Source organism: Gadus macrocephalus, chromosome 8 (genome assembly GCF_031168955.1).
Source record: "Gadus macrocephalus chromosome 8, ASM3116895v1".
NCBI lineage: Eukaryota > Metazoa > Chordata > Actinopteri > Gadiformes > Gadidae > Gadus > Gadus macrocephalus.
Genome location: NC_082389.1, coordinates 1,952,959 through 2,025,047, shown reverse-complemented (window position 1 = coordinate 2,025,047; position 72,089 = coordinate 1,952,959). Strand labels below are relative to the sequence as shown.

Genomic DNA, 72,089 nt, shown 5'->3' with positions numbered 1-72,089 from the left:
CCCTCCCCCCCCCCCCACCCCCTCTCTCTCTCCCCAGGTAACGTCCTGGCCCACCTGAGTCACTCGTTCTTCACCCAGAGCTTCCTGGGCAGCCGAGAGCACGGCGGCTTCCTGTACGTCAGCCCCTCCTTCCAGTCCCTGCAGGAGCTGCTGCTGCCCAACCCGCCCTACCTCTTCGGCATTCTCATCCAGAAGTGGGAGACGCCCTGGGCCAAGGTGTTCCCCATCCGACTCCTGCTGCGGCTGGGGGCGGAGTACCGATGTGAGCGGTGGTGGGGGGGAGGTGGGGCTGTTGGGTGTATTATTAACATTGTCATGGTAGACCTCCTCTATATGAGAGGATATAGATGGTAGACGTCCTATATGAGAGGATATAGATGGTAGACCTCTATAGGAGAGGATATAGGTGGTAGACCTCCTCTATATGAGGGGATGTAAGTGGTAGACCTCTATAGGAGAGGATATAGATGGTAGAGCTCTATATGAGAGGATATAGGTGGTAGACCTCCTCTATATGAGAGGATATAGGTGGTAGACCTCTATAGGAGAGGATATAGGTGGTAGACCTCCTCTATATGAGGGGATGTAAGTGGTAGACCTCTATATGAGAGGATATAGATGGTAGAGCTCTATATGAGAGGATATAGGTGGTAGACCTCCTCTATATGAGAGGATATAGGTGGTAGACCTCCTCTATATGAGGGGATATAGGTGGTAGACCTCCTCTATATGAGACGATATAGGTGGTAGACCTCCTCTATATGAGAGGATATAGGTGGTAGACCTCCTCTATATGAGAGGATATAGGTGGTAGACCTCAATATGAGATGATATAGATGGTATACCTGCTCTTTATGAGAGCATATAGAAGGAAAACCTCCTCTATATGAGAGGATATAGATGGAACACCTCCTCTATATGAGAGGATATAGGTGGTATATCTGCCCTATATGAGAGGATATAGATGGAAAACCTCCTCTATATGAGGATATAGGTGGAATACCTGCCCTATATGAGAGGATATAGGTGGAATACCTGCCCAATATGAGAGGATATAGCGGGTAAACCTCTATATGAGAGGATATAGGTGGTAGACCTCCTCTATATGAGAGGATATAGATGGTAGATCGCTCCCAGCTTGTAAATCCTGCCTGCCAAATCCCACCACTGTAGAGAAAAGTCCAACAAAAATCCATCATTGCACTTGCAGCCCATCCCGTGGACAGCGAAAAAACCCAAATCCGACCCATTACTAATGGATGTGAGGGAGAGGCCCGGCTAGGATTTCACCTCCATTATTCTCAGCCATAACACAGTAAAATATTAACACATGAGGTCATTTAGAAATCTCAGCCCTCTAAGTCGATTGTCAGCCTGAAGAACACTCCTGGTGTGTGTGTGTGTGTGTGTGTGTGTGTGTGTGTGTGTGTGTGTGTGTGTGTGTGTGTGTGTGTGTGTGTGTGTGTGTGCAGTGTGAGCACTGCACACTCTTGTATGAACCAGCCCACCACGCTCTACTCATTAGGCTTTAAGTCTGAAAAGGGATTTTTTTTTTTCATTTTGCTCCAACCAAATCCCCCTGTAAGCGAGACGCTGCTGGCCTGGACTAAGCCCCATTCCTAGCCGCCCGTATTCACGTGACGGAATACATTAACAAAAGCCACTTAGATCTGTGTGGGCTGCAGAATGTGAACCTTAACACACATTCACCTGTTTCAATATCTTTGAAGGCCCGGCCGCTCCAGTGTCAAGTGTGTATGAGTCGATCCTTTGAGGCGGACGCCAGTATAGCCTATTTATAGTGTAATGAATGAACTGGTGGAGTAAGATGTAATTTCCCGGCTGTCTGTGGAGATAAGGCTTCCAAATAGGCTAATCTAAGAAGCTTTGGTTGCTGGTGCAACGCTGACATCTTTCCCTGCTCATGGATTAGAAGCTGTCCTCTGAAGTAGAGAAAAGCCTTTTGGTGTGTGTGTGTGTGTGTGTGTGTGTGTGTGTGTGTGTGTGTGTGTGTGTGTGTGTGTGTGTGTGTGTGTGTGTGTGTGTGTGTGTGTGTGTGTGTGTGTGTGTGGGGGGGGGGCGTTTTATTAACGCACAAATAAAAAAGAAAAGCACACAAATCAACCAACATCCGTTTCCAGTTGGGGAAGGATCATGCTTGCAGTAGGGTGTTCAACTCCCTGCTGAACTGTGTTCCATCCCAAACGGCCGTAGCCTGCCTCGAGGCCTTTTGTGTCATTTAGCAGACGCTAAATGACACAAAATAACAAAGTCGGCAACAGGACAGCCATGCTTGCGGCCTAATTGCCCTGACGTTATTGTGTCTTTCCTTCCAGTCTATCCGTGCCCGCTGTTCAGCGTGCGATACAGGAAACCCTTGTTTGGAGAGACCGGCCACACCATCATGAATCTTTTAGCAGTAAGTTCTTGGCTTACAGACCCCTCTAGTCGGTATCTTCCATGACCAAAGGCGCAAGATAACGTTTAATGCGTTGAGTAGACGCCTTTTGGACAATTTAGGTCTTTTTTTTGTATCTACCATCAGTCCTCTTTGTGATCGTGAAGTTAATTCAGTTGAGTGCTTTGTTAATCCCGATGGAAATTATTCCTGTCAGAATCGCTCTGCTCAAGACAGAAATAATATCAACGCAGAATCTAAAGCATGCAATAACATAAGCAAATACAGAAAAATATGAAACGCATAATAAAGTAAAAATGCAGTAGCTCGAATGCTGGAACACTGCAGATTCAATGGAAATATTAAATTTGGACATCTGAAAATTGCACATTGAGGATGGCATGAAATGTAAGGTGAGCACGGCGACTGTCCTCTGGAGGAAGCAGTCTCCAGCACGTCTCCTGAGTCTTTTCTCTCCGTCTCTGTCCTAGGACTTCCGTAACTACCAGTACACTCTGCCCGTGGTGAAGGGACTAGTGGTGGACATGGAGGTGAAGAAGACCTGCATCAAAATCCCAAGCAACCGTTATAACGAGGTAGGGACCCTCTCTGTCGCTCTCCCACTGTGTATCACGATGACCCTCGACCTCACCACCCTACTGTAGGGCTGCTCGATTATGGTAAAAAAAAAACATACTCACGATTATTTTGGTCATTTATTCAGCATGCCTCTCCCAAAAAACACTTTTGTTTCTGAGAACATTGAAATTTTGCCTTAAAAAAAATACACAAAATGGTAAAAACTAAAATGTCGAAATCTAAAATAATGTACAGATTTGTATCCAGCTGTTCGGCACTTTCTATAAAACATTGAAGAAAAAAGAAAAAACGGAAAACTCGATTCTATTAGTTTTGTCGTCGTTTGACGTGGAAAAAAAAATCAAAGATCAAGATTTCGATTAACCGCCCTACTGGCATATGTTCAGTAGCCTTAGAATATGTTTTTTTTGGTCAAGGATGGGACATACGCGAGTCTTAAGTGTGTGTGTGTGTGTGTATAGGATGTTATAACACTACTCCTCTGACCTAGCTCTTTATATTTGACTATCGCCCTGGAGGTTCAGTAGCAGCTGCTAACCCTTTTTATGCTGCTACCACCACCACTAAAACTACCACTAATACCACCAGCACTAATTCGTTACAGGCCATCTGTTAGAGCAATTTAGATTCACAGAACGTTATAGTCCATCCATTGGGACAGAATATCCTCCTCGACATGGCTCACATTAAAATCCATCATTTGCAGCATACTCTGAAAAAAAATGGCATATTGCAACGTGTGTAAACTGAGACATGGCTGGTGTGAAGGAAAAGTTTCATTTTTTTTTTTGTGATCAATTTTTTATTGTATTTTATATTTCATACAAGAAACAGTTACACATATACACAAGTAAGACAACATAACACATAATACTCAACCATACTCCCCCCCCCCCCCCCAAGCCCACCCACCCCCAGGTCTTGCCGCCCACAAAGACAGAATCAATAATTTGAGAAACTCAGCAAATTTGTTCAATAGGCCTAATACTAACATGTGAAATAAATAAAGAAACAAAAAGAAAAGGATGAAAAAGCAGTGAATAAGGCGTAGATACAGTAAGCCATGACTACCCTCCCAACATACTGTTAATAAAGGTGGACCATAAGTTAATATTTCTAGCTTGGGCGCCATGCATGCTGGCCACAGATCTCTCTAATTTAGCCAGATCTATGACTGTGTTCACCCAATGTTGGTAGGACAGGTCATGAGGAGCTTTCCATCTCTGTGCTACAAGCTTTTTAGCAGCAGTAAGGCCTACCAAAAACCAGCGTTGGTGCATCAGAGAAAGATCTAGACCCGTAAAATCACACAGCAATAAGATAGTTGTAAGTTATAAGAAAAGTTTCATTTTTGATGCTAATAGGAAAACCGAAACGCTCCTAATTAAATGACGCCCATCTGAAGGGAGCCACCCATCGGCCGATGGCTTCCATCTTTTGGCGGGCGACGCAGTGACAGATCCCTAACCCTGACACAGTGACTGGAAGGGTGGGGATGCTTGACCCCCGTCTGAAGAGCGGCACGCGGCTCTCCATTCATGACCCCCAGAGGGGAAACCTTTAATCGCTGAGCCCTTAGGTTAACATATCAAACGCACGCTAAAAACTCTTCAGAGCAGTGAAAGTCTTGGGTAGAGGCACACAGTTGGTCTAGAGCTGTGTGGGTGTGGGTGTGAAAAAAATAACACACTAAGAGTAAGAATATAAGACGGAAAAAATGTAGAATGTAATAAATAGAAGTTGTAGCCTACCAGTGTATACACGTGCATCAAAGGACTTAACATAGCGTGTACGGTTCGGTTGGAGCTCAGTGGGAAACGCGTCTTTCGTTCCCATATTCATGCGAGGAGTGGCTATGTCTCTCTCTCTCAACACTCTGTCCATAAAGGCATTTTGCTGCGGAGCACATTAACTCTGGGGGCAATTAGGCTTAGCCGGTGAGCGAGCCTCCCTCGGAACAAGTCATGTCATGCCTTCACCACCCCCCCCACCCCACCCCCGACCCTCGGGGGACGGGTGAGTTCATCCTTCCCTCGTCTCCTTCTGTCCTTGCCAGCTGATGAAGGCCATGAACAAATCCAACGAGCACGTGCTGGCCATGGCCGCGTGCTTCAACGACCGCGCCGACTCCCATCTGGTGTGCGTCCAGAACGACGACGGCAACTACCAGACGCAGGCCATCAGCATCCACCACCAGCCGCGCAAAGGTCGGCCTCCTCCTCCTCCTCCTCCTCCTCCTCCTCCTCCTCCTCCTCCTCTTTATCCTCACCTCCTCCTCCCTCACCTCCTCCTTTCTTCCTCCTCCTCCTCCCTCACCTCCTCTTTTTCCACTCTCTCCTCCTCCTCATCCTCTTTCTCAGCTCTCCTCCTCTTTCTCCATTCTCTCCTCTTCCTCTTTCTCCACTCCCTCATCCTCGTCCTCCTCCTCCTCTTTCTCCACTCTCTCCTCCTCCTCCTCCTCTTTCTCCACTCTCTTCTCCTCCAGCCTCACCTCCTCCACCCTGACCTCCTCCTCCTCCTCCTCTTCCTCGATGCTGTGCCTTTGTAACTTATCCCCACTCACACTTCACCCCGGGACGGTCCACAGGGGGGCGCTGTTGAGCCGGCCAATAAGCAGCGTGTGATTAACATTCATGTGTGCTCTCTCCCCCCCCCTCAGTCACTGGCGCCTGCTTCTTTGTGTTCAGCGGGGCTCTGAAAGCGTCGTCGGGCTACCTGGCCAAGACCAGCATCGTGGAAGGTGAGAAGTGCTGACGGGTCTGTGTCTGTCTGTCTGTCTGTTTGTCCGTCTGTCCGTCTGTCCGTCTGCCAGCAGCAGCCCTTGGGACAGACAGACAGACAGACAGACAGACTGTCTGCCTGCCTGTCTGGCCGTCTGGCTGTCTGGCCGTCTGTCTGGCCGTATGGCCGTCTGTCTGTCTGTCTGGCCGTCTGTCTGGCCGTATGGCCGTCTGTCTGTCTGTCTGGCCGTCTGTCTGTCCCAAGGGCCGCTGGCTCCACACGGCTGATCGTCTGACCGCTCATGTCACTGCAATAAGGGTCATGACCTCCTGACCTCCTTCTCCTCCACCGCCCCCCCCCCCCCCCCCCAGACGGCGTGATGGTCCAGATCACCGCGGAGACCATGGACTCGCTACGGCAGGCGCTGAGGGACATGAAGGACTACACGGTGGCGTGCGGCAAGGCGGGCCAGGAGGAGAACCAGGAGCACGTCCACATCCAGTGGACCGAGGACGACCACAACTTCAACAAGGGGTGGGTCACGTGGGGGGGTGGGGGGGGTCCGGGTAGGGGGGGTCTGGGTTTGGGGGGGTCACGGTTGGGGGTGGTCCGGCTAGGGTTGTGGGGGTGGGGGGTTCATGGTCGGGGGAGTCCGGGTTGGGAGGGGTTACCGTTTGGGGGGGGTTAGGGATGAGGGGGTCACGATTGGGGGGGTTCACAGTTGGGGGGGGGGGGCTGGGGGGGCTGGGGGGTCATGGTTGGGGAGGGACGGGCGGTGGATGCATTTTGCAGTGTTGTTCCTCCTGGATCTCGCGAAATGATTACAATATTGTGGGTAAAACCAGAGAGTTATGTACAGCTTCGCATTGAAAGGGTTCTGTGCTTGGGCACGAGTACAAACACGTATAATTCGCAGATCCGAATGTGCTCTTCTATCGTCGGATCAGAGCGTGTCACTTCAGGGGCGAATCGGGCGATCTGCTTTGCTTGAGGCTCTAGAGATTTGGAGTTTGATAAGGCCATTCCTTCAGCACCATTACTGCTGTGTGCTCGTTGCTTCCTCTGTGCTCCTCCAGACAGAAGTTTTTATGAGGAAACGCTTCATAATAATAATGACAAGTGGGGTGGCCAAGGAAAAGCACACAGAGATCTGTCCCGTTGAACCACAGTCACGTGACCAAACGGCCACCAATCAAACACCTTCATCAGCTTTTGGAATATTGAATACATTTGTCTACAATAGTTGTGTAGGGCAGATCATATTTGTCCTCATTATAGGGCTGGGGATGGAACCCACAACCTCCCCCAGTGTCTTTATTAAAGTGTGGGGGATATGTGAAGCAAATCAACGACTACATTCATGTTGTTTATTCTACAGCTAGGCAAATGTGAGTAACGCCGTGACATGCAAGCACGGCAAAGTAATTAATCTGCCACAAACGCGCCACAAGGGGAACGCACCACGTGACAAACCAGCACTGCTGGAAGCAGTTTTGATTGACAGCCTCATGCAGAATATGTCATCTTGACAGCTGGTTTGTCGGCCCCGTGCTGCTTTGTGTCAGGGAGACTTCACAGGTTCTTGCCCTTTTTATCTCATCGCTGAATGCGCGCCACGCCCCAGCTATGACATCGGTATGCCACTTTAGCACTCGCTGGCAGTAAAACAATAAAACAATAAAGGTAATCCTCCCACTTTGAGCACGCAGTGTGTGAACTCACCGACCCTTTAAAGGTGACATATTGTACCGCCAGGTGCGAGCGTGATTAGCCGTTACAGGACGATTTCTTCACATGTGAGCGGGCGTGTCCACCTAGATGAATGACGGATAGATGAGCAACGTCTTCTACAGTCCACTGGGTCGGCTGGTAGACTGATCCATCCAGATCCCATAACGGCTAATCACAGTCACTATAATATGTCTTCTTCAAACCCTAGGGGGTACAGCGCCCCCTTGAGGGTGAGCCCATGTGTTGTACGTCTAAACCTCCTGATCTCCCCACAGCGTGATCAGCCCCATCGACGGGAGGTCCATGGAGTCCATCACCAGCGTCAAGGTCTTCCACGGCTCTGAGGTCAAGTCCAACGGCAAGGTCATCCGCTGGACCGAGGTACGCCCCCCCCCCCACTGATTATCTTTCCGGCCCTGGGACCCGTGTTTAGTCTGGTAGGATTCAGGCTGTTGGTCTCCAACGCTAAAAACACCTAACTTAAACACTTTTAAATTAGTTTTATACCCCCCACTACATTCTCACAGAACTCCCGACTTTCCCTGGCCTACTTTGTTAGGGGGGGTATTTTTTAGCTTGTTCTAACTATTATTATTATAATCATGAAAGTGAACTGTTTCTCTATTCTATTTTGTCTGCCTCAATCTTCTCTAAAAAAATTATACGGCTGAAAAAGATGAAATAAAAAACACAACATTCTATTAAAATAATATTTCAAATGTAGAAGTTGCGGAAACTGAAAAAATAATGGCAATAATATTAATAATGAATTCAACGTTGAACGTAAGTCTACCGACCGTTCAATAACAACGACGTAAAACCCCACAAAAATAATAGTGCCACCGTCCAATCGGATTACCACGACCTAGACCCCGCCCCTACTCTCCCTTGCTCATGGTAAATGGTAATAGTGCTTTTTCTCTAACCAGTGGGCACCAAAAGCGCTTTACAATATTGCCTCACATTCACCCATTCATGCACACATTGCCACCCCGACGGCGGAGTCAGCCACGCAGGGCGACCGCCAGCCGGTCAGGAGCGGTCAGGTGGTTACCGGTGTTGAGGCCAACAACGATTACTCGGTGTTGCACACCGGCAACACCCATTTATTTATTTTTTTGTAATAAAAAACCAATTCAGTAAAAATGAATAATATAAATATAATTAAGAAAATTAAAGTGTGTAGAATAGGCCACAGTTCTGTTCTGTGCGGAAGAGAATTGGCGCGCCGGGAATTGACGCGCTTCCTTACAAGACCGGTAACCATAGCAACGCCGGTAAAACAAACCCAGCGAAGCCCGATCCCTACGTGAGCTCCCCGCGCTACGGCCATCCGGAGGCGCACAGAGCTTTTGGCCGTGATATTATGATCTATAAAATTATATTATACTATTATATCTAGAACGTTATAAGACGCCGCTGTCACCCAGTGTGAGGAGAGTTGACGGAGAAGATGGCGGTTGACCCAGTTTCAAAGTTAATACCGTTTATACTCGGTAATACCGGCGTTGACACGAGCGCATTACTCGGCGTGAAAGTGTCCGCACCGCGGCGACCCTAGCGGTGACCGGCCCACCCGCTCCCCCTCCTGAGCGACCTGCCGCCTGCTCGCGGGTCCCTGGGTGGTGAGCTGTGTCTGCGTGCCGTGCCTCGGCCCCCCTGCAGGTGTTCTTCCTGCGGAGCGAGGACCACCCGGGGGGGTGTCTGGGCGACCCGGCCGACCACAGCCGGCTGACGGAGAACGTGGCGCGGGCCTTCTGCACCGCGCTGGGACCCCACCTCAAGCTGCTGAAGGAGGACGGCATGGCCAAGCTGGGCCTGAGGGTCACCCTGGACACGGACCAGGTGGGTGGGTGGGGGGGAAGGGGGACTGGTCTGAGGCCAAGCTGGGCCTGAGGGTCACCCTGGACACGGACCAGGTGGGTGGGGGGGGTGGGGGACTGGTCTGAGGCCAAGCTGGGCCTGCGGGTCACCCTGGACACGGACCAGGTGGGTGGGTGGGGGGGGGGGGGACTGGTCTGAGGCCAAGCTGGGCCTGAGGGTCACCCTGGACACGGACCAGGTGGGTGGGGGACGCCCGTGGAGGCGTGGGAGTTGTGTCGAACCATGCACTAAAATTCAAGTTACATTGAATGTAAGTTATAGAATGTATCTTCCCTTAAGTGTCGAGTTATCCATGTTGGGAATGCAGGTGGAATTCAGCTTTCAAGGTTATTCTGGGAAAGTGACTTACTCTCCATTGCCCCACAAATGACTAAGTAAATATGAATTTACTGACGAACACGTATGGCTTTTCTTACAGATTACATTCTAGTAAAACAGGCCTCAACAATAAGGAGCAACTAAAATGAAAAATATAATAAATCGTTTTTTCCGATCATCATCGATTAAGTTATCCTTATGTTGCCCCCTCCCCTTGCCCTCTCTCTCTCTCTCTCTCTCTCTCTCTCTCTCTCTCTCTCTCTCTCTCTCCCTCTCCCTCCCCCCCCTCCCCCCCCCCCCCCCAGGTGGGCTACCTGGCAGGCAGCAACGGCCAGCCCCTGCTGCCCCAGTACCTCAGCCACCTGGACAGCACCCTCATCCCCGTCATCCACGGAGGCGCCTGCCAGCTCAGCGAGGGCCCCGTCGTCATGGAGCTCGTCTTCTACATCCTGGAGATCATCTCCTAGGCAACGGCCGTCCCGGGGCCTCTTTGTTTGTTCCCAGCTGTCTCTTCTAGACGCAACCGGGACCCCCTGGACCACGTGTGGGGTCCCCAACGCCCCCTTTAAACGCCTTGGTTTGCCCCCCCTCGTTGGAAAGGGTCACGGAGCCGGCACTGACTAGAGGAGGTCGTCATGCCAACGCCATCGCTCCTCGTGCATTCTGACTGTACAGACCCTCAGACCGGAGCGGGGGGGGGGGGGGGGGGGCTCGGACTCATGTGTTTTTGGGATCCGGTTGGGCCTGGTTTGCGAGGAAGGCCGGACCTATTGGAAAGCGCTTGTTTCAGTTTGAACCCGCTTAAGTCGATTTGCCTTGGAGGCGGTTCAGCTAAGCCGCGGCGACCGCACAGGTCACGGGAGAGCTTCTCTGCCCGTCATCTGATATATTATTGTCATATATATATATATACATAAATATATGTATATTTTTTAACTTATTGTAGCAACACAGGGCCGACCACCATCCACCTGGGTTGTGAACAGGATAAAACGCTACAAGCAGTCACAGAGACTTTCTGACTCAGGTTTGCACTCCCTCTTCCCCCCCCCCTCCCATAACGTTTTAAGTTCCACTGTGGGAGCCCATCTGTGAAGACCCCCTCCCTGGTAGCAACAGCAGACCCTCTGGATCTCCAGAGGGGGGCAGCGTAGCCACTGTCCAGCCCTCTGGTCATCGTCCATCCATGAATATCAGGAGGATCAGAGATGATGATAAACCACCGCTGCAAGAGCACACGAGAGGGACCAGAACAAGTGCCTGTGCGTGTGCGTGTGCGTGTGCGTGTGCGTGTGCGTGTGTGTGTGTGTGCGTGCCGGTGGCGTGTCTTCTCCTGCACCGCGGTGCTCAGTGCCTGCAGCGAGCCGCTCTATCAGAACCACGAGAACCTTCAGACTAACCCGGGCTTCACTCCTCCGACACAGGCTTTGTTTTTCCCCGGACGTCCGCAACGCGCCCGCGTTCTTTGGATTTAGCGTGTACATATTCTGTAGCCTCAGGGGGGTACCTCCTCGGATGAACCAGAGTTAGGAGGGGATGCTGCAAAGCGGTCCGGGACACTGGAGGCCCGGCCTGTGCTGGGAGGGTCGTCTTCAGACTGTAAAGGCCTTCTCCGGGGTCCTGTACGACCGGTCGGCTCACGTCAGCAACAACAAAAGCTCTCCATGCTTTGTCAACTCGACTGTGTGACGCCAAGCAGGACCAACGCCAGTCACGTGGTCCACTTTCTGAGCCTGGGTTCTCCACATCAAGCTGAAGGCCACTCAAAGCAGTGAGCCTGTGTGTTTCCATGCTGTGACCTCGTCCCATGCATGCAGCTTCTCGCAGAAGGACCGAACTTGTGCAAGCTGGGAGTTGAGGGTGGGAGGGGCTTGAAGTGTGTGGGGGGGGGGGGGGGGGGGGGCCATAACTCCCTGCTAGCATCAACGGCAGGACTGCAGTTGGAATGGACTCTCGCCGCCTCGTTTTGTTTGTCGACATTTCAGTCAAACAGATGTTCTTTGTTTCAACACTTCCTAATCATACAAAGAAAATAACTGTCAAAAGCGTAAGGATTATTATAAATATCTATATAAATATCTATACATGTGTGTGTGTGTGTGTGTGTGTGTGTGTGTGTAAAATGCAAAAGCAGTGCACTGGATTCTAAGCCATTTTACAGGAGAGATAAAGACTTCAGGCTGAGGGAGCCGGGCAGCCTGGGCCTTCATCCTGTAGAACGGGGGGGGGGGGGTGTTGGAGGGAGTGTTGATGGGCTCCATGGTAAACCTTAGGTTACCGCTTTGACAGGTTTATAAAGCCCCCCGATAACTCCACATCCCGGGCGCTGAGTTCCTGGGGATGCACGGGGGCGAGGGATGACACCATCTCGCCTGGTCGCTCAACATCAGCTTGGCCCGCATACACACATGTAGTCAGACTTTGACAACATTTGGCCATTTAAAAACCCAACCCCCCCAAAGCAATAGGAACCCTGTAGATCTGGGAAACGCTTTAAGGCTTCAGTCTTTTAAGTCTGCATGTGGGACGTCCAAAATCAACCACCCCAATAACCCTCAATTCTACACGGGCAGAGGTCTGGCCTATCTTCTGCTTCAATACCATGGACCTGATAGAAAACAAGAATGTATTTGTCCTTTTGCAGTAAACAATTATCTGTAAAACCTTTGTTTTGTGGGCAAACCCTGGCTGAAGTCTGGGTGTCATCGTGTGTACTGCATCTCCTCTCATGTCCACCATCACACAAGGGAATCTACAGTGGACAAAACGTAGCCCAACAGCAATCCACAGGGAAAGGTATTGTGAAGCATTTTACTATATAGTAATCGTCATGTTGTCTCCACGAAATGAAAGTCCACCTGCTATCCGCAGCATCCAAGACAATCACGTGAAGAACTGCAGAAGAGCCAACGCCTTGACGTGCGCACCCTGTCGCGCCACCCTAGTCTCCGCCTCTCATCTCCGCCCAATCGGTGACCTGGACCGTAGCAGAACACGACGGAACACGGACGGCTACCAATGAGGTGAAAGGATTATTGTACAAGGGGTCAAAGGTCAAGAGCGATGGTTCACTGGTCGTGTGTCCTCTAACCCCCCCACCTGGCCGGGCTGCAGTCGGGATCAGTCACTGTGTCTCCTCCACTGGGATGAGCTTACAGCAGCCGGCCACAAGGAGTCCGACTTGGTTTGTTTTTTTACATTGGCAGAATCTGGACCGGGAATAGTGTGGACTTAATCTATTTTTCAATCCTTCCCAACCCTGTATTTTTTTTTTATGTTTTTTGGAAACTTTGTTACCTTATTTTAGCGTTTATCTGATTTGTGCAATATCCCAACACCTTTTTAAAAGGTGCGATTTTATTTAGTCATGAGTAGCCTTTTATACAATCCAGTTGGAGGTCGTATCCGGATTGAGAAAGCTGCATGCATGCATTAACAAAAGAGCTGGCCATGGTGAAGAGCTATTCAACCTTGCATCTTGATAATATTTGTACATTGTGGATCAAATGTAAAATCAAAAGTCAACCAATCCAGGCAATCCCTCCAAATGACTGGGTGTTGTTAAAATCGTCTTTATTTTATTCATCTTTGACATCAGTCAAGAAGAACTGTACGATAAGCCAAAAAAACCTAAACATGTTGATCTCATTACACTACAAACATCTTCAATCGCAGTCTTTAGCAAAATAAACATGTAGTATATGTATAATAAAGACTTATACAAAATTGAGAAGATGTTTTTGTATTATTTCGTCCAAACCTCTTAAACAGCGTCATTAGACACTGTTTCTCATCAAAGTAAGCCTATTTTCTTCTATGATTTAAGTGTGCAAAAATAGAAAACCCTTCATTGTAAAAGTTCAATTTCAATCAGTTTACAAATGCAATTTCGACTACATCCGATATCTTTCGTAAGAATGTAACTCACCAAAGACTGAGCAAAGGAAGATAAAGACCGAAAACTTTTAAATAAAGCATAACGTTGAGACGTCAACAAAAAGTCATTGGAAAACGGTGTGAAAATAGCGACACGGATGGTGATAACAGCGTGACAGCGCGGAGGTATAGGTTGATATGAATCTGATTTGGCTCAAAGTCGGTCTGTTATGGACCGGTGTTAAGGAATTTGTCAGAATGCCAACTCTTACGAAACCCTTTTAAGAATTTGCGAGCCTAGCTCCAACATCCATCCAGCCATCTGCAAAACAACACACGCTTGCGTTTCCTATGTGAGCTCTGCGCTGATGAAGATCGGTTATGAAGAGGATTTTTGAACGACCACAACATTTAAAACTCATCTAAGATCCGTGAACATTAGCGCCCCCTTGTGATTCGGATGTGCAGTTAAGTGCTACAAAATGTAAACCTTTCAATACGAGAGCACACAACCACGGACAAGAGTGCAGCGCTAAACTGAACCCATACGTACCGGGTGAAGGTCAGGTCCAGTGGACACGGACACAACTTGGCTCTTCCTCCTGTTGCTCTCGCACCTCCTTGTCCACCTCCTCCTCTTCCCCTCCCCCTCCTCTATGATATGTAAATGAGCAGGACACTCATGGGCAGGTGGGCCAGGACGTGTCCCAGAGGGGTCAGCCCGTCGCTGCTGTCCAGAGCGCCCACTTCTGGTGGAACAACCCCGAGGAAACATCATCAACAATCCCCAAAGTGAGTAAGTAAGTAGGTAACTGTCAAGTTACTCCCTTTCTTTGTGCAGTCTCCACTTGAAGGAGTTTGATATCTACGCAGAGTTGCTGGGCTTCACTCAATAACCACACTTTTCTTTTCCTTTTTATCTTATTTTATTTTGTGATTTTAAGGTTTCAGGTAAGTAGGTCGTTTGTAAGTAAGTAAGCAGGTAGGTGAAAAACCTTTTGAAACAATAAACAAGAAAAAGGTTGTTTTTACAATGTTCTGGAAAATATAATTTTTTAACAATTATTGCCTTTTTTTTAAAGGGACACTTCACCCATTTGCATTAAGCTTTGTATCATTAGAAACCCAGTCATATTTTTAATGCTCTTGCATCCTTCCCTCATTTCCCCCTGAGACGGAGAGATCTGTATACCTCTAACACTTCCAGCTTCAAATGACGTAAAATGACGATTTTTGCGTCATTTAAAGCAGGAAGTGTAAGGGGGGGGGGCTCTAAAAAACTACGGTTCAAGTGGGCGGGACTTAGGGGTGTATGGTATAAACTTTATAGAGAGTACGCCGGTGTGAATTTGCGCGACGGTATGGATTTTGCCGTTACCCTGTGACCATTGTGACCGGTGGATCACACGAGCGCTAAAGAAGCAATGATGTAGTAATAGGGACGCAGGCGTTTATTATATCATATTTTATTATGATATAATAAATATATAGGAATCTATAATATGGTATATAATATCACGGCCAAAAGCTGTGTGCTCCTCTGGATGATATTATGAATAAACGACTGCGTCGGGTACCCTGAAACTAAAGTTGCAGTACATCTGGACTTCAGTGAGTCAAAGCCAGCGTTTCTTCCCCCAATTCCTTACCCACCATGGCCGAGAATCAATTCACAGGTGTTATTTTGCAAACCCGCACCCGCCCGTACACGCGAAATACATTCCGCACCCGACCAGACCACCTATACATTTATACCGAAGCACGACCCGCACCCGAAGGAAAACATTGGATGCAACGCAGGGGACTTTGGCATGGTGCTTTAAATTGCTGTGCAAAAAAAGCACATCATCCACTGTGGACAGTTTTAGATGACTCCTCCGCCCCTGAATAAGATATCCAGCACCGGAGAATTCTCGCTCGTAATCCCAAAACCCGCGACTGACCAGCGCTGTTCAGGCGTCCGACCCGACCCCCACCCGTTTCCGACACAGTATTCTTTTTTACCCGGGTCTTTATTTGTTGTGGAAGTACCAGAGACGTCCGAGAAGCCGACGCAGTCTTTAATTCGTAATATCATCTGAAGGTGCACACAGCTTTTGTGAAAACTGAAAAAAGAAATTGTGCAATAGTCATACATGGATCGAGATCTGTCTATAGAGAAATAATAGATTATATAGATCTGCAACTACTATGTTCCTTATGCTACTACAATTCAGAAGCATATATGTATCTAGAACTATACAACTTCATGAAACATTCAACAATTGTGGTACATCACAAACTAAATGTAATTACGTATTCAGAAATCCTTTCATATCTACATCACATGAAACAAATATGGATGTTATTTTACATTTTTATAACCAGCAGCGAGGCAAAAGGGTTAAAGGTGAGGAGAGTTAAGCCTGAGAGGGAAGGACTCTTGAAAGGGCTCTGAAATTTAAGTGATATCTCATTCATCAATAGGTCATGAAGTATCGTATTTGGCTATTACATTTTAAAATTAAAACAATTCAGAAATTTTTTGAACAATGAAAAGAGATAATGTTCTTGAAAATAAGTAAATGATAAAAAGTAAAGCAGCAGTACCAGCTTTGGGCAGATATGTCCCCAATATATTGTCTACATTACGTGAAATAATTGTAATAGATTTAGAATGAATGGTGGACAAAATGTGGCCTGCGTACCATAGGGGCCATACAGATAACCTTTCATGGGGCCCTAAAATCCTGGCTACGCCCCTGTGCATAACAGTACTGCTGCCAGGGCCCAATTCAGAAAGTCAAATCTCCTCACCTTTATACCACCTTTCCTTAACCTTTGTGGAAGTCATCGGGTGAAGGAGAGATGAAAAGCTGCTTCCTTTCAAACAGAGGAAAAGCCAGCCCTGTTTAAAATGAATTGTGCGGCAGTGAGTATTGCTGACCTCTAGCGTCGCTAGGGTGAAACTACAATTTTCCGAAGATGGACTACAACAAGCGCTCTTTCGATCCATCACTTCTTGTCGGATTGATTTCAATAAGGTTGTCGCCAACAGTGAGATTCACCCAGGTCGGACTTGGCCAAAGGGAATCTTTTAGGCCACTTGAATCCCAATTCACAAGTAAAAAAAAAAGAGGCCTGAAAAGACGGAATGGCGGAAAAGACGGAAATAATATTGGTTGAGTAAGCTGAAGTTTGAAAGAAAAAGACACAAGCGCAAAACATTAGTTGGTTTGCGAAGGACTCAGGCTTCATGTTATTTTCAAAAAATTTTGGATGCCTCTCACATGCACTGGCCAATCACAACACCCGATGCATAAAGTAGCCAAGTATAATCACAGGAATCAAACCTCTATACCACATATATGGGTTAACATAAAGATGTGACATGCACGAGAACAATGACAATCCCTTCTACTAAGACAATAAGCATGCATTCAAATGAAAAAGCAACATGTGTGATTTTGGAATACATTCATAACGCAGGCAGTCTTTGATTGTAACATTAACTAGTTAACATTAACACAAGTCATTCTAAGTAAAGTGAGAGGAAGAATGAAGGGGGCTCCTTTGTTCATTGTGGCTGTCATAAAGCCCTCCCCCTCTCCTCCTGTCAGGATGAGGTGAGCCAGGAATAGACGGGTTCACAGCTTTAAGGGGTCCACTTGGAGTCAGCTCAGTAACCGGGGTTCATCTCAGGGGCAGCAGAAGCTGTGGATGAGGGACATGTCGGTAACCCTCGGGATGTAGGCCTTCGTTGACTCTGCTTTTCCACACTTATTTCATTCATGTCGGCAAGATAATGCTGATACTTACTTTAAACCTCCAGCTAATATCTCCCATAGAGCCTCCTAGGTGCTTATGGGGTTGAGTTCTATGTCAGTGGGCTCCAAAGGGAGAGGAGGGGGTCCTAACAGGCTCACATTCATATAGATGGCGGCAGCTTGGTCACAGTTTGGACACTGGGAAGAGAATGTCATGTACGTGTGTTCTGTTGTTTAATTATCTTATCAACAACATTTTCTCTTTTATTGATATGTTCAATATTTATAGTGGTTTAACGTTGACATTTGGAAATTCGAAGGGTATTTATCGGAGGTAAGAAATGTGAATAGCAACATATTTGGAGGGTATAATTTACTTACCAGTTCAGAATCAAGGTTTTCTGTATGATGCTCTATTGAAAAAATGGCACAGACACATAACATGTATCTCCATGAGAGTAAGGTTTGATTTAATTCAAACTGTAGTCTAATGTGACTTACTCTTTTTCCTCCAGCAATAAAGAATGACCAGAATGATGATGGGAATGACGAAGGCCGAACGCCAGAGGTTAATTAATTTCAGATTGTTTTTGTTGCCAGGAATACCTGTCAACAGATAAAACAGAGGAAGGGATTCAACAGGGATGAGTCAGTGATCCATCAACCTCATCCAACCGGGACATTCTAACTTAAAAAAGGAACAGTAGGATGTCTCTCTTGAGTGACCAATTCCTTTTTTCACTTGCCAAACAACCAAAGCAGTCACTGGTGAATGTGAATTCTTACTATCACAATGCATAGATGGCAACAATTGACGGTGACCAGTCACAAGTCAGTAGGGTGCAATGAGGTGAGGGTCCCCAAGCGATTCAGAGTGAATCAGAGTCACAGCAAATGCCCTGATAGCGTTAAGCATTTGATCATTTTTGTGGAAATTAACCCAAAACTTCTCACACGTCTCAAGGGCGATGGCCACTATATACATACATAGTTACAATTCTGATATTATGACGTGGAATTGTGAATTTGAATAGGTTTTTAAAGGGGTGATATTATGCCACCACGTGTGAGTGTGAATAGCCATTAAAAGCTGTTTGATATTCTGCCGGCTTTGAATGGCTAATCACACTCACACATGGTGGCATAATATCACGCCCTTCGATTTTCTAACATGTCCATAGAGAACTAGAACTGTTTGTCACTACGACAAATAAGGCAGGCAGCCTTATTTGTTGTAATAGCAGATAAACAAAAGGAAGAAGTTGGCAGGCAACATAATAAACAAGACTGTAAGATATCATGACCATAATTCTAAGAGATTTTTAGATTTCGATCTAACTTTGGGAAATCCAGTAAATGTTATCTTAAAATACACAATGGGTCCAGCAGACAGAAATGTCCAGCAGGCAAAGTGTGACCGCATATCAGAGGGCCCCCTGGAGACAAATCTGTGTTTTCGGGGACATGCTTCCCGAGAGATGATACATTGGCAATGTATCATCCTCTGCAAGATGGGAACATCTCCACCCTGCCTGAACAGGGGTTGTTGGAGAGACCGTCAACCAGTCTCACTGGAGGGCCAGCTACGACAAAGGAAAACATTTGACTACCGGTTGATTGAAGAATTCATTGATTGAAGACAACCTCAAATAACAAACAAAATAACCAAGTTTTCATCGCATGCTTTCGGGAAAAATGGGATATTATTTATTGGAAAGGAAAATAAGCCTTAGATTTAGTGTCATGTTATTTTAGCAGAAGACAAAGCAGATAATGTGTAGCCACATGTTAAATGTATTACCTTCACAGACAACTCCAGCGTCCTGCTGGTGACCACAGTTGTGGGTCCACAGTCCGCTGTGGCCACACTGTGTGAGCTCAGATTCGTGGCCATTGCAGTTGACATCATCCAACCCTATTGGCCCTTGTCCAGGTCCAAAAGTGGCCCCATGTGGTGCAGACAGCACCCTCCCACAGCCCAACTGTCTACACACCACCTGGGCATCGACCAAGTCCCAGCCACGATCACAAACTGTGGCCCACTGGCCATAGAGGAGGACCTCCACCCTGCCTGAACAGGGGTTGTTGGAGAGACCGTTGACCAGTCTCACTGGAGTTGAAGCTTTGAAAAGAGAAAAAATAGCAACAAGAACGACTTGATTGAAGAAGTACTGGAATGAACACAACCTCAAATAACAAACATAACAGTTGAAAGGTATTGTCAGCCCATGCATCGGCGAACCCAGCGACCACCTTTTCCAGTGATACGACTGTGAGCATGTCATTACTCCTACGCAACTATGCCTCCAACAGGGGCGTGTCTTTGATGTTCAGCACTGGGTCTTTTTTTACTCCCAAAAACACACGTGCACACACATACAGACAATGACAAAGACACACACACACACACACACGCTCACCCACACCCACATACACACACACAAACACATGCACACACACACACACAAAGACACACACTAAATGCAGGTTTACCATCACAGATGATGCCAGCGTCTTGAGCGTGATTGCAGTTCTTAGAACCAAACCCTTGATGTTCACAGTCGGTTATTGACGTTTCATTTCCTCCACAGTTGACATCGTCCAACCAGATGGGTCCTGTTCCCGGTCCAAAATATGCCTTGTTGGTGGCTGATATGACACTGCCACAGCCCAGCTGTGTACAAACCACCTGGGCATCATTCAGGTCCCAGCCATGATGACAAACTGTGCCCCACTGGCCCTGGAGGAAGACCTCCACCCTGCCTGAACAGGGGTTGTTGGAGAGACCGTTGACCAGTCTCACTGGAGGGCCAGCTACGACAAAAGGAAAACATTTGACTACGGGTTGATTGAAGAATTCATTGAATGAAGACAACCTCAAACAACAAACATAATAAGCAAGCTTTCATCGCATGCTTTCAGAAGAATGCGATATTATTTATTGGATAGGAGAATAAGCCATAGATTTAGTTTCATGTTATTTAAGAAGAAGACAAAGCAGATAATGTGTAGCCACATGTTAAAAGTATTACCTTCACAGACAACTCCAGCGTCCTGCTGGTGACCACAGTCGTGGGTCCACAGTCCACTGTGGCCACACTGTGTGAGCTCAGATTCGTGGCCATTGCAGTTGACATCATCCAACCCTATTGGCCCTTGGCCAGGTCCAAAAGTGGCCCCATGTGGTGCAGACAGCACCCTCCCACAGCCCAACTGTCTACACACCACCTGGGCATCGGCCAGGCCCCAGCCATCATCACAGACTGTGGCCCACTGGCCATAGAGGAGGACCTCCACCCTGCCTGAACAGGGGTTGTTGGAGAGACCGTTGACCAGTCTCACTGGAGAGGCAGCTATGAAAAGAGAAAAAATATCAACGAGAACGAGTTGATTGAAGAAGTACTGGCAGGAACACAACCTCAAATAACAAGCATAACAGTTGAAAAGTATTCACAACCCATGCATCGGCAAACCCAGCGACCACTTTTTCCAGTGATACGCCTATGAGCAGGTCATTAATAAATACTCCCATGATGCCAGCGTCTTGAAAGTGCCTCCAACGTGCCGCAACTATGCCTCCAAAAGGGGCGTGTCTTTGTTGATCAGCAAAGGGTATTTTTTCACTCCCAAAAACACACATGCACACACATAAAGACAACGACACACACACACACACACACACACACACACACACACACACACACACACACACACACACACACACACACACACACACACACACACTAAATGCAGGTTTACCATCACAGATGATGCCAGCGTCTTGAGCGTGTTTGCAGTTCTGAGAACCAAACCCTTGATGTTCACAGTCGGTTATTGACGTTTCTCTTCCTCCACAGTTGACATCGTCCAACCAGATGGGTCCTGCTCCCGGTCCAAAATATGCCTTGTTGGTGGCTGATATGGCACTGCCACAGCCCAGCTGTACACAAACCACCTGGGCATCATTCAGGTCCCAGTGATCATCACAAACTGTGCCCCACTGGCCCTGGAGGAAGACCTCCACCCTGCCTGAACAGGGGTACTTGGAGATACCGTTGACCTGTCTCACTGGAGAGGCAGCTACGACAAAAGGAAAACATTTGACTACGGGTTGATTGAAGAATTCATTGATTGAAGACAACCTCAAATAACAAACAAAATAAGCATGTTTTCATCACAGGCTTTCGGATGAATGGGATATTATTCATTGGATAGGAAAATAACCCATAGATTTAGTGTCTTGTTATTTTAACAGAAGAAAAAGCTGATAAGGTGTAGCCACTTGTTAAATGTATTACCTTCACAGACAACACCAGCGTCCTCACTGTGACCACACCAGTGGGTCGGCACTCTATGGCCACACTGTGTGAGCTCAGATTCGTGGCCATTGCATTTGACATTAGCCAACCCTATAGGCCCTTGACCAGGTCCAAAGGTGGCCCCACGTGGTGCAGACAGCACCCTCCCACAGCCCACCTGTCTACACACCACCTGGGCATCGGCCAGGTCCCAGCCATCATCACAAACTGTGGCCCACTGGCCCTGGAGGAAGACCTCCACCCTGCCTGAACAGGAGCCATTCCCCCCATTCACCAAGCGGACCTCCCCCTCAGTGGCTCGGTGGTCGTCTGGTCCTTGAGGAGCGGTCGTTGGATCACTGGTATGACCTGTGGTTGAATAGGTTGTATAAGTTTGAGGTATGGAAGGTATTGGTTCAAAAGCCTTGGTGTTCTCTCACTGTCTATCCACCTGGAAAACAAGTCTCTGTGAACTCACAAGGCTACCACTGGCCCAATTCTGCCAAACTAACTAACGAAAGTTTTACCATAACAAGATATCTATTGCTGCTCTCTGGAGAATAGGTTGCCTGCTTCATGATATGTTTGAGTTTCAACTCAGAACATCTTGATTTAAAATGTGCATGACATATTTATTTGAAGCTATTGTTTACATATTTCTGATATAAATGCTAGAAAATAAGTTTGGGGTTTTACCTATAATAAAAGGTAAGCAGACAAAAAGCAGAGAGAAATAGAGAGCAGAGATACATGATAGATACTGTTGTCCTCGTTAGTCAGAATAAGAAAATTACTGATAAGGCGTCTAACCATGAAAGTATATATCGGGCCTGGGGCTAATTGGTTGTCTTGTTTCTGACAAAAAACAAAAACACGTTTGTCTTGTTTCTTAATAAGACAACCAATGTGATAAGAGAACTAGCCTGCCTGCCTTATTTGGTATCTAAGCAGCCAACAAGGGGAAGATGACCTGTATGCAACATGAAAAACAAGACAAAGGATGCACATGAATTTCAAACTTCAAATGGCTCAGTTTATGACCAAATAATACGGCCTAATTCACACATGGAATAAGGTTTTCTTCGACAACTTCAGAAATACTGAGTCCTCAAATAAATTTCGGCAAAGAAAACTTAACACACATGTGATATGCGGCAACTGTGGTTCTATTCAATGATATACGAAATTAATTATAAACATTGTTTCGTATCAGTATTGTATGTATTTTGTTCTCGACTTGTTCTCCTAATATGCATGTGCGGTTAATATACATTGCCATGGACTGTTTTATGCGTTGCGTGTTTAGTTTGCGTGTGTTTAAACAGATGGACGCACACACGCGTGCCCGCATTCATTAATTCTTTAACACATACACACACGCGCGCCCCAATGTGTGGCTAGGTAGATGAGAGAAGCAAAGTGTATGCGCGAGGTGCACAAGCAACATTATGCATGCGCCCTTAAAATAGAACAACGCGTCACTGACTTTAAACCAGGTATTTCCTGGTTTGTGGCGCAAATGATTTCTGAAACTGCAAAATAGCACCAGGGAACATTTGCGCAGATCATTTTTTCGATATCGATCGATATCGATATTAATCACGATATATAATATACAAAAAAATAAAAATTAAAAAATGCATATATATCTTTTTTTTTCTCTTATTTTCAATGTTGTTGATAGGCTGTGTGTGTGTGTGTGTGTGTGTGTGTGTGTGTGTGTGTGTGTGTGTGTGTGTGTGTGTGTGTGTGTGTGTGTGTGTGTGTGTGTGTGTGTGTGTGTGTGTGTGTGTGTGTGTGTGTGTGTAACGGAAGCTCAAACATGCACCAGGGAATGGGCGTGTACCGCAAAACTGCGATCTGACTATTTTGTCAGTTCTGCCGCATTGGCTGTCAGGTAAATCCATATCAGAAATGTTTATTTTATTTTTTTAATTAAAAAAATAAATAATAATAATTCATATCGAGCATTTATGTCTAATGCGTCGTAATCGACGTGAGATTTATCGCGATTAATAATCGTAATCGAGTAATCGCCCAGCCCTGCGTGACAGTATGTCCTTGATCTTATTGTCGCTTTCCATTGGAAGAGCTGACATTTAGGTTACGGTGTTAAGATTTCTAAGAATAAATCGTTCCCCTTCGGCAAACACAAGATTTTATTTGTGTACCCTAAAATAAAAAATACACTAATGAATTAAACAGAGCATTGTTATAATGTACGTACATTTACTGATCCTGCTGTCTACACTGATACCCTTTTTCATCAAGATATAAAAACGAATCTGTACCAAAGAAGGACGGAAGAACATTATTTAGATATTTCAATAGAAAATAATGTTTAGTAAAGATGGATGTTCACCGAAAACAGATAACTTGTTTCAATGAAAGCAATACGCTATATTTATCAGAAATAAAAGGTTGGGAAATATTTTCGGTTTTACCTCGAAAGCCTACGAACCATTAAATGAGATATAGAGCAGAGATACAGGTTGGACACCAAACCGCTATGACGTTTCCAATAGATGCAACAATTTCTCTGACAGGGGCAAGCCCTTTTCTTCGCCACTGGCAACTTTTTTTAATCAGTAAAATTACACCCACACACACCAACTCTCCAAAATATGTGAACAATGTTTTTACTCTGAGAAACCAACAATGTGTTGCATTGTTGGTTTCATTCAGCAAATATTCTTAATTAGGGCTGGCTGCCCTTACCTAACCCCTACCTAACCCCAAACAGCAACTGAACTTGAAAAAACAATGTGATGAAAATCACGTAAGGGTTGTCAGAGTATCAGCTGTGGTGGCTGCTCCGACCGGCTCCTTCCTGTTACTTCCTGCTTCTGCACAAGAAAATCAATGCGGTGTGAGAACTAGCTTACCTTATTTTCTAGATAACTATCTGAAGTTATAGCAGACAGGCTAGAGGAAGAGGATTTACGGTGGTAGGCATAAGTTTAGGCACCCATGCTACAGCTGACTACAAGAGGAATAAAAAATCGTCTTATTGAGATTGATCTCAATGCCTTTATTAAACGATGTTGAAAAATCCAACCTATAATGACACCAATTTTCTTTGTGAATGAATAACGTATCGAAAATAAATATATGTTCTCCATTAAAATACAGGGTGCATAGGTGTAGACACCCGTATTTTAGATTCCCATAGATGTAGGTAGATCTTTTAAAAGCCAGTTATTTCATGGATCCAGGATACTATGCACCCTGATGAAGTCACCTAGGCCTTTGGAATTAAACTTGCCCCACATCACCACAAACCCTTCACCATACCTAGAGACTGGCATGCCTCTTTTCAGTAATAGCAGATATCATGAACCAAGGATCAATATGCTCACATGGAACTAAAAGATAAACATGGACTAAATGATACGGAAAAGTTTAGGTACCTTTTTTGAAAAATTGGATAAGGGACCAAATGGACCTCAACTACGGAGTAGCTACAGAAATGAGAGCCTGGGGGGAAGTATGTAGAAAGAACGATTGGAGAGGGTGGGTGCATCATGGGGGGGGTATGTATGAGAGGGTGGGTGCATCATGGGGGGGGTATGAGAGGGTGGGTGCATCATGGGGGGGTATGTATGGGGGTTGACTGGCTGTGGGGAGGAGGGGGGGGGGGGAGAAAGTGTGTACTGTGGAAGTATGTAGGAATTGGAAAGGATGGATTATTGGAAAGCTGTGCATGTGTGCACGAGGGGAGTCTGTGCGTGTGCATGAGAACAGCAGGAGTGGGAGCAGGATGCAATCAATTATTTACATATAGTCAATAGAAAAGAGGCACATTACTTACTGTAACATTTGTATTTATGCTGTTTTAAGACTTTTAAGAAGTTGTTTTTATGTTTGTTATTTGAATCTGTGATTCATTTTAAGCTGACCTATGGAGTTAGAAAGCTCAATCTATATTGTACGCTATAACATAACATAGAAATACTAATGATAAGGATATTTATTTTGTTTTTTAAAATGGACGTTCACGTTAACCAGATATCTTCTAACAATGAAAGCAATAGGCTGCATTAATCAGAGACAAATGGTAGGAAAATGTGTTTTTTACCTTGTAGTCCTACAAACCAATCCATGAGATACAGAGCAGAGAGAAACATAGACCATGAATACATGTTAGATACTGTAACCCTGCCTCGTTAGTCAGAATGAGGAAATGAGGGAACGGCATCGAACCAGAGGGGTAGATTAAGATTAGAACTCGTCCATCGGCCCCAGAGGACCTTTTTTATGAAAAGACTTTCCTCATAGACGCAACAACTCCTACGTCAGGTGTGGGTCTTCTTCTTCAGCACAAATGAATGTATTACACTATTATTATTATTACAATTTAGCAGTATAAGCGACAGACACACACAAAAGCAAAAACAAACACCCAGTTTGAGGAGAAAAGCAAGCTTTTGTACGGCGGTTCGGGCAGTTCAGAGGAACGGGTTTTGACAATGGGATCTTGTGGGTAGGCAAAGACCGAGTGGCAGCCATGGCCGCCTTTCTGTGAAGCCCTTGTCGAAGCGACTAACATGAAGTCCTTCAAATGGTCGGTAGGGGGTTGGAAGTGTTTGGAAGAAGATCTGACTTTGAAAATATATACGGTTGTACAGTAAACCTGGTTTAAACACATACCAGTTGTGTGTAAACCAATGGGTGATGTCATGGCAATACTTCTACATTTTACAGTCTATAATCTGTACCAACCAGGGTATTTGTTGGGTTTAGTAAAACTTGGCTCGAAGGCAGCGACTTGCTGACAGTTGCCCACTTTTTGTTTAAAAGTAATGCCAAAGAGAGCCTTGTCAGGTGTCATAGGCCCATATGGAACATCATCATGCTTTAGTGTTTCCTTCCGATCCCTGGTGGACGAACATCGGAGCTTCTTTGTGAGCTTGCCTTTGAATGCAGTCGGTTGATTTAATGAGGAGGATCAGACGTTTGGTAGAAAAAATTATCAGTCATATTTATTAGTATTTCATAGGTCGATTAATCAAAGATGACAGAACTAAACCACCTGACTTTACAGTGCAAAGAAAATATTTGTAAACCCTTAAGAAGGACAGAACGCACAGGCAAAGTATCTAAGATGCTCTTTAACTAAGTAGCCTAGTGTAAGGGCCGTCAGATTCTCCTAGCACGCAGGTTGTATTTTCCTAAGTCCTCCTTTGCATCTTTCCGTGACCTCATGTTGTTTTCGATCGAGGTCAAGGAAGGAAGTGATGAGGAAAGGACATCGAACATACTTTTGTTGTATACTCAACCAGAGCCACAAATAAGCATTGATTTAGGATTGACTATATAACACATTTAACAATGTTGGTTTGCAACTACACAATGGAATTACACATTCAACAATCCTCTTTCACATCCGGGCACAGATCTACAGCCATGGCATTATTATTTTACACCTATTTTATACCTATTTAACCTCTGTAACATATTTTACACCTATAAAACCAGTAGCGTGGTAAAGGGGTCAAAGATGATGATGCTTTACGTTGTGTTTTTTGTGTTTTTTTGTGTCTCACATTCCAAGACAGTATTTGGGTATAAGGTTATTTGATTGCACTCTTTGTTAGCTATAGCAGCCTATTAATATAATAGCTAATATATCTGTATTAGATATTATATTAACAGGCTGTGTGTATATATTAGTGCTGTCAGTTTAAAACCACCTGGGCATCATTCAGGTCCCAGTCATCTTCACAAACTGTGCCCCATTGGCCCTGGAGGAAGACCTCCACCCTGCCTGAACAGAAGTTGACCGAGAGACCGTTGACCAGTCTCACTGGAGAGGCAGCTACGACAAAAGGAAAACATTTGACTACGGGTTATTGAATGAGGACAACTTCAAACACAAAAAGCACATTTTCATCACATGCCTATTTATTTGATAGTAAAAAAAAAGCCATAGATCTAGTATCATGCAATTTTAGGAAGAGACAAAGAAGATTATGCATAGCCACATGTTCATGGATGTATTACCTTCACAGACAACTCCAGCGTCTTCATGGTGACCACAGTCGTGGGTCCACAGTCCTCTGAATGGGAAGGAGATGCCCTGTCTAGGAGGGCTTCCTGTAGCCAGTTCTATAAAAACAGGCAGAGACAGGGCGAGGTAGAGGATTCTACCCAGGCTTCTGAAGACGGCTCCCAGCATGTAGGGAGTGGGTCTAGGGCAGGCTCAGAAGCATTGTTGAGCATTGTTGCTCATTGTGGCACCAGAGGTGTTGAGGCCGAATGCTCGCTGTCCAAGGCCACAGTGTCGCATCACTGATGACCTATTAACAAAGTGCTTTGACACCGCGGAACGTATGGGCCGTATCGGGAACTCCTTGTCCCATTTGATACTGGCCCTGTCTCAGTCCTTGCAATCAGTGCGGATACTTCAGCACAGAGTCTAAGTGACACGTCTTTGCAGGCGTTTGCCTTCATGACCAGAGAGCTTGGTAGGCTGATGTCGTCGCTTACGCTGGCTCGCCGCCCGGTATTGCTGGCCCGGTCCCCGTTATCAGAGCCATGCGGGAGAACCCTCCGCACTCTCCCCGTAGTTCCGGGATAGCTGTTTGGCCCAGCAGCCCAACAGGCCTTGGATCGTGGCATCCAGGCTAACCAGACACGGCAGCAGTTTGCTAGCCTTCGGGGAGCTGCATCCCTACCGAGACTGCAGCCTCCACAAGGTTATGGCACCAATCGTGCTCTGCCGCCAGCGCGTACTAGTGGTTATCCCAGGACCTCACCAGCTCCTGAGCGACCCTATCAAACCCGTCGGGCTTCCACAAGGCCTGCACCCCAGGCACAGAGAGGTCGGGGGTCGGGGTTCCAGGCCCCCAAGAGGGGGCAGGTACTGACGGCTCAGGGCCGGGCGTCGGGTGCTAGTCAGCAGCACCTCGTCTGCTGGGGTAGTTGCACTACAGACCCTTGGGTGGTGGCCACGCTTTCCCAGGGGTACAATCTCCAATTCCGACACTGGCCCCCAGTTTTCAGGGGGATCAGACTGACTACAGTCAGCAGCGACAGGCCCTCAGCCAGGAGGTATCCACCCTCCTGGCTGAAGAAGGCCATTGAGATCGTAGATCCTCAGAACCAGCAAGGTGGGTTTTACTCAGTGTATTTTTTTGTTCCATAAAAAAGACGGTGGGTTTCGCCCTGTACTGGGCTTATGAGGGCTGAACAGTTTTCTAAAAGTATTGCCTTTTCAAATGCTAAAGACAGCGGAAGTGCTCCAGGCCGTCGCACGGCAGAGCTAGTTCACATCAATAGATTTAAAGGATTCATATTTTCCCGTCCCGATAGCACCACATCACAGGCCATAACTGCGCTTCGCATTCGAAGGGCGGGCCTACCAGTACAGGGTCATCCCATTTGGGTTATCACTAGCCCCAGAGATCTTCACAAGGTGCATGCGGGCTTCAGCGTGCACCTTTGCCCGATTTTACAGGGTCAATGTAGCTGCTCACCACGCAGTGGCTGCAGCTGTTTTTCAGGACCCCTCAGGCCCTTCCTAATAGGTGGGTACAGGATTCCTTGTGACTACGTTGGTAATAGTCATCGAGTGCACTGCCTCTGGCGGTCAGTAAGAATGAAATAGAACGAGAGTTAAGTATGTAACTATGTATTCTGGATGGCCGCAAGAGTTCTCTGTCACTCGGAATCTTGCGAGAAGATTCTGAAGCACATCTTGGAGAGTGACGTGGGCTTATATAGACAGGTGCTCCGACGTCATCCCCGGTGACTTTTTTGATATTAAATACTCGACATGCGCATGCCATGCGCGATGTATAACATCCAGTGTTAAGCACTGCCTCTGGCGGTCATCCAGAATTCATAGAACCGTAGTTACATACTTAACTCTCTTTTTACCTCGAAAGACTACAAACCATTAAATGAGACATAGAGCAGCAGAGACACAGGAAACAGCACGCACCATGGGTGTTGTTATTAAGTTTCGAAGGGAAGGCAGGAGATACATCTGCCTCAATATTTAGGAGACATCCAGTTGTGTGAAAGAAGCATAGGACCAAAGCGTAGTGCTTCTATTATGAAAAACCGCTATGACGTTTCCAATAGGTTCAACGATTTCTCTGACAGGGGCAAGCCTTTGTCTTCAACACTGGCGACTTTTTTTACCAGTAAAAATTACACCCACACACACACTCTCCAATAGATGTGATCAATGTTTTAATCGGTTATGGATGGCCCAGATATGTTACATTATTGTTCTCATTCAGCTTCAATAACATTCAGATGTGCATGATTCCTAAAATCAATCCAAAACACAGATATGTGTGATATGTTTTGAATGTGTAAAATAATGAAATGAGAAAATGTTCTGCAAAATAAGATAATATAGTAGAAATGCCAACTTTGGGAAGGTGTTGTAGTACATGAAGTATAATATCTATATTTTAATATACTTTGAACTTGAAGGAATAAATAATGGTTGAACCTTTTCTTCCTGGCTGTGCCCCATGTGTATAACTCTATGGTGACATGAATAGTCTCTCTCCTCTATCCATCCAGCTACTCTTTCAATGTCTCCATTGCTGTGAATGGTTAAATAAATATTTGTACAATATTCTTAATAAGTGGTCCTTACAAGCAGCAACTGAACTTTAAAAAAAATAAGCTATGAGTAGAAAATCATGTTAGGGGTGTCAGAGTATCAGATGTGGTTGCTGCTCTGACCGGCTCCTTCCTGTCACTTCCTCTTTTTGCACAAGAAAACCAATGCGGTGTGAGAACTATCCGTACCACAACGGCTAATAGGAACACAACTTTTGTAAACTTGTTTTAGCTATTTTGATTGTATGCCATTCCCTGCAAGTTGCTTCAGTTAAAAGGGTCTGCTGAATATGAATCGGAGGAGAAACGTAATGGTGTATTCATTGATAAATGTTATATATATATATATATATATATATATATATATATACATACATAGGGTTGACACATGCCGGCACCGGGGAAATTGTGAAAACGTTGCAGCAAAACATAGACTATGAATGCAATAGTCATGCATGGATCGAGATCTGTCTATAGAGAAATAATAGATTATATAGATCTGCAACTACTATGTTCCTTATGCTACTACAATTCAGAAGCGTATATTTATCTAGAACTATACAACTTCATGAAACATTCAATAATTGTGGTACATCACAACAAAATGTAACTACGTATTCAACAATCCTCTTTCATATCTACAACACATGAAACAAATATGGATGTTATTTTACACTTTTATAACCAGCAGCGTGGCAAATGGTTTAAAGTGATGTCAGTTAAGCCTGAGAGAAGGCTCTGAAATTTAAGTGATACATGATTCATCAATAGGTCATGAAATATCGTATTTGGCTATTACATTTTAATTCAGAAATTATTTGAACAATGAAAAGAGATAATGTTCTTGAAAATAAGTAAATGATAAAAAGTAAAGCAGCAGTGCCAGCTTTGGGCAGATATGTCCCCAATATATTGTCTACAATAAGTGAAATAATTGTAATAGACTTAGAATGAATGGTGGACAAAATGTGGCCTGCGTACCATAGGGGCCCATACGGATAACCTTTCATGGGGCCCTAAAATCCTGGTTATGCCCCTGTGCATAACAGTACTGCTACCAGGGCCCAATTCGGAAAGACAAATCTCCTAACCTTTATGCCACCTTTCCTTAACCTTTGTGGACCGTTTCGTCATCGGGTCGAGGAGAGATGAAAAGCCAGCCCTGTTTAAAATGAATTGTGCGGAGTATTGCTGACCTCTAGCGTCGCTAGCGTGAAACTACAATTTTCCGAAGATGGACTACGACAAGCGCTCTTTCGATCCATCACTTCTTGTCAGATTGATTTAAATAAGGTTGTCGCCAACAGTGAGAAAAAAAGAGGCTTAACTTATTTTGAAATTCACTTTTAATATGCAAAGGGTCAATGAAATTCAATAAAAATAGAATAACATTTTGTCAATTATTTTGAGTTCTTATATTTAAATTGAAATGCTATAGCGTCCCCCTGATTGCAATGCACTTCGCCACGCTCCGTGTGTTGCGAAATTCAAATTTCATTTCATTCCGCAGAAAGTATTGCAAAAAGTTTTACTAAACATTTCAGCCAATTGCGTCTGGGCGGGAACTGCGTCACTTCCTCGTCAGGCCAGCATCCACGACCTAGCACTTGCCGCTTTCTTTTCTATACCTAGCATTGTACAAGGTTTGACTGGGTTGACGTATATAGTAATAACGTGAAAATGGCGGAAAAGACGGAAATAATATTGGTTGAGTAAGCGGAAGTTTGAAAGATAAAGACACAAGCGCAAAATGAAAGATTTTGGATGCCTCTCACATGCACTAGCCAATCACAACACCCGATGCATCGGGCCATGCAACCTTGAGTAAAGTGGCCAAGTATAATCACAGGAATCAAACCTCTATACCACATATATGGGTTAACATAAAGATGTGACATGCACGAGAACAATGACAATCCCTTCTCCCAAGACAATAAGCATGCATTCAAATGAAAAAGCCACATAGGTGATTTTGGAATACATTCATAAAGCAGGCGGTCTTTGATTGTAACATTAAGTAGTTAACATTAACACAAGTCATTCTAAGTAAAGTGAGAGGAAGAATGAAGGGGGCTCCTTTGTTCATTGTGGCTGTCATAAAGCCCTCCCCTTCTCCTCCTGTCAGGATGAGGTGAGCCAGGATTAGAGGGGTTCACAGCTTTAAGGGGTCCACTTGGAGTCAGCTCAGTAACCGGGGTTCATCTCAGGGGCAGCAGAAGCTGTGGATGAGGGACATGTCGGTAACCCTCGGGATGTAGGCCTTCGTTGACTCTGCTTTTCCACACTTATTTCATTCATGTCGGCAAGATAATGCTGATACTTACTTTAAACCTACAGTCAATATCTCCCATAGAGCCTCCTAGGTGCTTCTGGGGCTGAGTTCTATGTCAGTGGGCTCCAAAGGGAGATGAGGGGGTCCTAACAGGCTCACATTCAAAGAGATGGCGGGAGCTTGGTCACAGTTTGGACTCTGGGAAGAGAATGTAATGTATGTGCGTTTTGTTGTTTAATTATCTTATAAACAACATTTTCTCTTTTATTGATATGTTCAATATTTATAGTTGTTTAAAGTTGACAGTTGGAAATTCGAAGGGTATTTATCGGAGGTAAGAAATGTGAATAGCAACATATTTGGAGGGTATAATTTACTTACCTGTTCAGAATCGAGGTTTTCTGTATGATGCTCTATTGAAAAAATGGCACAGACACATAACATGTATGTATAAATCTCCATGAGAGTAAGGTTTTATTTAGTTCAAACTGTGGACTAATGTGACTCACTCTTTTTCCTCCAGCAATAAAAGATTATCAGAATGATTATGGGAATGACGAAGGCCGACCGACAGAGGATGATTAATTTCACATTGTTTTTGTTGTCAATGTCAGGAATACCTGTCAACAAATAAAAACAGAGGACGGGATTCAACAGGGATGAGTCAGTCATCCATCAACCTCATCCAACCGGGACACTCTAACTTAAAAAAGGAACAGAAGGATGTCTTTCCTCTGTGACCAATTTTCTTTTTCCCTTGCCAAACAACCAAAGCAGTCACTGGTGAATGTGAATTCTTACTATCGCAATGCATAGATGGCAACAATTGACGGTGACCAGTCACAAGTCAGTAGGGTGCAATGAGGTGAGGGTCCCCAAGCGATTCGGAGTGAATCCGAGTCACAGCTCGAGAGCAAATGCCCTGATAGCGTTAAGCATTTGATCATTTTTGTGGAAATTAACCCAAAACTTCTCACACGTCTCAAGGGCGATGGCCACTATATACATACATAGTTACAATTCTCATATTATGAAGTGGAATTGTGAATTTGAATAGTTTTTTAAAGGGGTGATATTAGGCCACCAAGTGTGAGTGTGAATAGCCATAAAAGCTCTTTGATATTCTGCCGGCTTTGAATGGCAGAATATCTTAATCACACTCACACCTGGTGGCATAATATCACGCCCTTCGATTTTCTAACATGTCCATAGAGAACTAGAACTGTTTGTCACTACGACAACAAATAAGGTTGACAGCCTTATTTGTTGTTATAGCAGATAAACAAAAGGAAGAATTTGGCAGGCAACATAATAAACAAGACTGTAAGATATCATGACCATAATTCTAAGCGATTTTTAGATTTCGATCTCACTGTGGGAAATCCAGCAAAATTTAACTTAAAAGACACAATGGGTCCAGCAGACAGAAATGTCCAGCAGGCAAAGTGTGACCGCATATCAGAGGGCCCCCTGGAGACAAATCTGTGTTTTCGGGGACATGCTTCCCGAGAGATGATACATTGGCAATGTAACATCCTCTGCAAGATGGGAACATCTCCACCCTGCCTGAACAGGGGTGGTTGGAGAGACCGTTGACCAGTCTCACTGGAGGGCCAGCTACGACAAGATGATTGAAGAAGTCATGGCATGAACACACACTTAAATAACCAAAATAACAGTCGAAAAGTATCGATAGCCTACGCACCGCCTAACCCAGCGACCGCCATTTCCAGTGATACGTCTATGAGCATGTCATTACTCCTTGACGCAACTATTCCTCAGACAGGGTGTGTCTTTGTTGTTCACTGCTGGGTTTTGGTGCTATGGTGCATAATGCTGCACCATAGCACTGCTAAGCTGGAGGACCATGCAAATGGCAGGATTGGGAGGGAGAGGGTCTTCAGGGACCATAACGATTTATAGGTACATAAAAATATGTACCTTCATGTCAGACCACTTTTTTTTTAATCCTGGGACTGTGCGCTCCGTGCCATTGACAGAGTTCACTGCAGCAACATGTTGCCACTCACTCTGCTTTTTGTTGTTAGTGATCCCAATCCCGTGACCGCCGAACAAAACTACTTTTCGGGCCTCCACCCCACCCACACGTGTCTCCACTTTAACCTCCGTGAAATTGCGCTTTTTTGCTTATCTCAGTCCTTATGCCATTGTTTCGGTTTTATATGCGGATTGCATTCATGAGGTCGTTTGCATTGACCATTTATGGTTAAAAAGGGGCGTGTACAGGGCGGAACGTGAAACTGATTCAGCTGCGCACACTTGTAGGCCTTCTGTGATTTATAAAGCAAAGATTGCTTAGAGGTGTGCGTACGCAGGGTTTTATAAGTCTGGATATTTTTGGCGCATGCCGCAAAACGTGGCTTTTGGGCGTACGTACACTTTTAGTTACGATCCCACACGGTTTTATAAATGAGACCCCTGGGCATCCTTCAGGTCCCGGCCATGATGACAAACTGTGCCCCACTGGCCCTGGAGGAAGACCTCCACCCTGCCTGAACAGGGGTTGTTGGAGGTACCGTTGACCAGTCTCACTGGACGGCCAGCTATGACAAAAGGAAAACATTTGACTACGGGTTGATTGAGAATTCATTGATTGAAGACAACCTCAAACAACAAACAAAATAACCAAGTTTTCATCGCATGCTTTCGGAAGAATGGGATATTATTTATTGGATAGGAAAATAAGCCTTAGATTTAGTGTCATGTTACTTTAGCAGAAGACAAAGCAGATAATGTGAAGCCACATGTTAAATGTATTACCTTCACAGACAACTCCAGCGTCCTTATGGTGACCACAGCTGTGGGTCCACAGTCCTCTGTGGCCACACTGTGTGAGCACAGATTCATGGCCAGTGCAGTTTATATCGACCAACCCTATAGGTCCTTGTCCACGTCCAAAAGTGGCCCCATGTGGTGCAGACAGCACCCTCCCACAGCCCAACTGTCTACACACCACCTGGGCATCGACCAGGTCCCAGCCACGATCACAAACTGTGGCCCACTGGCCCTGGAGGAAGACCTCCACCCTGCCAGAACAGGGGTTGTTGGAGAGACCGTTGACCAGTCTCACCGGAGATGCAGCTACGAAATGAGACATTGGATAACGAGTTTATTGAAGAAGTCATGAAATGAACACAAGCTCAAATAATCCCTGCCTGAACAGGGGTTGTTCAGACCGTGAGACCGCTCCAGTGAGACCGTTAACCAGTCTCACTGGAGAGGCAGCTACGACAAAATGAAAACATTTGACTACGGGTTGATTCAAAAGGTTATTGAATGAGGACAACTGCAAACACAATAAGCACGTTTTCATCACATGCCTATTTATTTTACAGTAAAATGAGCCATAGATCTAGTAAAATGCTATATATTAGCAGAAGACAAAGAAGATAATATGTAGCCACATGTTAAATGTATTACCTTCACAGACAACTCCAGCGTCCTCACGGTGACCACAGTTGCGGGTCCACCATCCACTATGGTTTGAGGGTCTCTCACACTTTGTGAGCTCAGATTCATGGCCAGTGCAGTGGACATAATCGAACCCTGTAGGTCCTTGTCCAGGTCCAAAAGTGGCACCACGTGGTGCAGCCAGCACCCTCCCACAGCCCACCTGTCTACACACCACCTGGGCATCATTCAGGTCCCAGCCACGATCACAAACTGTGCCCCATTGGCCCTGGAGGAAGACCTCCACCCTGCCTGAACAGGAGTTGTTGGTGGTTCCGTTGACTACTCTCACTCTCACTGAAGAGAAAGCTACGACAAGAGAAAAAAAGATGGATGAGTTGATTGAAGAAGTCATAGCATTAAGACAACCAAAAGTAACAAACAAAACTAGCCGTCACGAAGGTGACTCCAGCAAAAGGTGAATTCAAAATATCCCCTTTAAATTGAGGATCATATCTTTCGCTGTACAGAGAAATCTATCCAGATGGACATTATGCGCCCTTAGGCAACAAGAATGTAAAATAAGGCCTGAACACCAAGTTTCAGGAATTTTCCCCCATCAGGGTAGCGGGGCAGATTGTTTGACTTTGACCGTGACTCATACCGCCCTGTGGCAAACTGATCCCAAAGAAAATTTAAAACTTTTGAGCAATCAGCCTGAAGTATAGGGGTTGCCAATCAAGAATAATTATAAATATAACCGCAAGCATTGATTAACTAGCCTGGTCCTACCAGACTCTCGTACTTCATTTCATTTGTACAGAGGTCTCTGGACCTACTCAATTGACAAACGTTAACTCACTTGAAGGCGGGTGTCTGTTGAAGTTTAAAACTATTGGATCTGCCCAGTGCCACGCTGGATCTGCCATGACCAATCGCTAACGTTTGGCCGGGAATCACGTTGCGCGCAGGCTGTAAACAAACCAAACACTGTGCGTGAAGATGTCCGTCAACGAGAGCTGACTTTAACGTCATCGTTCTCAGCCACTCCCTCTGTTCGCTGATTGGTCCGCCAAAAATCTGACTTCCAAGGAACCAGTGGCGGACTGGGACAATAATTCAGGCTGGGAATTTGATGCCATTCCAGGCCACCCTTCTCATGCAGACCACCATACCTCTAGTTGTGTATTCTAACACTATTTGATAGTTAAAAGAGATTTAGGAGTGACCGATGAGTTATCTATTTGAATATATGATTTTCATTGAAAACCCTGTTTTCAAATGTTATAGCAATGGATGAATACTCAAAAACTATTGAGGACAGCAGCCATAGGATACACAAATGTACAAGGCAAGACACACAAAACAATGGGCCTATATTTGTAAAAAGAGAGACAAATACTAGCTTGGATGTTCAATAATTAACTTTACTTTCAAGCATCAAACATATAAAACATTTATCAAAACTGGAATATATTAATTTCTTTAAATTTAACAAGCAACAATGTAAGAACAACAAAGAAGAACTTAGAATACAATATTCACTCATAAAAATCCCACACTTTTGAACACCTCAGTCGTGTTTTTTTTGCTGGGCCTCTGTGCTCCCGCTACTACTGCTTGCCGCCGCCATTGTTATGATAAAACGATTGGCGACTAACGTTAACGGTGCATATTTACCGCCACGACTGGACTGGGGGGGGGGGGGAGGCGACTAGTCGACGCAAATTATTCATGTCGACGAATTTTTGAAGTCGACTATGTCGACTTCGTTGACTAATCGTCCCATCACTCACGGGGTGAGTTCGGCATCAAACTTTTATTTACAACTAGCATGATGCTGCTATTGACGTCTGATGTCAAGCGGTGAACGAGTTGATGGACTTAACCCTTCGTGAACGATAAACGCAATGAAAGCTGTATCGTTTTTGACTGACCTTCCCTTCTGGTGAACATGTCACTTATTTTGCAACATTTTGCTCCGTCTGTGGCGAGGGCTTTACGTTTTCTGTCCCTCTCTCTCTCTGCTCCACCTTTCCTCTTTTTCTGACTCTCCATTTCTCTCGACTACTGGAATGAAGACAGCGGAGCTAATTGGTTGTTGTACGCCGACAGGTCGCCGAGCGGCGTTATTACGTAACTAGATGGATCGATTTGATTGGCCCGGGCGTCAGTCACTCAGTCCGGTGACTGTTCAAGTCAGGCCAGGAGGACCATCAGGCCACCGGGAAACGTCCCGGTGCTCCCGACGGCCAATCCGCCACTGCAAGGAACCCATGCATATGAAGCAGACCCAGACATAGTACTGAAGTGAAATGAAAATTGAGCTGAATTAGGTAGGTGGGCGGTGTCAGGCTATTGATTAACGGGGTCCGAGCAAAATAAAAAGTCAAGAACACACTAATGGAAGATATATAAATATGACATATAATTATGAAGGAATGATGTTCCCCTTAATGCCATACTGTGCCTCGGCTTTCAGGTGACTGGGCTGCAGAGCAATGGCCGAAAGTCATGTTCAGCATTGTCTAATCGTGATTTGAACGCTTCAACTAAGGATTAACAGTACAAGGCATTATCCCATTGAGCCACTGACAAACCTGATATGTAACCTCACTCACATGGTGAAAATGTTTATCGAGAAGCACACAACATCCAGAAAACTCCAAGCAAACATTTCTCAAATGAATTAAGGGCTTTCTTAAATGCAAATACCTTAAAAAATATTTGAAGTTCGGGGGAAATTAAACATTTGTTGTCAAGAACACTAACGGAAGAAATATTAATATGACAGAGTTCATTATGAAGGAATATTGGTTAACGAAGAAGTTCCCCTTGATGCCATACTTGTCTTAGCAGTCAGATTCTTGGAAACTAATCAGCCAGAATGTTGATTGACTGACGAAATTTGAGGTACTGTTTAATGTTGTGTATCTTCAATGGGTGGCAATGACATGCATGCCAAGTTCAGGTTGTTCATAATGCTCTAATCGGGAATCGAACACTCAACCTAAGGATCACCAGTACAAGGTATTATCCGATTGAGCCACTGCCATTCCTGAACTGCAAGAAGCCTCATTCACATGGGGAGAATTTCTATTTATAAGCACACAACATCAAGAAAACTCCAAGCACACATTTCACAAGAGAATTAATGAATTTTTTAAAAGTGTATAGATTTGAAAATGTGCAATTTTAATGGAATCCACCTAATGATAGCAGTATGGTAGTTATACAACAACAAAATGCTCACATAGACAAAATGGGTTGAGACTGTGGACGTTTGGCTTTTCTATGAAATTGTGGGAAAAGTAAAAAAATTTAGAACAGAAGACCAGGGTGAAAAAGATGCATCTGATTTTAGAGATTAATATGTTGAAAGAATTTTGAGTCCAGGTCAATCTGGTAAGGAGAAATAAGGCTAGTTCATAATTGTTTTAAATAGCGCCGCCATTGGGTGCAGTACCACAATTTGGGTTTATGGGTATTGGGGGGTATTGGTTTCCACTTGTGCTAACAAAAAAATGTGCTAACAGCTCCAACTTTACTGGACAATATTTCTCAAATGGAACTAAATAAAACAGATTATGTTTGATGATTTTTCTGAGGCTTGGTCTTAAGTTTTTATGTGGCGATTTTGGTGAATTTTTGATTATTTTTGTAGCCTGTGAATCTTTTTTATCATGTTTGGCTTTAAAAATGAAATTGTGGGAAAAGTAAAAAAATTTAGGGCATAAGAGCCTGAGTGTTATAGATGCATTGGATTCTAGAGATTAATATTATGAAAGAATTTTGAGTCCGGGTCAATCTAAGAAGAGAAGTAAGCCTAATTCATGATTTTTTACAATAGCGCCACCTTTGGGTACAGTACCACAATTTTGGATTTATGGGTAATGGGGGTTATTGGTAACCATAGCTGAAAATGTCAAGAGTTTTCGACTTACTGTATAGGCTGCAGTATGACTTTTACAGAATTTGAAGGGGAAAAAAAAGTTGCAGGAAACAATAGGACCCCTAATAATGCCTAAACACTACAATAACAATAGGTATCCACAGATACTCTGGCAATACCTTAATAAACAAGGGTTCCTCCCTTGCTTCTGGAAGAATGGGATGTAATTTATTAAGTACGACAACAAGCCATATATCGAGTTTCATAATATTTTAGCAGAAGACAAAACAGATAGCCACAAGTTCATAAATGTCTAACCTTCACAGACAACTCCAGCGTCCTGCTGGTGACCACAGTCGTGGGTCCACAGTCCTCTGTGGCCACACTGTGTGAGATCAGATTCATGGCCAGTGCATTTGATATCATCCAACCCTATTGGCCCTTGGCCAGGTCCAAAAGTGGCACCAAGTGGTGCAGACAGCACCCTCCCACAGCCCAACTGTCTACACACCACCTGGGCATCGACCAGGTCCCAGTCATCATCACAAACTGTGGCCCACTGGCCCTGGAGGAAGACCTCCACCCTGCCTGAACAGGAGTTGTTGGAGAGACCGTTGACCAGTCTCACTGGAGGGCCAGCTACGACAAAAGGAAAACATTTGACTACGGGTTGAATCAAAAAGTTATTGAATGAGGACGACTTCAAACACAATAAGCACATTTTCATCACGTGCCTATTTATTTGATAGTAAAAAAAAGCCATAGACCTAGTATCATACTATTTTAGCAAGACACAAAGAGGATAATGTGTAGCCACATGTTCATGGATGTATTACCTTCACAGACAACTCCAGCGTCCTCATGGTGACCACAGTAGTGGGTCCACAGTCCTGTGTGGCCACAATGTGTGAGGTTAGATTCGTAACCATTGCAGGTGACATGACCCAACCCTATAGGCCCTTGGCCGGGTCCAAAGGTGGCCCCAAGTGGTGCAGACAGCACCCTCCCACAGCCCAACTGTCTACACACCACCTGGGCATCCTTCAGGTCCCAGCCATGATCACAAACTGTGGCCCAAAGGCCATAGAGGAGGACCTCCACCCTGCCTGAACAGGGGTTGTTGGAGAGACCGTTGACCAGTCGCACTGGAGTTGAAGCTATGAAAAGAGAAAAAATATCAACGAGAACAAGTTGATTGAAGAAGTATTAACCTGAATACAACCTCAAATAACAAGAATAACAGTTGATAAGTACAGACAGCCCATGCATCGGCAAACCAAGCGACCACCATTTACAGTGATACGTCTGTGAGCATTACTCCTACGCAACTACGCCTCCGATAGGGGCCAGTCTTTGTTGTTCTGCACTGGGCTTTTTCTGCTCCCAGAAACACACATGCACACACATAAATACAATGACAAAGACACACACACACACACACACACACACACACACACACACACACACACACACACACACACACACACACACACACACACACACACACACACACAAACACACATACACACACACTCACACAAACATACAAAGACACACACTAAATGCAAGTTTACCATCACAGATGATGCCAGCGTCTTGAGCGTGTTTGCAGTTTTGAGAACCAAACCCTCGATGTTCACAGTCGGTTATCGACGTTTCATTTCCTCCACAGTTGACATCGTCCAACCAGATGGGTCCTGTTCCCGGTCCAAAATATGCCTCGTTGGTGGCTGATATGGCACTGCCACACCCCAGCTGTGTACAAACCACCTGGGCATCATTCAGGTCCCAGCCATGATGACAAACTGTGCCCCATTGGCCCTGGAGGAAGACCTCCACCCTGCCTGAACAGGGGTTGTTGGAGGTACCGTTGACCAGTCTCAATGGAGGGCCACCTACGACAAAAGGAAAACATTTGACTACGGGTTGATTGAAGAATTCATTGAATGAAGACAACCTCAAATAACAAACAAAAATATAGCTGCAAGCAGCAATGTGGGGGTCAAGCAGAATGGGATTCGATAAACTAATTCTGCTGGACGGACGTAATCGGCTTGGTGGCTACATGACGACCGTGTCGGTAACCGGTAATAACTACGGCTGGTGGAATGAACTACAGCATTAATGCGAGTACGCGTCAATGTTTACAAAATAGAAAAATGACCCCACCTAGTGGTAAGGGCGCATTATCGTCTGCCTGACAGAACAATAATCAGGGGGGTATTCTGAGAATTTCAGAACAATATCCCTATCAGAGACATGATTACAGGGGGCGCCACAATTAATTATCGCGCCCCCTGAAGGTCAATGGTCACCAAATTCATTGAGGGTCCACATGAATATTTCATGGTTCTATCTACCAAGTTTGGTTATGATATGTCAATGGGCTGCTGACCTGTTGGTGGTGCTAGAGCTGATGAGCTAGCGACCTCAAATTTGCTTCATCGTCTAATGGAACTGTTCTGAACCAGTGTGCCAAATTTCACAACTTTTGACCGAGGCGTTCTATGGGCTGCCATAGACTCCCATGACAGAATAATAATAAGTAGAAACGGTACGAAACAATAGGTTGTCTCGCAGCTTCGCTGCTTGACCCACAATAAGCATGTTTTCATAACATGCTTTCGAAGAATGGGATATTATTAATTGGATAGGAAAATAAGCCATAGATTTAGTGCCATGTTATTTTAGGAGAAGACAAAGCAGATAATGTGTAGCCACATGTTAAATGTATTACCTTCACAGACAGCACCAGCATCCTGCTGGTGACCACAGCTGTAGGGCCACGGTCCTGTGTGGCGACACTGTGTGAGATCAGATTCGTGGCCATTGCAGTTGACATCATCCAACCCTATAGGCCCTTGTCCACGTCCAAAAGTGGCCCCATGTGGTGCAGACAGCACCCTGCCACAGCCCAACTGTCTACACACCACCTGGGCATCGGCCAGGCCCCAGTCATCATCACAAACTGTGGCCCACTGGCCCTGGATGAAGACCTCCACCCTGCCTGAACAGGGGTTGTTGGAGGTACCGTTGACCAGTCTCACTGGAGGGACAGCTATGAAAAGAGAACGACTTTATTGAAGAAGTATTAACCTGAACACAACCTCAAATAAAAAGCATAACAGTTGATAAGTACAGACAGCCCATGCATCAGCAAACCCAGCGACCACCTTTTCCAGTGATACGTCTGTGAGCATGTCATTACTCCTACGCAACTATGCCTCCAACAGGGGCCTGTCTTTGTTGTTCAGCACTGGGTCTTTTTCTACTCCCAAAGAAAACAGACATGCAGACACATAAAGACAATGACAAAGACAAACACACAGACAAACTCTCACACACACACACAGACACACACACACTCACACACACATACAAAGACACACACTGAATGCAGGTTTACCATCACAGATGATGCCAGCGTCTTGAACGTGTTTGCAGTTCCGAGAACCAAACCCTTGATGTTCACAGTCGGTTAATGACGCTTCATTTCCTCCACAGTGGACATCGTCCAACCAGATGGGTCCTGTTCCCTGTCCAAAATATGCCTCGTTGGTGGCTGATATGGCACTGCCACACCCCAGCTGTGTACAAACCACCTGGGCATCATTCAGGTCCCAGCCATGATGACAAACTGTGCCCCACTGGCCCTGGAGGAAGACCTCCACCCTGCCTGAACAGGGGTTGTTGGAGAGACCGTTGACCAGTCTCACTGGAGGGCCAGCTACGACAAAAGGAAAACATTTGACTACGGGTTGATTGAAGAATTCATTGAATGAAGACAACCTCAAACAACATAATAAGCAAGCTTTCATCGCATGCTTTCAGAAGAATGGGATATTATTTATTGGATAGGAGAATAAGCCATAGATTTAGTTTCATGTTATTTAAGAAGAAGACAAAGCAGATAATGTGTAGCCACATGTTAAAAGTATTACCTTCACAGACAACTCCAGCGTCCTGCTGGTGACCACAGTCGTGGGTCCACAGTCCGCTGTGGCCACACTGTGTGAGCTCAGATTCGTGGCCATTGCAGTTGACATCATCCAACCCTATTGGCCCTTGTCCAGGTCCAAAAGTGGCCCCATGTGGTGCAGACAGCACCCTCCCACAGCCCAACTCTCTACACACCACCTGGGCATCGGCCGGGTCCCAGCGATCATCACAAACTGTGGCCCACTGGCCATAGAGGAGGACCTCCACCCTGCCTGAACAGGGGTTGTTGGAGAGACCGTTGACCAGTCTCACTGGAGAGGCAGCTATGAAAAGAGAAAAAATATCAACGAGAACGAGTTGATTGAAGAAGTACTGGCAGGAACACAACCTCAAATAACAAGCATAACAGTTGAAAAGTATTCACAGCCCATGCATCGGCAAACCCAGCGACCACTTTTTCCAGTGATACGCCTATGAGCAGGTCATTAATAAATACTCCCATGATGGCAGCGTCTTGAACGTGCCTCCAACGTGCCGCAACTATGCCTCCAAAAGGGGCGTGTCTTTGTTGATCAGCAAAGGGTATTTTTTCACTCCCAAAAACACACATGCACACACATAAAGACAATGACAAAGACACACACACACACACACACACACACACACACACACACACACACACACACACACACACAAACACAAACACAAACACACACACACACACACACTAAATGCAGGTTTACCATCACAGATGATGCCAGCGTCTTGAGCGTGTTTGCAGTTCTGAGAACCAAACCCTTGATGTTCACAGTCGGTTATTGACGTTTCTCTTCCTCCACAGTTGACATCGTCCAACCAGATGGGTCCTGTTCCCGGTCCAAAATATGCCTTGTTGGTGGCTGATATGGCACTGCCACAGCCCAGCTGTACACAAACCACCTGGGCATCCTTCAGGTCCCAGTGATCATCACAAACTGTGCCCCACTGGCCCTGGAGGAAGACCTCCACCCTGCCTGAACAGGGGTACTTGGAGAGACCGTTGACCTGTCTCACTGGAGAGGCAGCTACGACAAAAGGAAAACATTTGACTACGGGTTGATTGAAGAATTCATTGATTGAAGACAACCTCAAATAACAAACAAAATAAGCATGTTTTCATCACAGGCTTTCGGATGAATGGGATATTATTCATTGGATAGGAAAATAACCCATAGATTTAGTGTCTTGTTATTTTAACAGAAGAAAAAGCTGATAAGGTGTAGCCACTTGTTAAATGTATTACCTTCACAGACAACACCAGCGTCCTCACTGTGACCACACCAGTGGGTCGGCACTCTATGGCCACACTGTGTGAGCTCAGATTCGTGGCCATTGCATTTGACATTAGCCAACCCTATAGGCCCTTGACCAGGTCCAAAAGTGGCCCCACGTGGTGCAGACAGCACCCTCCCACAGCCCAACTGTCTACACACCACCTGGGCATCGGCCAGGTCCCAGCCATCATCACAAACTGTGGCCCACTGGCCCTGGAGGAAGACCTCCACCCTGCCTGAACAGGAGCCATTCCCTCCATTCACAAAGCGGACCTCCCCCTCAGTGGCTCGGTGGTTGTCTGGTCCTTGAGGAGCGGTCGTTGGATCACTGGTATGACCTGTGGTATAATAGGTTGTATAAGTTTGAGGTATGGAAGGTAGTTATGCAAGTCTCTGTTAACTCACAAGGCTACCACTGGCCCAATTCTGCCAAACTAACTAACGAAAGTTTTACCATAACAAGATATCTATTGCTGCTCTCTGGAGAATAGGTTGCCTGCTTCATGATATGTTTGAGTTTCAACTCAGAACATCTTGATTTAAAATGTGCATGACATATTTATTTGAAGCTATGGTTTACATATTTCTGATATAAATGCTAGAAAATAAGTTTGGGGTTTTACCTATAATAAAAGGTAAGCAGACAAAAAGCAGAGAGAAATAGAGAGCAGAGATACATGATAGATACTGTTGTCCTCGTTAGTCAGAATAAGAAAATTACTGATAAGGCGTCTAACCATGAAAGTATATATCGGGCCTGGGGCTAATTGGTTGTCTTGTTTCTGACAAAAAACAAAAACACGTTTGTCTTGTTTCTTAATAAGACAACCAATGTGATAAGAGAACTAGCCTGCCTGCCTTATTTGGTATCTAAGCAGCCAACAAGGGGAAGATGACCTGTATGCAACATGAAAAACAAGACAAAGGATGCCCATGAATTTCAAACTTCAAATGGCTCAGTTTATGACCAAATAATACGGCCTAATTCACACATGGAATAAGGTTTTCTTCGACAACTTCAGAAATACTGAGTCCTCAAATAAATTTCGGCAAAGAAAACTTAACACACATGTGATATGCGGCAACTGTGGTTCTATTCAATGATATACAAAATTAATTATAAACATCGTTTCGTATCAGTATTGTATGTATTTTGTTCCCGACTTGTTCTCCTAATATGCATGTGCGGTTAATATACATTGCCATGGACTGTTTTATGCGTTGCGTGTTTAGTTTGCGTGTGTTTAAACAGATGGACGCACACACGCGTGCCCGCATTCATTAATTCTTTAACACATACACACACGCGCGCCCCAATGTGTGGCTAGGTAGATGAGAGAAGCAAAGTGTATGCGCGAGGTGCACAAGCAACATTATGCATGCGCCCTTAAAATAGAACAACGCGCCACTGACTTTAAACCAGGTATTTCCTGGTTTGTGGCGCAAATTATTTCTGAAACTGCAAAATAGAACCAGGGAACATTTGCGCCAGAACACGCCTCCTCCTTTCGCCGAGCCGCCCCTTGGGGCGCAAGATCATTCCCTAATATACCGACGCCTGGCGCAGGAGGGAAAAGAACACTCTGCGCCAGTTGCAAACTTGCAACGACATGTGCGCCACTGAGAAAGTAAATTGCGCCGGATGCAAGATAGGGCCCTAAGTGACTATGACCACAATGTCTATGAGAAACAAGACTATAGACGGTTTTTTGTGGCTACTAAAAATGGATCCCATGATGGCGGCATCCCTTGTATGTCACTTTAGATAAGAGTGTCTGCTGTAGATTAAAGTGTTTTGTAAAACTAAATAATGGTGCATTAAGTGATATACACTAAATATTCACACCATTTAATAACAAAGAAAAAACAGTTCAATATATTTACTGTGGTTGTATGACATGAATGTAAGACACCTCAACATTCATAATTGAACAACATTTAACAATCAATCACAAGGTAAAAATATAAGTATAGCCTATAATGGAGATAGATTTGTAGAAATATTGTCTGTACAACATTTTGTGAAAATCCTGGTATTTTTGGCCTGCTACCTTTTTAATACTATGTATTGGAACAAACAAAAAAAAAATCTGCAATACTAAATAGTATGGTAGTATGGGTATTGGAAGGCTGGGACCAGTGGCGGTTCTACGTCCAGTTGCGCCCCGGGCAAGACTTCCTACAAGCGCGGGGGGGGGGGGGTGGAAGGAGCAATTGTTGACGGGTTTTTTTTTTGTACTGCTCGTGGCGCCCCCCATGTGATTTCGCGCCCCCCACAAATATGCCGCCCCGGGCGACTGCCCGGTTCGCCCGTGCCTAAAACCGCCACTGGCTGGGACTGACTAAATATACTAGGAGGGGAAAGATAACGAGGGACAGGTGCAAAAGAATCAAGGTGGGGGAAGAAGATCATAGGCGGGAAACAAGCAGGGAGCGACGTGGAATGAGAGGAAAAGTGAGCAATACAAAGTACCACAGAAAACAATGACAGAATGAAAGAAACAAATAATACATAACTTAAGGAGCGGGTGGGACGTGAGGGCTGGGCGCTATTGCAAAAAATATTATCACGATAATTTTTTCGATATCGATCGATATCGATATTAATCACGATGTATAATATACAAAAAAAAAAACTGTAAAAAATGTATATATATATTTTTTTTTCTCTTATTTTCAATGTTGTTGATAGGCTGTGTGTGTGTGTGTGTGTGTGTGTGTGTGTGTGTGTGTGTGTGTGTGTGTGTGTGTGTGTGTGTGTGTGTGTGTGTGTGTGTGTGTGTGTGTGTGTGTGTGTGTGTGTGTGTGTGTGTGTAACAGAAGCTCAAACATGCACCAGGGAATGGGCGTGTACCGCAAAACTGCGATCTGACTATTTTGTTAGTTCTGCCGCATTGGCTGTCAGGTAAATCCATATCAGAAATGTTTATTTTATTTTTTTAATTAAAAAAAAATAATAATAATAATTCATATCGAGCATTTATGTCTAATGCTTATCGTCGTAATCGACGTGAGATTTATCGCGATTAATAATCGTAATCGAGTAATCGCCCAGCCCTGCGTGACAGTATGTCCTTGATCTTATTGTCGCTTTCCATTGGAAGAGCTGACATTTAGGTTACGGTGTTAAGATTTCTAAGAATAAATCGTTCCCCTTCGGCAAACACAAGATTTTATTTGTGTACCCTAAAATAAAAAATACACTAATGAATTAAACAGAGCATTGTTATAATGTACGTACATTTATTGATCCAGCTGTCTACACTGATACCCTTTTTCATCAAGATATAAAAACGAATCTGTACCAAAGAAGGACGGAAGAACATTATTTAGATATTTCAATAGAAAATAATGTTTAGTAAAGATGGATGTTCACCGAAAACAGATAACTTGTTTCAATGAAAGCAATACGCTATATTTATCAGAGATAAAAGGTTGGGAAATATTTTTGGTTTTACCTCGAAAGCCTACGAACCATTAAATGAGATATAGAGCAGAGATACAGGTTGGACACCATTGCCCTGCCTCATCAGTCAGAATGAAGAATGAAATTAGAGAACAGCATCACACCATAGGTGTTGCAGGGGTAAGCAGGGGATACGTCCACCTCAATTTGTTGGCAGAAACTATTGAGAAAACATTGATTTGTGTGAAAGAAGCCTAGGACCAAAGCATATTGCTTTTATTATGAAAAACCGCTATGACGTTTCCAATAGATGCAACAATTTCTCTGACAGGGGCAAGCCCTTTTCTTCGCCACTGGCAACTTTTTTTAATCAGTAAAATTACACCCACACACACCCACTCTCCAAAATATGTGAACAATGTTTTTACTCTGAGAAACCAACAATGTGTTGCATTGTTGGTTTCATTCAGCAAATATTCTTAATTAGGGCTGGCTGTCCTTACCTAACCCCAAACAGCAACAGAACTTGAAAAAAAAATGTGATGAAAATCACGTAAGGGTTGTCGGAGTATCAGCTGTGGTGGCTGCTCCGACCGGCTCCTTCCTGTTACTTCCTGCTTCTGCACAAGAAAACCAATGCGGTGTGAGAACTAGCTTGCCTTCTTTTCTAGATAACTATCTGAAGTTACAGCAGACAGGCTAGAGGAAGAGGATTTACGGTGGTAGGCATAAGTTTAGGCACCCATGCTACAGCTGACTACAAGAGGAATAAAAAATCGTCTTATTGAGATTGATCTTAATGCCTTTATTAAACGATGTGGAAAAATCCAACCTATAATGACACCAATTTTCTTTGTGAATGAATAACGTATAGAAAATAAATATATCTTCTCCATTAAACTACAGGCTGCATAGGTGTAGACACCCGCATTTTAGATTCCCATAGATGTAGGCAGATCTTTTAAAAGCCAGTTATTTCATGGATCCAGGATACTATGCACCCTGATGAAGTCACCTAGGCCTTTGGAATTAAACTTGCCCCACATCACCACAAACCCTTCACCATACCTAGAGACTGGCATGCTTCTTTTCAGTAATAGCAGATATCATGAACCAAGGATCAATATGCTCACATGGAACTAAAAGATAAACATGGACTAAAAGATACGTAAAAGTTTAGGTACCTTTTTTGAAAAATTGGATAAGGGACCAAATGGACCTCAACTACGGAGTAGCTACAGAAATGAGAGCCTGGGGGGAAGTATGTAGAAAGAACGATTGGAGAGGGTGGTGCATCATGGGGGGGGTATGAGAGGGTGGTGCATCATGGGGGGTATGAGAGGGTGGTGCATCATGGGGGGGGTATGTATGGGGGTTGACTGGCTGTGGGGAGGAGGGCGGGGGGAGAAAGTGTGTACTGTGGAAGTATGTAGGAATTGGAAAGGATGGATTATTGGAAAGCTGTGCATGTGTGCATGAGGGGAGTCTGTGTGTGTGAATGAGAACAGCAGGAGTATGAATGAAGTGGATAAATATAAAAAGACAAGGTCCCAAAGATCATTATACTGTATGTTGCTATATTAGACCTTAACATGTGTACTAATGATTTGAGGTAAAGTCAGGATCTGGTCACATGCTTTATGAGTTTGTATTGTAAAAAAAAAAAAAAAAAAAAAAGGTTTAGGTTCAGTTAGCCTAATAGATGTCAGTTAGCCTAATGATTTCTCAATGCAATTCTAACCAGCTAATAGCAGGGGCGATTCTAGGTTCTGACTTTTGGGGTGCTCAGCCCCCAGGAAGCCACAGGGGCATATGAAGTATATAAAGGGGGGGGGGTATGTGATTTCCTGCATTCTGCTGCATTTTAGGGTGACCTGGTGGAGATCCTAAATGTATTCTGGTGGGGGGTAATTCTATCTATTCATGTATCAATCCAACACATTGCATATATTTGAACAGTCTGCTGTTTTATTGTCAGCAAAGCATTGACCTTTTGTAACAGCTTAAAAATGCAGTTCTGAACCACTAAAGTTATGAAAGGAAAAAAGACTGTTTCGATGAAGGAATAATCAAATGGATGTGAACTGTAACAAATTTGAGGTACATAACATTTATTTTGGGTCATTTTCACTTATAAATGATATTGTCCCCAAGTAAAATGTGAACTTCAAAACAAATATTGTTTTATGATATCGGAATATTGTATCAACACACATTTTTATAAAACTTGTGATGCTAAAAGATCAACAAGTACAACATGTACTGGATTAATGCTATGAGAAACCAATACATTTCATAAATTGTATAAACATACATTATTATAAAACTATTACCATACAAAAATCCACAAGTACAACATGTAGGCCTATAGCCTGATGCTATGAGAAACAGACCACTATTTTGGGAGCACTATGTTGCCTCCCTTTCAGGGACCCATACTCAATTGTTTGATTAAGGCATTAAGATCAATTTTCAAAACATGATTTTTTTAGTCAACTTTAGCATGACATCATGACAGCACGACAAACAGCACGACAAACAATGACCACAATGGCTATTAGGAACACAACTTTCCTTCAACTTTTTTTTTGCTATTTTGATTATATGCCATTACTGGCAAGAGGAAGATTCATGTGTATTAAAACATAATATTGGTTTGGAAAACATAATGGTGTATTGATTGATAAATGCTATAAATATATATATATATATATATATATATATATACATATACATATATATACATTTTCCAATTACCCTAGACTGATCCATTAACACAATGTCACTATAAATCAAAATTTTTCAAATCAAGTCTGTTTGAATCCGTTGCAAAGAAGGTTTTAAATGTGCCTACCACATACAAACAGATACAATCGACGGAAAATGCTACATCAAATTATTTACATATAGTCAATAGAAAATAGGCACATTACTTACTGTAACATTTGTATTTATGTTGTTTTAAGACTTTTAAGAAGTTGTTTTTATGTTTGTGATTTGAATATGTGATTCATTTATAGCTGACCTATAGAGTTAGAAAGCTCAATCTATATTGTACGCTATAACATAACATAGAAATACTAATGATAAGGATATTTATTTTGTTTTTAAAATGGACGTTCACGTTAACCAGATAACTTCTAACAATGAAAGCAATAGGCTGCATTAATCAGAGACAAATGGTAGGAAAATGTGTTTTTTACCTTGTAGTCCTACAAACCAATCCATGAGATACAGAGCAGAGAGAAACAGAGACCATGAATACATGTTAGATACTGTTACCCTGCCTCGTTAGGCAGAATGAGGAAATGAGGGAACGGCATCGAACCAGAGGGGTAGATTAAGATTAGGGGGGGGGGATTTAGAACACGTCCATTGGCCCCAGAGGACCTTTATTATGAAAAGACTTTCCTCATAGACGCAACAACTCCTACGTCAGGTGTGAGTCTTTTTCTTCAGCACAAATGAATGTATTACACTATTATTATTATTACAATTTAGCAGTATAAGCGAATGTGACAGACACACACAGAAAAGTAAGCTTTTGTACGGCGGTTCGGGCAGTTCAGAGGAACGGGTTGTGACGAGGGGATCTTGTGGGTAGGCAAAGACCGAGTGGCAGCCATGGCCGCCTTTCTGTGAAGCCCTTGTCGAAGCGACTAACATGTAGTCCTTCAAACGGTCGGTAGGGGGTTGGAAGTGTTTGGAAGAAGATCTGACTTTGAAAATATATACGGTTGTACAGTAAACCGGGTTTAACGCATAACAGTTGTGTGTAAACCAATGGGTGATGTCATGGCAATACTTCTACATTTTTACAGTCTATAATCTGTACCAACCGGGGTATTTGTTGGGTTTAGTAAAACTTGGCTCGAAGGCAGCGACTTGCTGACAGTTGCCCACTTCTTGTTTAAAAGTAATGCCAAAGAGAGCCTTGTCAGGTGTCATAGGCCCAGAGGGAACATCATCATGCTTCAGTGTTTCCTACCGACCCCTGGTGGACGAACATCGGAGCTTCTTTGTGAGCTGGCCTTTGAATGCAGTCGGTTGATTTAATGAGGAGGATCAGTCGTTTGGTAGAAAAAATGATCAGTCATATTTATTAGTATTTCATAGGTCGATTAATCAAAGATGACAGAACTGAACCACCTGACTTTACAGTGCAAAGAAAATATTTGTAAACCCTTAAGAAGGACAGAACGCACAGGCGAAGTATCCAAGATGCTTTTTAACTAAGTAGCCTAGTGTAAGGGCCGTCAGATTCTCCTAGCACGCAGATTTTATTTTCCTAAGTCCTCCTTTGCATCTTTCCGTGACCTCATGTTGTTTTTCGATCGAGGTCAAGGAAGGAAGTGATGAGGAAAGAACATAGACATAGAACATACTTTTGTTGTATACTCAACCAGAGCCACAAATAAGCATTGATTTAGGATTGACTATATAACACATTCAACAATGTTGGTTTGCAACTACACAATGGAATTACACATTCAAAAATCCTCTTTCACATCCGGGCACAGATCTACAGCCATGGCATTATTATTTTACACCTATTTTATACCTATTTAACCTATGTAACATATTTTACACCTAAAAAACCAGTAGCGTGGTAAAGGGGTCAAAGATGATGATGCTTTACGTTGTGTTTTTGGTGTTTTTTTGTGTCTCACATTCCAAGACAGTATTTGGATATTAGGTTATTTGATTGCACTCTTTGTTAGTTATAGCAGCCTATTAATATAATATCTAATATATCTGTATTAGATATTATATTAACAGGCTGTGTGTATATATTAGTGCTGTCAGTTTAAAACCACCTGGGCATCATTCAGGTCCCAGTCATCTTCAAAAACTGTGCCCCACTGGCCCTGGAGGAAGACCTCCACCCTGCCTGAACAGAAGTTGTTGGAGAGACCGTTGACCAGTCTCACTGGAGAGGCAGCTACGACAAAAGGAAAACATTTGACTACGGGTTATTGAATGAGGACAACTTCAAACACAAAAAGCCCATTTTCATCACATGCTTATTTATTTGATAGTAAAAAAAAGCCATAGATCTAGTATCATTCAATTTTAGGAAGAGACAAAGCAGCCCAACAGGCCTTGGATCGTGGCATCCAGGCTAACCAGACACGGCAGCAGATTGCTAGCCTTCGGGGAGCTACATCCCTACCGAGACAGCAGCCTCCACAAGGTTATGGCACCACTCGTGCTCTGCCGCCAGCGCGTCCTAGTGGTTATCCCAGGACCTCACCAGCTCCTGAGCGACCCTATCAAACACGTCGGGCTCCCACAAGGCCTGCACCCCAGGCACAGAGAGGTCAGGGGTCGGGGTTCCAGGCCCCCAAGAGGGGGCAGGTACTGACGGCTCAGGGCCGGGCGTCGGGTGCTTCGCACCCGACATGCCCACTACCTCCGTCAGTCAACGGACGTGGGAAGGCGTGGCTGACTGAGTAGTCTTTGCAGAGGCATCCGTCAGCCAATCAAATCGCTTCGCCGGGTTCTTCCCGCTTCTTCCTGCTTGTTGCGATGCAAGATGACCCGCTTTCCCACTTTCCAGTATCGTCAGAGCCCGGGTCGCGTCACAGTGCTTAAATTTGCATACGTGATCTGATTGGATGACGGATCCGTCGCTGCCGAAAAAGTTGAAAATTTTTCAACTTCTTGACAGACGCCCCGTGCCCACTACCTCCGTCCGTTGACTGATCCCCATTGACTTTGAATGGGGACGGGCGCGCAATGCATTGTGGATCCGTCCGTTCCGTTGGAGCCTTCGGCGCCGTCAGAAAGTTGAAAAATGTTCAACTTTTTCGGCAGCGACGGATCCGTCATCCAATCAGATCGGGTATGCAAATGTAAGCACTGTGACGCGACTCGGGCTCTGATGATACTGGAAAGCGGGAATGCGGGTCATCTTGCATCTCAACAAGCAGGAAGTAGCGGGAAGAACCCGGCCAAACGATTTGATTGGCTGACGGATGCCTCTGCAAAGACTACTCCCCCATCAGTCAGCCACGCCTTCCCACGTCCGTTGACTGAAGGAGGTAGTGGGCACGGGGCGTGAGCCGAAGGCTCCAACGGAACGGACGGATCCACAATGCATTGCGCGTCCGTCCCCATTCAAAGTCAATGGGGATCAGTCAACGGACGGAGGCAGTGGGCACGGGGCGTAACGCCTCGTGCCCACTGCACCGTCAGTCAACAGAGGATGATTAATTTCAAATAGTTTTGGTTGTCAGGAATACCTGTCAACAGATAAAAACAGAGGAAGGGATTCAACAGGGATGAGTTGGTGATCCATCAACCTCATCCAACCGGGCCAGTCAGCTTTTTTCAACTTGCCAAACAACCAAAGCAGTCACTGGTGATTGTGAATTCTTACTGTCGCAATGCATGGATGGCAACAGTTGACAATGATCAGCGAAAAGCAGAGGCGTGTTCCGGAGCCAATGATACATGGTGCTATCTTACTGATCGATTTTGCAATTGCGCCACTGACCGAAAAAGTCCTGGTCTAAAGGCCGATTTAGGGTCGTTTTAGACGCAGAGACGTAAGCACGTAATTTACACAAGGGACTTGTTTTAGACAAGTTTTGATTTACGGTTCCTTTAAGGTTCCTTAAGGATTGCGCGTGTTGCAAGGGGATTCTCCGCCAGAACAGTAGGGGGAGCAACGAACGAATCTGTGGGCGTGGAAGTGGAAATCGCTGGCTTGTTTATATTTATAATTATCATAATTCGTTCTTGTGTTATCTTCTTCTCCTTCTTCAAAATTCTTCATTCGCTTCTGTCACGGCCTTTTAAAAATGGCGCCATTATGCTGTAAAACCGGAAATGTGAGACTCCTGAAAGGATGTGGTTAGCTGGCCAATCACAGTCTTTGCGAGCTGCGTAGGGCCGTAGTGTTTTAAGGCCAATATATGCTCTGTTTTAGACGTAACGCGTAAGCACGTAAGATACATAACCCCCCCTTGCGCGGTAAAATATCCCCCCTTACGTGCTTAAGTGCGTCGCCCAAAATTCCTGACTATGCGACTAAAACACTACGGCCCTACGCAGCTCGCAAAGACTGTGATTGGCCAGCTAACCACATCCTTTCAGGAGTCTCACATTTCCGGTTTTACAGCAACCTTAACATCGTTCAGAGTGTGGAAAAAGACCGCTAACCTAAACTTAGCTACTGCTACTCTCGTCGAAAATACTGGAAGTGCATAAATATAAGCAAGCCAGCGATTTCCACTTCCACGCCCACAGATTTGTTCGTTGCTCCCCCTACTGTTCTGGCGGAGAATCCCCTTGCTGTTAGGGGGGTTGCGGGTGCAGGCAGGCAGGTAAGACCCAGACGCAGACGGTTTCAGGAAACGGCACTTTATTGAAGCCTAAAGGCTAAGGCACAGGAATCAGGGAACTCGGGAGACAACAGGGAACTCGGGAGACAACAGGGAACTCGGAAGACGCAGGACTAACAACCACAGCAAACCACAAGCAACCACAATGACAGCACAAGGAACAAAGGAAAGACGAGGGCTTAAATAACGATGAACGAGGAACGAGGAACAGCTGAGACACATTAGGGGAGGGAACAGTAATCAACACAGGAGGGAAACGCAGGGAAACACACACACCCTGACAGTACCCCCCCCTTAAGGGTCGACTCCCAGGTGACCCACGACAAGCAAAAAACAAAGAAAGTCAAACCCAAAACGGGTGGGTGGAGGGGCGCCAGGAGGGGGGAATCAAAAAAAAAAATGGACTGGGGCAGAGCCGAGGGACGTCAGGCGGGCGGCCAGAAAACTGCCCCAGGGCAAGGCAGGGAGCCTCAGGCGGACGGCCTGGGGGGCAAGCAGAGGCAGAGTGAAGGCGGAACCCTTCAGGAGGCCGGCGGCAAGGACGAAGAGGGCTCAGTCCCTCAGGAGACCTGCAGTGGCACAGAACCCCCTCAGAAGGCTGGCAGCGGTGAAGGCGGAACCCTTCAGGAGGCCGGCGAAGGCGAGGTAGAGGGCGGGTCCCCTCAAGAGGGAGGCCAGGTAGAGGGCGGGTCCCCTCAGGAGGAAGGCCAGGTAGAGGGCGGGTCCCCTCAGGAGGCAGGCCAGGTAGAGGGCGGGTCCCCACAGGAGGCAGGCCAGGTAGAGGGCGGGTCCCCACAGGAGGCAGGCCAGGTAGAGGGCGGGTCCCCTCAGGAGGAAGGCCAGGTAGAGGGCGGGTCCCCTCTGGAGGAAGGCCAGGTAGAGGGCGGACCCCCTCTGGAAGGCGGGACCCCTCAGGAAGGCAAGGTAGAGGGCGGGTCCCATCTGGTGGAAGGCCAGGCAGAGGGCGGGTCCCCTCTGGTGGAAGGCCTTGAAGGGGACCCCCCCTCAGCAAGGTGTGGAGGAGGGCCCCCACAGGCAGGAACGGAGGGCGTGCCTCCCCTGGACGGTCTGGAGGGCGGACCCCCTCCGGCAGGAGCAGAGGCCGGTCTCCCTCAGGAAGGAGCAGGGGGCGGGCCCCCTCAGGCAGGAGCAGAGACCGGTCCCCCTCTGGAAGGAGCAGGGGCGGGCCCCCTCAGGCAGGAGCGGAGGCCGGTCCCCCTCAGGCAGGAGCGGGGGGCGGACCACCTCAAGCAGGCGAAGAGGCCGGTCCCCCTCTGGAAGGCTAGGAGTGGGCTCAGGAACCGGACAGGGCTCAGGGACCAGAGTCAGTGCGGGAGCTGGAGTGCCAGGAGGAACCGGGTGGTACCCCAAACTCACCACCCCCACTCTGATTGTCCGTAAGGGAGGAGGCTGGTAGCTGGGAACCGGGGGCAGAGGCTGGTAGCGGGGAACCGGGGGCAGAGGCAGGTAGCTGGGGATCAGAGGCTGAGAGCAGGGAACCGGGGGCAGAGGCTGGTAGCGGGGAACCGGAGGCAGAGGCTGGTAGCGGGGAACCGGGGGCAGAGGCTGAGAGTAGGAGCGTGGAGGCTTAGGCCGGTCACCAAAGTCCGGTGGCAGTGGCATGTAGCTCTCCGGCCAAAAGGTTGTGGGGTTGAGCAGCTCGACTGCCCACTCGGGTAAGGCGTCCTCCAACTCTGGCCTTGACGCAACAGCCCTGCACATACGCCCCAACACAGCCTCCTGCTCCTTCCTGCTGGGAATGTTCTCCCAGCCATCCATAGCTAGGATTATCGTCACCAACAAATCCTCCAACTCACGGAAAAACAGAGCGTCCGCTGGGTCCAAACTTGGTGCTGTCATTCTGTTAGGGGGGTTGCGGGTGCAGGCAGGCAGGTAAGACCCAGACGCAGACGGTTTCAGGAAACGGCACTTTATTGAAGCCTAAAGGCTAAGGCACAGGAATCAGGGAACTCGGGAGACAACAGGGAACTCGGGAGACAACAGGGAACTCGGGAGACAACAGGGAACTCGGAAGACGCAGGACTAACAACCACAGCAAACCACAATGACAGCACAAGGAACAAAGGAAAGACGAGAGCTTAAATAACGATGAACGAGGAACGAGGAACAGCTGAGACTCATTAGGGGAGGGAACAGTAATCAACACAGGAGGGAAACACAGGGAAACACACACACCCTGACACTTGCAACACGCGCAATCCTTAAGGAACCTTAAAGGAACCGTAAATCAAAACTTGTCTAAAACAAGTCCCTTGTGTAAATTACGTGCTTACGTCTCTGCGTCTAAAACGACCCTAAATCGGCCTTTAGTCGCATAGTCAGGAATTTTGGGCGACGCACTTAAGCACGTAAGGGGGGATATTTTACCGCGCAAGGGGGGGTTAAGTATCTTACGTGCTTACGCGTTACGTCTAAAACAGAGCATATATCGGCCTTAAGTGCCCTAGCGGATAGTGCAGTTTGAGTTGCTATTTTGACGTGCCTAGGCCGGTTGGAACTGTGAGAAAAGCTTACACACACGTAGGCTATACACAGCACAAACATGCAAACGATTAGCCAAATTGAAATATTATGATGTCAAAGATTGTTCATATGCATGAAACTGCATAGAAATAGCATGTGGATTGTGGATAGATTTTTCCATAGGGGCTGCATGAATGAACACTGCAGTAGGCTAATCCAGTGCGTCAAAATAATAATAATAACAATAATAAACTCGAGCAATGTATATTCCAGCCTTCCAAAACCAAATCTTGTTTCAGGATAATTGATAACGTTGATTAAATGATTTGGGAAAGAACAGCTGATACATCGGTAAGAAGTGATCTGAGTGTTTAAAAGAATGAATGAATGCGGGTGATGTTTTGAGCGCAGTTCAACAATATGTGTGCACCCATCTGTTTAAACACACGCAAACCAAACACGTAATGTATATTACTGTCCATGGCAATGTATATTAACGGGGGGACACATGCATACTATGAACACCAGTCCAGAGTTGACTAAAACAGCATAGAAAAGTTTGGAGTGGCCACAACGAGGACGCGTGAGGGCGCACCAATGAGCCGTGGCATCACAATTCAAGTGGTCCTGCATCTGTCTCAGCGGAGACTGCAAACGCCCTGTCAAAATATCAACTCGTCAAGTTCAAATGTGCTCATGGCTCTCAAAGGGGATGGGAGATCGAACTGTTGGGCAAAATAACCTGCTGAGCACATCACATGTACATTATAAATATAGCTAACTCCCACCCTAGCTTGAGGAGCACAACACATGGCTGTCACGTTACAATATAGTCCATTTTTAACACATAACACACACATGAGAACATAGTCAGGTGAAGGCCAGAACCAAGGCCCCATCTCTCCTCCCGGCAAATGGTAAACACTCAGACAATGCACCGTTTCATCCTCAGAACGGGAGGGCCACAAGCAGGAGACTCTGTGAGACTCTCCCCCGTCAGGAGGAACACAAGAAGATATACATGCATACACTAGAGCCTGGGAGGCAAGGTCAACCAAAGACACACAGAACCATACACATCTTAAACGCACACACCTCATCGAGAGGAAGATACAGCATAAGAGTGTATCACACAGGAACTCATTCCTTCTTCTGCAGCAGACCTTCCACGGAGGCGAAGCTCTGGACGAACCATCAGCGCTGATTAGGGACTTAGACATATTCGATTTCTCACGCTTTATGACTCTGTATAACCGTTGCCACTTTACTTAATAAATCCAAGGTCCTCGTGCCGATAGACTTTATTACCTCTCCGTCTCATTTTATCTGGTCCAGTAGCTAGACAGACCGTTTTTCCCAACAATTTGGTGACCTCCGACGTGAATTTTTTCTGAATTGAACACGCAACTGGGAAACGAGAGACGGAGAGCGGCACGACCTCGGGACCCCGGAGCACCGGACCGGTTCCTGCAGTCTCACCTCGGGCCCAACAAAAGGTAGGCAGAACCTGTTGATAAAATCCAAACTCTGCATAGTTATATAGGAACCACATTAGGAGGTGAGACTGTGAGAGCGGTTCGCTACGGGATATCTCGTGGGGACGAATAGAGCTCCATCCCAGCATTCCCCCATAAACCCGATTGACCCTGAACGCGTGACACATCGAATATCGGCTCGTTGCATGGTGAAAGAATACCCTCGAGACCATAGGGCCTATAAGAATCGGGCATAGTGATACAAGACTACCGATGGCCAAGTAATGGATGTGTAAAGAGGGTTAGAGTCCCCACCAGTGTATCAAGAGGGTTCGAGTCCCCACCTGTGTAAAGAGGGTTCGAGTCCCCACCTGTGTAAAGAGGGTTCGAGTCCCCACCTGTGTAAAGAGGGTTAGAGTCCCCACCAGTGTATCAAGAGGGTTCGAGTCCCCACCTGTGTAAAGAGGGTTCGAGTCCCCACCTGTGTAAAGAGGGTTCGAGTCCCCACCTGTGTAAAGAGGGTTCGAGTCCCCACCTGTGTAAAGAGGGTTCGAGTCCCCACCTGTGTAAAGAGGGTTAGAGTCCCCACCAATGTATTAAGGGGGTTGGAGTCCCCCAGAGTGGGGTTAGAGTCCCCACCTGTGTAAAGAGGGTTAGAGTCCCCACCTGTGTAAAGAGGGTTAGAGTCCCCACCTGTGTAAAGAGGGTTAGAGTCCCCACCAGAGTGGGGTTAGAGTCCCCACCTGTGTAAAGAGGGTTTGAGTCCCCACCTGTGTAAAGAGGGTTAGAGTCCCCACCTGTGTATTAAGGGGGTTGGAGTCCCCCAGAGGGGGTTAGAGTCCCCTTCTTTGTCTGTATATTAAATAATTCTATGTGGTAAGCTATATATTCATTGCATATGCGGGGACTGACGGACAGACACCTGAACTGACGCAGACTAGGGATAGCAGAGACCTCTCACCCCCACCTTCACGACCAGAGAGCAAGTGCGTGTGTATGGAGTCGAGAACGAGAGTCAGCGTGGGTGGAAGAATAGGAGAGCATGGGTGAGAGCGAGACAGAGAGACAGTGTGTGTATGCACGAGTGAGAGAGAGGTTGAGACGGAGAGACTATGTGTGTGTGTGTGTGTGAGAGGCCCAGAGAAAAAAAAAAAAAAAAGAGAACAAGCGTATCTGTGAGCCGGCTAAATATAGAAATAAATCATTCAATGATAACCCGGGTGTGTGTGTGCAGCGTTCCCTTGTTTTGTTATGCTCAACGCTATGTGTGCAGCGCTTGCTTGCTTTGTTGTGCTCAACGCTATTTTGCAGTGTCTGATGATATGTTTCTGTGTGCATCTGCGAGAGACTGAACGAAAGGTCTGTTGATGTGTGTCTGTGTGCGTCTGCGTGAAAGAGAGGATCTGTGAGTGAGTCAGTGAGTGTATGCGTGGCCCGCTCTATCTTCGCCCGTTAAAACGGGTAAAGGAAAGAATGGACAGATTGATAATAATGAATAATGTCTCTCTGACGTATTGCTTCGGTCTATGGCTTAACCTGCGGACCTAGATAAATTGACAAGGATAAATAACTTTTTTACTGCGTTGCTTCAATCTACTGTTTGACCCGTTAAAACCAGACCTAGATAAGTCGACAAAGATAAAGGATATATCTTTTACTGTGTTTCTTTAAAATTACTACTGGACCTGTCGCATAGATAAACTACGATACTAAACAACATCTCTTTGTCGCGTTGGTTGGCGATTTAGCCTGTTGAAACAGATTAATCAATAAAGATAGATAACGATTATTGGCTATGAGGAATATCTGGATGTATTGAATAACGTCTCTAGGCCCCGTTGTTGTTTTTGCTTCCTCCCCCCCCTGTTTTTTCCTCCTTTTCTCCTCCTCCAAGTTGCCCCCTAGCCTCTCATCCGCTCTCGTGTGTTAGACAGGTCACGCAGAGTTATAGCACCACAGCCGCCATTTTTTGAGTTCTCTCACTAAGTCCCAAGCCACACCTCCCCCTCCGCCAAATCTGGACCACTCCGACTCTGCCCTTCCCCAACTACAGCGCCCCCTACTGGACCACTCCGACTCTGCCCTTCCCCAACTACAGCGCCCCCTACTGGACCACTCCGACTCTGCCCTTCCCCAACTACAGCGCCCCCTACTGGACCACTCCGACTCTGCCCTTCCCCAACTACAGCGCCCCCTACTGGACCACTCCGACTCTGCCCTTCCCCAACTACAGCGCCCCCTACTGGACCACTCCGACTCTGCCCTTCCCCAACTACAGCGCCCCCTACTGGACCACTCCGACTCTGCCCTTCCCCAACTACACCGCCCCCTACTGGACCACTCCGACTCTGCCCTTCCCCAACTACAGCGCCCCCTACTGGACCACTCCGACTCTGCCCTTCCCCAACTACAGCGCCCCCTACTGGACCACTCCGACTCTGCCCTTCCCCAACTACAGCGCCCCCTACTGGACCACTCCGACTCTGCCCTTCCCCAACTACAGCGCCCCCTACTGGACCACTCCGACTCTGCCCTTCCCCAACTACAGCGCCCCCTACTGGACCACTCCGACTCTGCCCTTCCCCAACTACAGCGCCCCCTACTGGACCACTCCGACTCTGCCCTTCCCCAACTACAGCGCCCCCTACTGGACCACTCCGACTCTGCCCTTCCCCAACTACAGCGCCCCCTACTGGACCACTCCGACTCTGCCCTTCCCCAACTACAGCACCCCCTACTGGACGGCATCAATACCAATCCAACCCCGACTCTAGGACACCCCCTGCTCGAAGAATTATCCCAGTTACTAATAAAGCTAAAAAGACAGACCTCCCCGCATCCGGCCTTCAGTGTAAAGGCGTCCACAACCCCGACCACCCCATACCAGGCGGTTGTCAGAAGAAGCGGCGAACGCGCCCACTATGTCGGACGAGCGACGAAGAGCCCCCGGAGAGGATTGGCAAGACGAACACCAGAGAAGCCAAGACAGAGAGCGATTCTCAGCCTCCCGGCCCACTGACAGCCACTCACCCCCACCCTCCCCGGAGAGGGCTCACCTACCCATGGCATCCAACCCAAAATTGTTCTGTCCCCTGGAATCGACAACACCAGTTCAGTCCCAGCCAAAAGCCCCCGCCTCATACACCCTACATTCCCCATTAATGACCCCCTCCCAGTTCAGCCCTGACCCAGATCACTTAAGGGACCCCCGTACCAATAAGAGCGAGCCCCGCCGCCCCCGGCCAGGTATACAAGAGGCTGTTATGGCACCTCTATTGATAGATGCGGAGGGAAGAGCGGCATACACACCATGGAGCCACCGGGACATGACCACCCTAGTCGCCCGCTTGCCAACGCTCACGGCAGGAGCCTCGGCCTGGATCAGAAGATTTGAAACTGAGACGTCTGGCGATCTCCTGACCCTGGGAGACATACGAGCCATCATCGGCAGGGCACACGGTGCCAGACGAATCATTGAACTGGAGACACTGACCAAGACTGAGGCCCTACCTGAGAACACCCCCTTCGACGCCTACCGAAACCTCTTCTGGAAGAGTCTCAGGGCGCTCTTCCCAGCCAACGCAGGCAGAATGGGAATCTCCGGCCTGACCATCAAACCTGAAGAATCTATCTTTCAGTACATAGAAAGGGCAGAAGGATTGTGGACGGATAATAATGACTGTCCCCCACACAGTAGCAAACTGGCGACACAGACATTCCAGCGGGCAATAATACAGGGACTGCCACCCACGGTCCAGAGGAGACTGAAGACAGTGGTGGCACTGCACTCCGAGCCATGGACGGAATGGGTGGATCACCTTGATCACCACCACCGACTCGAGAAAGACAATCGACTTGAAAAGGATGATGATTACGAGGAATTGAAGAAGCAACTCGTGAGGATGCAGATCAAGGAGCTAGCCGAAAAATCCCAGCTGCACAAAAAGACCAAGGACGACAAGGGACCCAGGTGGTGAACCTGGGAACGGGAGCCCCAATGGTGGACGGGCTCGTAAACCAGACCCCGATTCGTTTCATGGTCGACACCGGAGCCACAGTATCCACCATCGGGGACCTGAACCATGAAATCCCACCCCTCTCCACTCGAACCCTGACTCTCGCCTCCCGAGCCTTGTACACACAGGTCACCTCCCTCCCGAACCCCGCGGATCCCGACCCCGTCCTCGTCAATCCCGGGGATTGGGTCTGGGTCAGGGTCCACAAGAGACAATGCCTTCAGCCACGGTGGGAAGGCCCCTATAAGGTACTTCTGGCCACCCCCTTCTCTGTCTCCCTTTCAGGAAGGAGCGGCGCCCGCTGGCACCATCTGTCTACCACCCGCAAGGCCGACAACCCGCATGACCGCACCCTGGCTACCGTTCAACGCGACCTCGCACGGCTGCACCATGAGACCACCACTGACGCCACAGGAAGCCCGGACCAGTAGACGTTGCATCATCGGCATGGTAGGAATAACCGGGGCTATGATGGGTTTCTTCATCCTGTGGGGAATGGACTTCCATACAGCCATCCCGGGGAGGTCCTCCACCATCACTCCCCCGTCTACGACGATACAACCCTCATCGGGACCCCCAACCCAGGGTCCACACCGCCGCAAGAGACAGACACCCCTGCAAGCCGCCAAGTCCCCCGGCGACCCCTGCCTCAACAAATACGGTGGGCTATCCCTAACCTATACTTATGGTTCCAGCGCCGCCTATACCTTCCTCCTATGCGACGTCGTTCCGTGCGTAGGCGGACCCGCAGCCTGGGAGAAGTACGATGCATACATCTGCGATGCTCCCAAGGGCTCCTTCACGGGAGTCCAGGGCAACGGGGTAATGACGTCCCCGGACAACAGCCAGAGCTGGTGTCGAGGATGGGGAAATGTACTATGGATGACGGGGAGGCACCAGGGGTACTATGTGACTAACCGCTCTCAGACTCTCCCCAGGCCGGTCGTAACGGCCGCACTACAGGCGAACGGCTTCCTCTCGGGAGGCAACGGCAGAATCACCCTTACCCTCAGGAACATTACCAGCAACCCGTACCAAGGCTGGGGCAAACCCACGCTAGGGTCGACCCGGGCGTGCGGGGTAAATACGGACTCTGCCTATCTCGTGTTCGGGGTATCCCAGTCCGGCCCGGACACGACGGCATTGTTAAAAATAAATTTCAGAAAGGCCCCCACCACACCCACCGCACCAGCCTCCAGGGCCAACACGACAACTCCTAAACCCCCGGTCCGACCCATAATGACTCGCGACGGCCCGGTTACGATTTTTGATTTAGATTCCGTGGGGCGGCTCCCCACCCACGATTCCATCGCGCTCGCGACCGGCTACGCAGACGATAATGCATGGCTTAGCTGGATTGCTGCTACTGTCCGATTCCAGGGGCTGTCCGACTGCGTAGCCTGTGCGTCGGCTCGCCCCCATCTAATCTCGACCCCAGTACTGTTCGACTTTACCAGTGACCCCATCGGTTCTCACTGCATGTTAGCTCTGTTTGTTACCCCCAAACCGGCCGGCTGCGGCCTCCTTAGCTCTCTGTTTCCGCCCGGCCTTAACGACTCAATTCCCCCGGTGTACTCCCCTGGGGAGTACACCCACTCTTGCATCACCAGGGTCGGTGCGGTAAATGTTGGGGCGGTACCACCGTCGTGGTGCCACTCCATCACGAACGTTACGCTTTGGCCCAACATGACCGAACCGGGCCTGGGACGCCAAGACCTATTCTGGTCCTGTGACAAATTCACCCTTAGACTTACACTCCCGGCACAATGGTCCGGAACCTGCATTATAGTGCGCCTACTTATGCCCGTCACGCTCTTTACCCGGGGTTCGACCGGGCCCGACCAAACTACCTCTCGACACCGCCGCGACACCGCTCTCACCGACCACTTTGACCTAACCAAGAACACCCCCACGTACATGGATAGCATAGGCATTCCCCGGGGCGTTCCAAATCAGTTTAAGTTAGCAGACCAGATAGCCGCGGGTTTCGAGAACATACCCCTTATCTCTGCCATAATTCCAATCACCCCCAACAAAAACGTAGATCGCATTAATTACATTCACTACAACGTCCAGCGCCTATCCAACCTGACTCGCGACGCGGTAGAAGGCTTGGCCTCACAACTGGCCGCCACCTCTCTAATGGCGTATCAAAACCGTCTAGCCCTGGACATGTTGTTGGCCGAGAAAGGGGGGGTCTGTTCGATGTTTGGGGCTCAATGCTGCACCTTCATTCCCAACAACACGGCCCCTGACGGGTCGGTGACAAGGGCCCTGGCCGGCCTTCGAGCTCTTTCCGTCCAGATGGCAGAGGACTCTGGGATCGACAACCCCATGGAGAAAGGGATGACGGACATGTTCGGCAAGTGGAAAGGCCTTCTCATGGCCGTCCTGTCATCCCTGGCTTGCTTTGTCGGGATTGTGGTCTGCTGCGGGTGTTGCTGCATCCCCTGTGCCCGCACCCTCTGCTCACGCCTCATCACCACGGCCCTCGAGAAGGAGAAACAACAGCCCCCTCCCTACTCCGAAGCAGCCCCCCTCATGCCCCTTCTGGATTGCCTGGACGAGCTTCCCCTGGACGACCAGATGGTGCCTGACAAATTTGACTGTGAGTATGGCCTCCCTCGCCCTGCAACCCCTGACTTTGAGTACGAGTTCCCCTACACACTCCCAACCCCCACCATCGACTGTGTCCCCGCCGAGCCGGACGCCTACCCGTGAGTGCTAGTGGCCTCTCCAGGTGCACGGTCCCGGCGTCCTGTTTCCACCACCGTATGCTGAAACCCCACCACCACACCCCCCTTCCCATACCCCCGCCTGTGACGTGCTAGTAACCTCTCCAGGTGGCCTGCCCCATTCCCGTCCCCGCCAACGGCACCACCCCCCCTCCCACCTGATGCGCCCACGTCGCCCGGACCAGGGATCTGCGTTCCGGTACCAGGGGCTGCGGCCCGTTCCCTTAAGGCTTGAGGGCGCCCCTGGCTGTATTCGCTTCTGTACGCTTCACTGTTTTTAGCCGCTCCCATATCTATGCCCGCGTCTACGCAACCGACGCCGGGAACATAAATGTTGTTGTGTATATCGCTGTCCCACTAGATGGAGCTCGGGGATACACACGGGCGAGATTCCAGGGGCCTTGATTGCCCGGTTATCAGATGAGGTCCTGAGCGCAGTTGAATAAAAGGGTTTAACGCTCAGGTGGCGCCTTGCGACCACCTGCCCATGATGACGCTCAGGACTATTCCGTGGTTTCAGTTGTTCCCGTGCCCCGGGCCTGCCCCGAATACCCCGTGCGTGTGATTGCTTATTGTTACACGACCAGCTAACTCCTCCTCACATCCTTAGTGTGTGGTCATCTGGGGATGGGTTGAGGGGGATTGCCATTCGTTATCTACCTCATATCTTTCTATTATTATTAATATTATTTAGGGACACGTTTCATGGTTGCATTTCTTTCCGGTGATTGTTATTGTGTAGTATTTGTGTGATTGTTGCATTTTTGTTTATTGTTTACTGTTTGTTTTATTGTTGCATTTCGTTGTTATTCTTAGGGTTTGTTATTGGGTAGTATTTGTGTGATTGTTGCATTTTTGTTTATTGTTTACTGTTTGTTTTATTGTTGCATTTCGTTGTTATTCTTAGGGTTTGTTATTGGGTAGTATTTGTGTGATTGTTGCATTTTTTGTTTATTGTTTACTGTTTGTTTTATTGTTGCATTTCGTTGTTATTATTAGGGTTTGGTGTTAGTTTTGTTGTTGGTTGTCGTTGTTGTTTTTGGGTATCGTTTGACATTTGTTTTTTGTTATTGTTAGGGTTTGGTGTTAGTTTTGTTGTTGGTTGTTGTTGTTGTTTTTGGGTATCGTTTGATATTTGTTTTCTGTATTATTGTATGTTTGTGGTATGTTTGTTTTTTGTGTATTACCTGCTGCCACTTTACTTGGTATTGTCTGTTCGCGATGTAAGGCCGGGGTGGATGCCACCCCCTAGGTGGGGTGTGTATGGCATACCCATGTTTGAAGCATGGGTGGCGTTTCTCCCACGTGGTTCCCCATACACCCGGTCCAGCGACTTATTTTAGTCCCATGCTCATGGTTGTTTGTTTTTATGATCATTTTGCCTTCTTTCTGTTGTTTTTAAAAAGTGTTATGATGGTAGTCCCGCGCTGAAGTCCTATCCCTCGTACCCCTGAGTAAAAGTCGTCTTGCGACGACTTGAGGGGGATATGTTGGGCAAAATAACCTGCTGAGCACATCACATGTACATTATAAATATAGCTAACTCCCACCCTAGCTTGAGGAGCACAACACATGGCTGTCACGTTACAATATAGTCCATTTTTAACACATAACACACACATGAGAACATAGTCAGGTGAAGGCCAGAACCAAGGCCCCATCTCTCCTCCCGGCAAATGGTAAACACTCAGACAATGCACCGTTTCATCCTCAGAACGGGAGGGCCACAAGCAGGAGACTCTGTGAGACTCTCCCCCGTCAGGAGGAACACAAGAAGATATACATGCATACACTAGAGCCTGGGAGGCAAGGTCAACCAAAGACACACAGAACCATACACATCTTAAACGCACACACCTCATCGAGAGGAAGATACAGCATAAGAGTGTATCACACAGGAACTCATTCCTTCTTCTGCAGCAGACCTTCCACGGAGGCGAAGCTCTGGACGAACCATCAGCGCTGATTAGGGACTTAGACATATTCGATTTCTCACGCTTTATGACTCTGTATAACCGTTGCCACTTTACTTAATAAATCCAAGGTCCTCGTGCCGATAGACTTTATTACCTCTCCGTCTCATTTTATCTGGTCCAGTAGCTAGACAGACCGTTTTTCCCAACAGAACTCACATTGGTTTATTGCATGTTAAGCTCAAAACACACCTACAGGTTGTTGGAGAGACCGTTCACCAGTCTCACTGCTAGGCAGCTACGACAAAAGGAAAACATTGATTGATTGAAGAATTCATTGAATGAAGACAACCTCAAATAACAAACAAAATAAACATGTTTTCATAACATGCTTTCGGAAGAACGGGATATTATTCATTGGATAGGAAAATAAGCCATCGATTTAGGGGACTTTCGGGACTGAAGCCCCGAATCTCACTTAAAACGCCCCAGATCTTTTTTAAGCTTTTGAATTTTCAGTGCCATCTAGTGGAATGGACATGCAACAACATGTATAATACTTCGCAACAAAATCATTGGCCTATTGTTGGCTAAGCGCAGTGGGCATACCACTTCTAAAATACAAAAAAGCAAACAAAATAAAATACAAACAATCCATCTCTGCAATCCTACTTTGAATCTACTGAAAGTTAGTCTCAAATTTATAAGTCTACATTTTTCAATTGTAGTTTGCATAAAAATCTCTAGAAGTCAATCGTTAAGTGGTTATTGTTTCTTTCCATTACATTGTATTGTCTTTAGAAGGCCCTGCAACTGAAAATGTAGGCTATGAATTAGAAGGGATTTAGGATTTGCCAATGTCCAGCAGGTCAGCCTAAAATGGCTAATGACTAGAACGCAGGAAATCAGATCTTAGAAATTCAAAAATGGGCCAAGCCCTGGCCCTGGGCCATCCAGGGCCAAGCCCTGGATGTACCCAAAGTCTGCCTCTACCCCGACAAAGACAAGGTTCTCTTGTTTCTGACCAAGTCAACCAATGGGATAAGAGAACTAGCCCGCCTGCCTTATTTGGTATCAAAGCAGTCCAACAAGGGGAAGCTGCCCTGTATGCAAAACGATGAACAAGACGAAATGACCTTGACCACAATGTCTATAAGGAACAAAACTATTTTGTAGACGTTTTTTTGTGGCTACTAAAAATGGATGCCATGTCAGCATCACTTGTGTGTCCCTTTAGATAAAAGTGTCTGCTGTAGATTCAAGTGCGTTTTAAAACTGAATAATGGTTAAGTGATATACACTAAATATATACACCGACCATTATAACATATTTAATAATACAGGAAAAACAGTAAAATATATTACTGTGGTTAATTCAATTCAATTTTATTTGTATAGCCCTTAATCACCATTACAGTCTCAAAGGGCTTAACAGGCCAAATATTTGTGACACCCCCCTTTACCCATGCCCCCACACGGGCAAGAAAAAACTCCCTTGAATCAGCAAGGAAGAAATCTTGAGAAGAAACGCAGTGTAGGGGATCCCTTCTTCCAGGGATGGTCAGGAGTGCAATGGGTGCCACAAATGGCATACAGGTAAATACATGTACATCATATTAAAATGGTGATGGGGTTCTGGCCGGTTATCCATGAGGAGAGTCCAGGCATCCAGTCCAGCACCCGCAGCACGCTACAACTGACAGAATAGTGAATTAGAACGGAAAAGTACATAGTGGGAATGTATAATGTAATAAGAAAAGCACAAGCAAACAGAGTAGTCTTCACTACGCATCTGTTGTTTTCACACTCCAAATGCAAGATTGTAGAGGTGCGTTTTGAGCTTCCCTTTGAATAGCTCCACAGAGTCAGCTTCCCTGTTAAGAATGTAAGACACCTCAACATTCATAATTTAACAACATTTAACAATCAACCGCAAGGTAAAAAATTAAGTATAGCCTACAATGGGGATAGATTTGTAAAAATATTGTCCGTCCAACATTACGTGAAAAGAAAACGTTTTGAAATTGCTTCAGCCTCTTATTCAACAGATTCTGCAGGATCATCCATTTCTGTCTGTCTATCTGTGTTTGACTGTGAATGTGTACCTGTGTTTGTGCCCGTTTGCACATCAACAAGTTGACAAGGTGCAGGGTAGGTGGGCAAAGAGCATGCTGGCTTGAATACCATGAAATGCGACCGGATGTAGTACAAAATCCTGGTATTTTTGAAAACTGCCTTTTCAATACTATGCATTTAAACACTTGGGTTACGGTGTTTCGATTTCAAAGAATAAATCATTTCTCTTCGGCAAATAAAAGGTTTTATTTGTGTACCCTAAAATAAAAAATAAACTAAATAATGAAACAGAGCAATGTTATAATGTACGTACATTTATTGATAAAGCTGCCTACACTGATACCCTTTTCTGTTACAAAGAAGGACGGAAGAACATTATTTTGATATTTCAATAGAAAATAATGTTTAGTAAAGATGGATGTCCACCTAAACCAGGGGGAAATGAGAGAACAGCGTTGCACCATGGGCGTCGTTTTTAGTTGCGAAGGGTAGGCAGGGGATACGTCCACCTCAATATTGAGAAAACATCCATTTGTGTGAAAGAAGCATAGGACCAAAGCATATTGCTTTCATTATGAAAAAACGCTATGGCGTTACCAATAGATCCAACAATTTCTCTGACAGGGGCACTGGCAACTTTTTTTAATCAGTAATAAATACACCCATACACACACACACACTCTGCAACAGATGTGATCAATGTTTTAATCGGTTATGGCCCAAATATGTTACATTATTGATTTCATTCTACTTCAATAACATTCAGATGTGCATGATTCCTAAAATCAATCCAAAACACGGATATGTGTAAGATAATGAAAAGAGAAAATGTTCTGCAAAATAAGAAAACAATACAAAAAAGAATGTTAGAAGGGCCATCGTTGGAAGATAGTGTTAACATGAAGTAAAATATCTATATTTTAAAATACTTTGAAGGAATAAATAATGGGTGAATCTTTTTTTACTGGATGTGCCCCTGTGTATAACTATAGCTACATTAATAGTCTCTCTCCTCTATCCATCCAGCTGCTCTTTGAATGTCTCATTGCTGTGAATGGTTAAATAAATATGAAAAATGCTTAATAAGTTGTCCTTAGAAACAGCAACTTAACTTGAGAAAAAAAGAAACTATCTGCAGGAAATCATGTTCGGGGTGTCATAGCTGTGGTTATTGCTCTGACCGGCTACTTCCTGTTGCTGCACAAAAAACCCAATGGGGTTTGAGAACTAGCCTGCCTTCTTTTCTGGCTAACTATCTGAAGTTATAGCAGACAGGCTAGAGGAAGTACATGCAGCACGACAGACAATGACCACAATGGTCATTGTCTTTTTTTACTATTTTGACAGTATGCCATCACTGGCAAGTGGCTTCAGATAAAAGTGTATTAAAAGATGATATTGGGTTGTAAAACATAATGGTGTATTAATTGATAAATGCTATTTATGTATACATGTTTATACACAGACCGTTTAGGCAGATTCAAGAACAAGGTATCCAAAAAGAAAGAAAGAAATATATCAAATTAAAATATACTTTACAATACACACAAAAACTGTTTACAATATGAACAATATGAACTCTGGGAAGAGAATTTCAAATATAATTCATGTTATGTAGTTTAGTTATATCATAAACAATATTTTATATTATAT

General features: G+C 46.0%; 2 protein-coding genes and 1 long non-coding RNA gene across 3 annotated transcripts in view; 1 reads left to right on the top strand and 2 right to left on the bottom strand.

Annotated features, from left to right (window-relative positions):
- LOC132462598 (zinc finger FYVE domain-containing protein 9-like) overlaps positions 1-13,385 on the top strand; it is a 28,813-nt gene extending 15,428 nt beyond the window's left edge. Inside the window, 9 exon segments of the mRNA XM_060058190.1 lie at positions 1-262; positions 2,337-2,419; positions 2,890-2,994; positions 5,055-5,205; positions 5,658-5,738; positions 6,091-6,253; positions 7,726-7,831; positions 9,116-9,295; positions 9,958-13,385. The exon segment at positions 1-262 is cut by the window's left edge and continues 1 nt beyond it. Coding sequence (XP_059914173.1) covers positions 1-262; positions 2,337-2,419; positions 2,890-2,994; positions 5,055-5,205; positions 5,658-5,738; positions 6,091-6,253; positions 7,726-7,831; positions 9,116-9,295; positions 9,958-10,119 — 1,293 coding nt within the window. The 3' untranslated portion in view covers positions 10,120-13,385.
- Positions 13,386-15,681: 2,296 nt separating this feature from the next.
- On the bottom strand, positions 15,682-51,695 carry LOC132462596 (deleted in malignant brain tumors 1 protein-like). The gene is made up of 18 exons (XM_060058189.1): positions 51,592-51,695; positions 44,952-45,320; positions 44,413-44,733; positions 43,672-43,992; positions 43,137-43,457; positions 42,452-42,788; positions 41,305-41,471; positions 40,567-40,887; positions 40,049-40,369; positions 21,573-21,941; positions 21,034-21,354; positions 20,307-20,627; positions 19,768-20,088; positions 19,076-19,396; positions 17,776-17,880; positions 17,656-17,687; positions 17,327-17,472; positions 15,682-17,221 (listed from the first exon to the last, which is right to left on the bottom strand). Exons 1-17 carry the CDS (start codon positions 51,653-51,655, stop codon positions 17,362-17,364), a joined length of 4,443 nt encoding a protein of 1,480 aa, XP_059914172.1. The 5' UTR covers positions 51,656-51,695; the 3' UTR covers positions 15,682-17,221; positions 17,327-17,361.
- On the bottom strand, positions 31,503-33,761 carry LOC132463712 (uncharacterized). The gene is made up of 4 exons (XR_009527111.1): positions 32,937-33,761; positions 32,809-32,840; positions 32,480-32,625; positions 31,503-32,374 (listed from the first exon to the last, which is right to left on the bottom strand). It is a non-coding gene; the product is annotated as an uncharacterized LOC132463712 (long non-coding RNA).
- Positions 51,696-72,089: the final 20,394 nt, after the last annotated feature.

Bases quoted from the DNA above. Each gene is read 5' to 3' on its own strand.
- LOC132462596 (XM_060058189.1), bottom strand. From the start codon at position 51,655: ATGTATTCATGGTCTCTGTTTCTCTCTGCTCTGTATCTCATGGATTGG. The intron at 21,942-40,048 runs GTTAGACATTTA...ATTCAACCACAG, and splicing joins CGCTGGAGTTGTCTGTGAAG to GTCATACCAGTGATCCAACG. The intron at 19,397-19,767 runs GTAAACCTGCAT...CTCTTTTCAAAG, and splicing joins CGCTGGCATCATCTGTGATG to CTTCAACTCCAGTGAGACTG.